This window comes from Neofelis nebulosa, chromosome 6 (assembly GCF_028018385.1).
Source record: "Neofelis nebulosa isolate mNeoNeb1 chromosome 6, mNeoNeb1.pri, whole genome shotgun sequence".
In the NCBI taxonomy this organism is placed as follows: domain Eukaryota; kingdom Metazoa; phylum Chordata; class Mammalia; order Carnivora; family Felidae; genus Neofelis; species Neofelis nebulosa.
Genome location: NC_080787.1, coordinates 28,283,207 through 28,355,295, shown reverse-complemented (window position 1 = coordinate 28,355,295; position 72,089 = coordinate 28,283,207). Strand labels below are relative to the sequence as shown.

The following is a 72,089-nucleotide window of genomic DNA, read 5'->3' as shown; positions in this document are numbered from 1 at the left end:
CAGCTGCTGCCTCCACATAGGAAAACCACTCTCACCTGGCCACATGTGGTGGAACCAAGGCTCCCCAGACAACATGGCAGCTGACTGCCAGAACTGAGACCATTGCAGACCACCCACCCAATGGCCACCACTGTGAAAGTGACCCCAGGTGAGACCATCAGAAGAACTCCCAGCCAATTCCAGCCCAAATGGCTGAAACACAATGGTTCAAATAAATAGTGGAATTTGAGCAAATAAATTGTTGTGATTTATGTGAGCAATAAGTAGTTGTTATTTAAACAAACAGTTATTATTTTAAGCTACTAAATGAGGGGATGCTTTGTTACAGGACAAAAGATCATGAAGACACAAGAAAATAACCCCTGTTGTCACAATGGAATCTATTTTCACTGAATCCAAAGAACCATGGTACTGCTGTCAACACTTGCAGGATTTCACTTCGGCCCCCGTTTCTATCCCTGAGGATGTGGGGACTCCGGGGAGGCTTGGAGGGAATCATCACCCTCATTCTGATACCTCAGTTTCCCAAGGTGTTGCTTAAGGGGCTCAAGGCACCATCCTTCTCCAGGTCTGGCAGTGTGGGCATGCTGTGAGTCTCAAATGTTGAGGCATACTAGAAGTAGCCATCCAAAGCCATGCTTCTGGAACTTTACTGTCCAAGTGAGTCACCCAGTGCCCTCGGTTGACATGCAGATTCCTACTGAGAGTCTGCCTTTCTAACTGGCCCCCAGGTGGTGCCGGGTGCTGTAGGGCCACAGCCAATGACCTGAAGTCTCAGCCCCATCGTGTATTAGAATTGCTTGCAGAACTTCACAAAACACGGGTGCCTTGCCCCCATCCCCAGAATTTCTGACTTAATTGGCCCGAGGTGTAGACCAGGATGGGATTTTTGAACATTCCTTGTTCACTGCACTGTGCAGCCTAGGTTGAGGAGGGATTGCTCCTGGCACCTGGGGAAGGGGGTGCTACCCATACAGCCAGCCACTGCCATTTCTGTGAACACTGCCTGACCCCTCCCCTGCAAAGGAGCTACATTCACCCCTTACACGTAGTTGGAACCAGCCAGAAGGCTGCCAGAAGCAGCAGGCTGTCATGGCCAAACCATGTGCCAGAGTGAAGTGCTGCTCAGGGCTTAGAACACAGATGTGCTGTGCACAGCTGTGTGACCTTGGTCCCAGCTCTGAGCCTCTCTGTCTCACCTCTTCACCTGTGAAGAGAGTTTTCAGGCCATCTTTTGGAGTCAGTAGGTTGGTGAGAGGCAACGTATGCCAAGCACTTGGCTCTGTGACAGACTCAGTAAATGGGAGCTCCTATTCATAGATACAGAAGCAAGACCCTAAACAACCAGGGACAGAGTAATTGAGAGGGGCTGATAGCTGGGGTCAGTGTCTGCCAATGGGAAATAGCCAGATTGGAAGAGATCCCTCTTGGTAAATGCCAGGCCCTTCCATTATCTGTGATCAGTTCGGTATATTAGCTCTGCCCTGCCAGGGAGCCCAGGACCTGAATGACTTCCTTTGAAAGACTCCAAATGTGAAAAAAAATGAACTATTTCAGAGTTTCAGGTCCTCTTTGGAATGTACTTTTTCTGTGTTTGGGGTAAAAGAAACGCATTTTTAAAAACAAAACAACCTTCATTAGATAGGGGGGAATGTGGAATAAACTCCACATCAACAGGAAGATCCCAGATGGCAGATTTATTTGTTCATGTTAAAAAGGCAGCTTTGTAAACAATTCTTGTGAGGTTTGGCTTTGCTCTGCTGCTCACGAAATATTAAGGTCTGTCACTTGAGCAAGACAAACAATTCCAGAACCCGGGACCTTCCAGACACTGGTCTGGGGTTGCTTTTGGTTTTGCAGGGGGTGTATCATGATAATGTTTGCTTTGGTAGTGGTGACTATATTGAAGAGGATGGAGAGAGGGGGGAGAGGGGGGAGGGAGAGAGAGGTGGGGAGAGAGGGAGAGGGGGAGAGAGAGAGAGAGAGAGAGAGAGAGAGAGAATGGCAAGGAAAAGTAGACTACAGAAGATAAGGAGAAGATTTTATTTTATTTTATTTTTTTTTTTTTTTTTTTTTAATTTTTTTTTCAACGTTTTTTATTTATTTTTGGGACAGAGAGAGACACAGAGCATGAACGGGGGAGGGGCAGAGAGAGAGGGAGACACAGAATCGGAAACAGGCTCCAGGCTCCGAGCCATCAGCCCAGAGCCTGATGCGGGGCTCGAACTCACGGACCGCGAGATCGTGACCTGGCTGAAGTCGGACGCTTAACCGACTGCGCCACCCAGGCGCCCCAAGGAGAAGATTTTAAATGGGACTATGCAGAGTCTGGGAGATGGGGCTCCTGTACCTAAGCCCTGCTTCCTCCCCATACTTTTTCCTGCTTTTCCTCCACTCCTGTCTTCCCTCATACTGCTAAATTACAAAAGTATCCAATACTGTATATGTCTAAAAGTAGAAGGTGAACATTCTCATCCTACCCAGTTCCTTGAACAATGGTTCTCGTCTTTTAGTATGTATAAGGATCACCTTGGTTAAAAACCCAGGTTGAAAAGCACAGTTCCTGGGACCCACCCCCAGAGGGTCTGATTTACCAGATCTGGAACAAGTCTGAGAATCTTCACTTAGAGCAAGCCCCCAGCCCACCCCAGTGATTCTGACGCTAGTGGCGATTGAACTCTGCGTGAAGATGAGGTGCTTCAAGCTAACTAGTGCTGACTGCTGTCGGGAACTTGATGTGTGCCTTTGACACACAAGCTTGCAGGAATGTACACGTGACATGCGGCATGGAAAATGCACTCACAACACACAGACACACAGACACAGGACTGTACTACATATGGTATATGCTTTTCCCTGCCAGCCGACACAGCCATGAGCCAGGGCCCCCATCTGTCATAAAACCAGCATTTTACTAGACAAATTAAGAGAAGGTTTAGAACATGCTTGTAGACTGCTCTCTCTACCTTGCAAAACCTGCCCACGCAGAGTCAAATAAAGTCACGCCTTGTTGCCAGTGACATTCTAGAGTTGCTGGCTGGTCTTTATCTGCAGCTGGCAACAGATAAGGCTTTCTGCTGCCCTACAAATAGCCTTTAACCTATTCCCTGTGGTCATGAATATTTTCTGGTGAGCAAATACTCTGATGAGTGTTCTCTGTGCCTTGCTGGTCAGAGTATCATGACTGGTTTTTGATGGAACAAACTGTATCACCCCCTGAGGACTGTGGAAAGAGCAAAGATCTTGATGTCAAACAGGACTGAGTTCAATTCGATGCTCCCTTTTATCAGTGGTATATGTTTGGGCAAGTCAATTAACCTCTGAACCTCAATTTTCTCATCTGTTAAATGGACATAACAACGCTTGACTCACAATAGTGTCATGAGGATTTCAATCAAATGACACAGAGAGAACGTGACCCACAGTAATCTTTCCGCAAATTCATTCCTTCAGCTAGTATTTATTTTATGCCTGTTTATTGCACCCTGATGCATTGCTTAGCCAGACCTTCTTTCCTCTGCCACAAGCAGTGTTAGATGCAGCCGTGGGAGCTGGCACAGAGGCAGAGTGAACAGAACTGACAAACGTGCCTGCCTTGATGGAACTCATGTTCTGGTGGTGGCTGTCATTTTCATCATTATTATTTCATGGCCATCTACCACAATAATGCTGTAAATTAATTTTGTCTTTGTGATGGAAGTAAATGATGAGTTGGATATATAGGCGAGATATCCAGGCAACTTCTCTAGGGACCAGGCTGTAGATGTGTCTAAACCCTATTGGAATAAATCACAAATAATTCAGGTTTACATGTATGACCCTTCAGCTAAATGGCTATATATAAATTAGTCTTATACCCACCAAAGTGGCTGATTCCTTCAAGTGGAAAGCAAGACCACACCCCTTGAATATGCTCATCTTTCTTGGTTAAGGGACTATAGCCAAACTCAAAACCAGCCAGCTGAATTGTCTACCTGGTCAACTGAAACCAAATAATGCACACTATGGGGATATTTCCTGGGACTGAGTGGTTTGTTTTATTGCATAAATTTTAGACTATTTAGTATGTATTCAAGAAGTTGTTGTGTCCAGAAAATTTCAAAAGAAAACCCAAGAGAGAATCAAAACCCCAGAAAAATGAGGAATGTTTTTGGGGTAATGAAAGCCAGGAAAAATAATTTTTAAAGCTGTTTTGAATAAGACTCTGTGTTATTTCAATTCTTTGCGTGTGTGAATGACTAATTGTAATTCAGTCACAAGTGACAGAAAAAGTGAAAGACAATTCCGAGCACAGTAAGTTTAGACGCTATGTTATATGCGATGCATCTAAAAAACCCCTTGCTGGAAAGAAAGACATTTACAATTTTTACCCAAGGAAAATCTGTTTCTGGGGTACCTGAGTGGCTCAGTTTCAGTTGTTAAGTGTCCAACTTCAGCTCAGGTCATGATCTCACAGTTTGTGAGTTTGAGCCCCGCCTCTGTGCTGACAACTCAGAGCCTGGAGCCTGCTTCAGATTCTGTGTCTCCCTCTCTCTCTGCCCCTCCGCCACTCACACACTGTCTCTCTCTCTCTCTCTCTCTCAAAAATAAACATTTAAAAAAATTAAAAAAAAAAAGAAAATCTGTCTCTTCCCACTAAATAAACACGGAATAAACATTAAAAGAATATTGGCCTGGAGGTGCCAGCGTGGCTCAGTTGGTTCAGCGTCCATCTCTTGATTTCGGCTCAGGTCATGATCTCTTGGTTCATGGGACCGAGCCATATGTTGAGCTCTTGTTGATGGCAGAGTCTGTCTGGGATTCTCTCTCCATCTTTCTCTGCCCTTCCCCTGCTCACACACTCTCTCTCTCAAAATAAGTAAATAAACTTAAAAAAAAAAGAATATTGCCTTGAAGGAGGGGTACATTTGTAGTTTCCCAGAAACCCTCATGCCTGGGTCTAGTACTGTTGGAATGAGGTTCTGTCTTTGTGGGATAAGGGTCTCATCAGATGGGATTAGGTCCTCATTTATTTATTAATTAAAGAATGTTAACCCAGGGGCACCTGGGTTGCTCAGTCAGTTGAGCATCTGACTTTGGCTCAGGTCATGATCTCACTGTTCGTTAGTCCAAGCCCGGCATTGGGCTCTGTGCTGACAGCTCAAAGCCTGGAGCCTGCTTCGGACTCTGTGTCTCACTTGCTCTCTGCCCCTCTCCCACTTGCGTTCTGTCTCTGTCTCTCAAAAATAAACATTAAAATAAAATGTTAACCCATTGTTTGTGCACTTCTTTATTAATTAAAATCCATTTTTTGAGCCCTTATTTTAACATAGGTACTAGGAATGCAAAAGTGAGTTAGCCTCACCCGGCCCTCACCTAGCTCAGAGACTCAGAAGTGAGAACTACAGAACAGTGTGGTACTACAGGATTGGTGAAAACCCAGCCCAGCTGCAATGCCCAGGAGAGGCTGGCAGAAAACTGAGAGCGCAGCCCAGGCGATGCATTATTTAGCCAGACCTCCCTTCCCGCTGCCATCAGTCAAGTGTCATGTTCTGCCAAGGAGAAGAGCCAGCAGGGTGGCCACACTGTGAGAGAGTAGAAAGCTCTTAGGGTCTGTAACAGGGGGGCACTGACACGAGAGGGGACTTCCCTCTCCCGGCAGCTCTCTTGTTTTAGGCCAGGGGTTGGTAAACTTTTTCTGTAGAGGGCCGGATAGTAAACATTTTTACCTTTGTGGGCCATGTGGTCTCTGTAGCAACCACTCAACTCTGCCTTTGTAACATGAAAGCAGGTCACCTAATGTATATGGCTGTGTTTTGGTGGAACAGCATTTACAAAAGCAGGGCTGGCAGGGGCCTACGGGCTGTGGCTCTCGCACTCCTGCTCTGGCCCCTGACTCACAGTTACCAAGTGGCTTCACTGTCCCCTGCTCCAGGCCTGTTTATTTGCTCACACAGACACTCTAGGGCCCCACAGGCTTGTGAAGGAAGAAAGCAGCATTTCCTCCATCTATCTGCCAGATTTATGTGCACAGCATGTATCTCGAGAGTCCCCTTCTGTTTGGCCTTCAATTCTGACATCAACTTTCACTAGCCGTCTAACTTTGGGCAAAGCACGAACCCTGTGAACCTTGTTCCTCCTCTGTGAATGGAGATAAAAATACCATCTGCTCCAAGTCAGACGGCAAAGGCTCACGTCAGCTTTTCTTCCTTCCTCTGACAGCACCCCACCTTCTCTCCTCCATAAGAAGTATGCCCAGGGGTGCCTGGTGGCTCAGCGGGTTAAGCATCAGACTCCTGATTTCAGCTTAGGTCATGATCTCACGGTTCATGGGTTCGAACCCCGTGTCAGACTCTCCACTGACAGTGTGGAGCCTGCTTGGATTCTGTCTCTCCCTCTCTCCCTGCCCCTCCTCTGCTCTCTCTCTCTCTCTCAAAATAAATAAATAACATCAAAAAATGTGTCCAGAAGATGCCAGTTCTCAGGCTGTGAGGTCAAATTACCATTTGCCCTGGAGTAGCCCTTTATTCAGGAGGAACTTTATAAACATCAAGAAACTATTTTTCCAAAACCCATCTTAAAAAAATCCCACAATAAAAGCACATTGTGCTCTTCAACGTTTGCTTTGAAGAAGTGTTTTTCCACTGGTGTTTTAACTGAAGGGTTTTGTTGCTTCCTTCATTTCTCCTAGTGGTGCTTGGAGACAGAGCCCACATACTGACTTGTCACCCTTGACTTGCTCTCATGGATAAGACTTCATTGCCCTTGGGAGTTGGCCAAGCAACCAAATAGCTTCTGTCTCCTGTGTCTCAAAATCCTCAAGGCGGTGCAAGCTGCATTTTTCCAGGACCGGGACAGGATGCCAAAGTGATGATGTCACGGGCCCGGCAGCCGGCCCCTCCGTTTCCTGTTTCTTTCCTCCTGACAGACTCATGAATCATATCAGCTTTATCATTTGACTCCAAGCTCATTTTCCTGTTCCACAAACGTTGGAGTTCGAGGAGGTGGGAGCCAAGTGTAATCAAAACATGAAGTCCCAAGTTGCTTTTTCCTTGCAAAACTGGAACCCATGTTCTCCCGTCTTGAAAGAAAGCACAGCATCTGGCTTCATTTGAAGTTTTCCAGCCAAGCACTCAGCTCCCTGCGTCAGACGGTGGTGATCTCATCTGCAAAGCTGGCTGCTCACTGTGCCAGAGGCGGGCAAGGTCCCAGGCTAGGTGGCAGCGGGGACCTCGTGCATGGCACTTGGCGGGTGTGTGCGCAATGGGGAAGGTCTTCACAAAAGTAAATCCGGGAGTAGGTAATAAGACTTTTACAAATGCAGACACAATCTGTGATCATGGTTTGCCCTTCTCCCAGTAACATTTCTCCTCTGTGTCTGCACCGTGGTGCCTCCACATCCCTGCCCTCAGATAAACGTGTTGGTAGGAAAGAGAAGTCTACCCATGAGTTTGAAACTGACACACCAATGTCTTGTAAATTTGAGGACGGTCTAGGGAGGGTCAGACGCAGGAGTTACTCAGGTACTCAGCATCCTGGAAGGTGCTAACCTGCTTGCAGGTCATTTATCCCATAGTGTTTAATTTATTCAGCATGTATATTGTGTGAGCCTCAGGCTCCGCTCTGAGGGTTTTAGTTCAATTTGTTTCGTCTTTGTAAATAACCCTACAAGGTGGATTCAGTTGTGGTTGCCATATTGCAGAGGAGGAAACTGAGGAACCGAGAGGTAACTTGACGAAGATCATGTCCCGGAGTCTGTCTTGATGTGGAGGATCCTGAACACTGTGGGTGGATGCGTGCCATGGTGTAAGATTATAAGAACATCAGTTTCTAAAATGCATGTACATAGCTCAGAAATTCCATGTATATTTTAATAAAATAACATTTGGTGTCATGAGAGTTGCCATTTATGTTTACTGGAGCCACATTGATGTGGCGTGAAAGTATACAACTTAGTACATAGACAATGTAAATATGCCTTATGTAAGTAATATTACTGCTTAGCACTCCAGGAGCCTCTGTGTCCCAGGCTGGGGCCTGCATCCTTGACTGTTTCCAGAACGGACCCCTCACCAAATGCAGGAGTTGCATGTGAAGAGGGAGTGAAATCTTTTATTCCTAGTTATGATTCCACAAGCTGACCCTCCTGGGCTGCGAAGGGACTTTGATCGAATAATGCTATTTTCTGCAAATGTTGGTGAGGCCAGGCTTGTACCCATTTAATTGGCTTTCTCAAATCTTCTTTGGAGTATAGCGATTTTGAGAAAGCTTGTGACTACTGAATTCTGATTCACCCTGCACCTAAGAGGAGGAGGGATTTACTGGCCAGGAAGCCTGTGGAAGTCAGACACTAGCTTACTTTAACTCAGGGACTGTGAGTCGCCTTCAAGTGACCAAGTGACCAAGCTCAGTGAACCCTGCCTTTCAGCTCCCTCTTCCCCCCACAACCCCTCCGTCCTGACATCTATGCCTCATCTTCCAAAAGGAAGCAGGCTGAATTTAATTTTGACTTTAAATGAGAAGCTGCAGATCATAAGTATATGTTTTGTGTTTATTTCTTTTGTTTATTTGAACATATAACATTAAATTTACCCTCTTCATCACTTTTAAATTTACAGTTCTGTGCATTATGTACATTCACACCACTGTGCAATCATCACCACCACTCCAGAACTTTTACGTCTTCCCAAACTGAAACTCTGTCCCTATTAAATACGAAATCCTCCCACCCCAGCCCCTGACACCCCCCACTCTACTTTCTGGCTCTATGAATTTGACTGCTCTAGGGACCTCATATAAGTGAGATCATCCAGTATTTGTCCTTTTGTGACTGGCCTATTTCATGGAGCATAATGTCCTAAAGATTCATCCATGTCTTGGCATGTATCAGAATCTCCTTCCTTTTAAGGCTGGATAATGTCCGACTGCATGCATATATCACATTTTGTTTATTAATTTCTCTCTTGATGGACACTTGGGTTGCTTTCACATTTTAGTTATTATGGATAATGCAGCTGTGAGCACTGATGTACAAATATCTCTTCAGAATTCTTCTGAGTATATACTCAGAAGTGGAATTGCTGGATCATACGGTCATTCTATGTCTCATTTTTTGAGGAATCCCATTGTGTTTATTTTTTAAAAAGGCTATGGAACATGGATACATGACTTCTCACATTCCTATCATCAAAATTTTTTTAAAAATCACAATAAAGCTCAGTTTCATTAATTACTTCAAATCTGAAGTAATTCACTGATAGGGCTGCAGTTTTGTCTTTTCTTCCTCATCCACTTCTGTGAGATATTTTATCATATCTCACTGTCTTACCATACTGTCTACATTAGCATATACTCAGCATTATAATATAAAATAAATAAGAGCTCTACTAGACTTACTCCTTAAAGAATATTCTAAGCAGTAGATTATTGCTTTGCTTTCTATCCCCACAGCACTGTTTACTAAGACACAGTGTAGGCTTTCATTTTCCTGGTCATTTACTCACTCAACAAATGTTAGGCCCTTTGCCATCTGTTGTGGGCACCATTAGTCACCACTGAGTGTCTTAATCCGTGAGGACCCATGCCTGTGCATTATTGCTCTAAACCCATACGTTGCCTATGCAAATGGCCCCAGAAATTGGAGCAGGATGAAGATGGGCCTAAGAGCTGGGGAGGCCATGGAGACTTAGAGAGCCTGTGTCTTATTGGAGGGACAGCCACTTGTTTATTCTGTGGGAACGCAGACCCAGTTTTCCAAATTGTTCTAACTTCCAGGAGTGGCAAGAAATCTAGATTTTAAACGGTTTAATTTTTTTTAACATTTATTTATTTTTGAGAGAAAAAGACAGAGCATGAGGGGGAGAGGGACAGAGAAAGAGAGAGACACAGAATCGGAAGCAGGCTCCAGGCTCTGAGCTGTCAGCACAGGGTCCGACACGGGGCTCAAACTCACAAGCCGTGAGATCATGACCTGAGCTGAAGTCGGTTGTTCCACCGACTGAGCCACCCAGGCACCCATAGATTTTAAATGTTTTAAAATGCTAACCACTTAGGAAAAAAAGTTAACACACTGCACAGGTCAAATAAAAACAATTTGCAGGTCAAATGAAGCTCATGGGTCACTAACTTTGAACTCTCCCTCAGTTGAAATGCTTTCCTGCATCACAAAGGCCATATATGAGGAACATCTTGTTTTCCCAGAAGGTATGAATGAACCAAGAAATGAAAATAGAGGTGGACTTCCATGAAGCTAATGGAGCTCTACTTCTCTCAGCCCTGTACTTGCCTGGGCCCCTTCTCTGGGGCTATGTATTTAGTGTTTTCCAAAGTAAGAAATTTCTACCACAAGAATTGCTCTTTCCATTCTGACTTCCCCTGTCACATTTCCCCTCATCTCAGGTGGCACTGGACTGGCCAAGGAGATGCTTGAGAAACTAGCAAGGGGAAGTTGAGTTGAAGGTACATTTAGAGTTAAGAGGGATGTATTTGTGTGGTGAGGACAATGCTCATGGGCCACAGCAACACTTCCCCACTCTGACCTTTGACTGGCCCTAGGGTGAGAAGTCTGCAGGACCAAGTCATTAGACCCGCCCCTGGGCCCAAGCCCCAGATTCTATACCATACCTTGGATCCTGCAATTTCCTGGTAACACCTGGGGTTTGCTTTGGCCTCTCATCTGAATCTACCCTCTTATGGATGGTCAACCATCACTGAGTGTGCTCCCCTGGGAGGAAGGGCTATGAGGTGGCTGTTTCCAGGGAATATGAATGGAACATGAGCATACATATGTGTGAGGCCCTGAAAGGTGTTGCATAGAGTCTGAGGTGGGTGAAGAAAGGCAGGAACCAGCCTTCAATGGGAATCCTAAATCCAAATCTAGTTTTCCCAGTCACTATGAAGGTATATTTTTCAAAGAAGAAGAAAACATACCTATTCAATAGTTTATTAGTGTGATTTCTAATATTTAACCTTTCTAATACAAAACCTTTAAATATTTAAACATTTAGACCTCCATTTGTACTCAAGCCTGGGACCCCACAATATTAGGAGTATACCTGGATCACAGTAACTTTTATCCATAGTTGTTTAGGTCATTACTGTTGTGCAGCTATTGTTCTAAAACTTAGTGTCATAAAACAACCATCTTATTATGTTCATGGATTCTGAGGGACAGAAATTTAGACAGGGCACAGCTTGTCTCTGCTCCACAATGTCTGGAACCTCATCTGAGGACACTCCACGGTAGAAGTGACTCTGGAATAGGGTCTGCTGGTTGGTGCTGGCCGTCAGCTATGGTCTCAGCTGTGCTGTGAACTTCAGCATCTAATGTGGCCTAGGTTTCTTCAAAGGATGGCAGCCACAGTAGAATCAAACTTCTTGTATGGTAGATCAGGGCTAGAATCTACCCTGGGGTGCCAGGGTGGCTCAGTCGGTTAAGCGTCTGACTTCAGCTCGGGTCATGATCTCTTCATTCCCAGGTTCTAAGACCACATTGGGCTCTGTGCTAGCAGCTCAGAGCCTAGAGTCTGTTTTGGATTCTGTGTCTGCTTCTCTCTCTCTGCCCCTCCCCTGCTCACACTCTGTCTCACTCTCTCGCTGTCTCAAAAATAAACATTAAAAAAAATTAAAAAACAAAAAGGCAAGAATCCCTGAGAACAAAATGGTAGATATAGAAGTATTATTTTGTTGGTTACAACTAAATCACAAGCCCACCAAGATTCAAGGGGAGGAGACATAGACTCCATCTCTCAGTGGGTAAGTATCAAAGAATCTGGGGGCTGTGTTTTAAAACGATCACTCAGGTTGGGGCACGTGGGTGGTTCAGTTGGTTAAGCATCCACCTTCATTTCAGATCTGATCTCAGTTTGTGATTTTGAGCCCTGGGTGGGGCTCTGAGTTGACAGTGCAGAGCCTGCTTCAGCTTCTCTAGGCTTCTCTAACTCCCTCTCTCTCTGCCCCTCCCCTGCTCTCTCTCTCTCTCTCTCTCTCTCTCTCAAATAAATAAATCAACATTAAAAAAAACCCACAAAAACTTTTAAAACTACCACTCAGGTTAAAATATCGTTAGCTATTCTGGTGTTGCAATATCTTCCAAGAATATATCTACTGGCAACTGATAGAGCATTCCAAGGACACTTGATATCTCTTTGAAATCTCATCTCAAAGTAAAGGAAATATAGTACAGTTTTTCCTCATTTCCTCACTTCAACAGAAATCCTAAAAATTTGTGTATCGGTCATGAATTTTTGAAGCTAAAAGAAATTTTTCTAAAGTATCAATTATAAAAAAAATGCTTTTGATAAACTATGTTATAGGAAAGAACAAATTATATCTTTCTATTCTCTATATCAAAAACATCATGAAATTTTACCATCCGAAGAGACAATAAAGAATGTGCTGCCAAAAAGTGCAGGTGTTTTACACTGTTACATCATTAGCACATCTTTAAGAATATTCAGGACACAAAGTGGTAATTAATCCCAAGGAAGGAAAAACCAACATTAAGTTAAGTGTAGTCCAGGATAACTTCAGGGAAAATGAGGGAAAGATAGGATTTCAATAGGTAGAAGAAAAATGGAGGCTGAGGGCAGAGCTGAGTCAGCTGGCCAACCCATATTGTCAGTTACACCTGACATCAGGTCTGATTGGCTCAGTCTCCACTCTGATTGGTCAGTGACTGCTACAGCAGTTGGTAAATGTTTTGCACATCATCCCTGTCAGTTAGAAGGGACAATATTAACAAAGACACAGAGAAGAATAATCTCGGCCTATTTATAAAACGGTAAGGAAATTAGACCAGCTTGAGTCCAGCTGGGATAGTTATGGGGAGGACAGCTGTTTAATTATGGTAAAACCAATTGTGAAGAATATTGAATGTCAGTCAAAGGTTTTGTACATAATTCTGCAACCAGTGGAGGGTAGTGAATGATTCTGTAAAGTAAGGACAAAAATGGAGACTATTTTTTGTATTTTAGGAAGATTGCAACAGTAGTTGAGTGAGGGGAAAACTAAGGAAATCTTTTTAGGAGGTAGTTATAATAATTCAGGCATGAACTTATCAGATGTTAACTAGGGGACTAGTAATTTGGGCCTGTTTGTGTATCACTTCTTTAACTTAAGTTTTGTATTATTGGCTTAAAATGGATTATGTATTGAAGACCTCTACTTAAAATGCCTCACTTAAAATCCTCTGGTCCCACCTCCTTCCAGCCACTGATGCTGATGCAGTGAGCAGTTCTATTCAACCAGCTTTATGCTGAAGCACCTTTTGAGTGCATCTTTTCTCTTCCTGTCCCTGGCTTCTCTGATGCAGTGGCAAACTGGGGTGCCCAGCCAAACTACTGGGCACTCACTTATGTACAACTAAGAAATGCAGGGTTATTAATATCTTATGGTCAACCATCAACCACTGGGGATGTGTGCCGTAGGGTAAATGCTTTCCCTTTTCTCCCCACCCCACAGTGATATATTTCATGGAGCTTCCCAAAGTTCCTGTGGGGTCAAATAGTCACTATAGAGATGGCTACCTGGATTATACTGGCTTTCCTTCTAACTCTCCCACCTCGTTCTAACACTCCCCTCCTGCTCCCTGTGAACACATCCCCAAATAAATCACCCATGCCCATGCATAAGCCTTTGTATTATGCTCTTCTTTGGGGACGCCTAGGCTGAACTAGAACAGGATCTTTACGGGGCGCCTGGGTGGCGCAGTCGGTTAAGCGTCCGACTTCAGCCAGGTCACGATCTCGCGGTCCGTGAGTTCGAGCCCCGCGTCAGGCTCTGGGCTGATGGCTCGGAGCCTGGAGCCTGTTTCCGATTCTGTGTCTCCCTCTCTCTCTGCCCCTCCCCCGTTCATGCTGTGTCTCTCTCTGTCCAAAAATAAATAAAAAACGTTGAAAAAAAAAAAATTTAGAACAGGATCTTTACTTCCGGGTCTTTTGAAACCACCATGGTGGAACCTCACATCATGTTCTGCTCCCATTAGAAACGTCAATATGGCCAATAGCTAATATCTCCTTTTGACCTTTTAAATTTAAAACTTGAGCTTGTAGAGCTGATTCAGTCCCATATACTAAGTTTTGTCTGTTGTTGTTTTGAGAGAGAGAGCATGAGCAGGGGAGGGGCAGAGAGAGAGGGAGGGAGAGAATCTTAAGTAGGCTCCATGCTGAACTTGGAGCCCAATGCAGGGCTTGATCCCATGACCCTGGGATCATGACTTGAGCTGAAATCAAGAGTTGGATGCTTAACCCACTGAGCCACCCAGGCACCCTCTAAGCAGTGGTTTTAAGCAGACAAGGAGGTAATTCGGAGTCCTGGGAAAAGCAGAGAATCTCGAGTTATGAGATCTGGATTTAAGCTTTGCTACTTACTAGGTGAATGAGCGAGGCAAATTATATAATTCTTCTAGTTTTCAGTCTCTCCATCTATAAAATAGGAACTTTAGTAACTACTTACCTTCTTAGGGTTCCTATAAGTACCAAACAGGAACAAGGTATGTGTGCTACACTTTTCCTAATTTGAGTGCTCAACTTATATTCTCCCTTCCTCTTGGGTATGTGATCCCAATTTCGTTTGGATGAATATTCACCATTTCCCAACACATCCCATGTTTCACACCTCGCACCTCTGTGCCCTGCACTAGGGTAGGCTCTGATTGACCAAATACCAAGAGATTATTTGTCATTTTCCTGGAAATGTTGATTGGAAAAAAGCAAGACATGAGATTTGGGAGAGAAACTCCCTCACTCTTCTGAGAGAGTAATCAAAAAAAAAAAAATCTGTCCTTGCCCTGAATATGAATGAGACAGCACATAACTCCTAGAAATCTGTAGACATCATCTAGTGGCCCTAATGAGGATAAACCTAAAGATGAAACAGAAAGGAGCTGTGGTGAGATTACTGAACTTCTGAACCAAGCCACATCCAAAGCCTACATGACCTTTGATCATTTCAGATAAGTGAATCATTTTTTTTTTTAAATAAGTGAGTCAAATATTTTATTTAAGCCAGTTTGAGTCAGGTTTTTCTCTTACTAGGAATAAAAGAATTCCCAACTCATAGAGTATGTAAATAAGCTTTATAACTTGCAACTCACTATAAAAACATTAGTTTGTACTGTTTTTATTATTACTAGTTAGCAAAAATACCTATAGTCCATGCAGCAGGTTGAGAAAAATTCCTTTCCTGTTTTCATTTTAATCTAGTACAAACTTTTGGGAAGAAATTTAAATGACTGCCTTATGGTGATTTCAGAAATAGATCCCAGCTAGGATAACTATATATATAGAAAGAAGCAAATTTAAAAACAAAAAAACAAAAAAACAAAGACGTTATAAAACTGACTGAATTTTAAAAAATATATTAAACTCACAAGTCATAAAAGAAAAGACTGTCAGAATTAGCTACATAAAAATACAAAAACTTCTATAATTCAGGGGAAAAATGACTATAAACAAAGTTAAAATGCAAAGACAACCTGGGGGAGATGTTATACAGTAGATAAACTCCCAATATATAAAGAGTTCTTATAAATCAATAAAAGGAAACTGCCTCAATGGAAAGATAAGTAAAAGGCTTCATCATGAAATTTAAAGACCATAAGAAAAGATGCTAAACTTGAAGGTTCCGGAAGATGGCGGCGTAGGAGGACACTGGGCTCACCGCGCGTCCTGCTGATCACTTAGATTCCACCTACACCTGCCTAAAGAACCCAGAAAACCGCCAGAGGATTAGCAGAACGGAGTCTCCGGAGCCAAGCGCAGACGAGAGGCCCACGGAAGAGGGTAGGAAGGGCGGCGAGGCGGTGCGCGCTCCACGGACTGGCGGGAGGGAGCCGGGGCGGAGGGGCGGCTCGCCGGCCAAGCAGAGCCCCCGAGTCGGGCTGGCAAAAGCGGAGGGGCCGGACGGACTGTGTTCCGACAGCAAGCGCGACTTAGTGTCTGGGAGGTCATAAGTTAACAGCTCTGCTCAGAAAGCGGGAAGGCTGGAGGACAAAGGGAGGGAGAGCTGCTGAGCCCCCGGACGGCAGAGCTCAGCTTGTCGGGGAACAAAGGCGCTCGCCAGCGCCATCTCCCCCGCCCATCCCCCAGCCAAAATCCCAAAGAGAACCAGTTCCTGCCAGGGAACTTGCTCGCTCCGCGCAAACACCCAACTCTGTGCTTCTGCGGAGCCAAACCTCCGGCAGCGGATCTGACTCCCTCCCGCTGCCACAGGGCCCCTCCTGAAGTGGATCACCTAAGGAGAAGCGAGCTAAGCCTGCCCCTCCCGCCCCCGTGCACCTTGCCTACCCACCCCAGCTAATACGCCAGCTCCCCAGCACCACAAGCCTGGCAGTGTGCAAGTAGACCAGACGGGCCACACCACCCCACAGTGAATCCCGCCCCTAGGAGAGGGGAAGAGAAGGCACACACCAGTCTGACTGTGGCCCCAGCGGTGGGCTGGGGGCAGACATCAGGTCGGACTGCGGCCCCGCCCACCAACTCCAGTTATACACCACAGCACGGGGGAAGTGCCCTGCGGGTCCTCACCACTCCAGGGACTGTCCAAAATGACCAAACGGAAGAATTCCCCTCAGAAGAATCTCCAGGAAATAACAACAGCTAATGAACTGATCAAAAAGGATTTAAATAATATAACAGAAAGTGAATTTAGAATAATAGTCATAAAATTAATCGCTGGGCTTGAAAACAGTATACAGGACAGCAGAGAATCTCTTGCCACAGAGATCAAGGGACTAAGGAACAGTCACGAGGAGCTGAAAAACGCTTTAAACGAAATGCAAAACAAAATGGAAACCACGACGGCTCGGATTGAAGAGGCAGAGGAGAGAATAGGTGAACTAGAAGATAAAGTTATGGAGAAAGAGGAAGCTGAAAGAAAGAGAGATAAAAAAATCCAGGAGTATGAGGGGAAAATTAGAGAACTAAGTGATACACTAAAAAGAAATAATATACGCATAATTGGTATTCCAGAGGAGGAAGAGAGAGGGAAAGGTGCTGAAGGGGTACTTGAAGAAATTATAGCTGAGAACTTCCCTGAACTGGGGAAGGAAAAAGGCATTGAAATCCAAGAGGCACAGAGAACTCCCTTCAGATGTAACTTGAATCGATCTTCTGCACGACATATCATAGTGAAACTGGCAAAATACAAGGATAAAGAGAAAATTCTGAAAGCAGCAAGGGATAAACATGCCCTCACATATAAAGGGAGACCTATAAGACTCGTGACTGATCTCTCCTTTGAAACTTGGCAGGCCAGAAAGGCTTGGCACGATATCTTCAGTGTGCTAAACAGAAAAAATATGCAGCCGAGAATCCTTTATCCAGCAAGTCTGTCATTTAGAATAGAAGGAGAGATAAAGGTCTTCCCAAACAAACAAAAACTGAAGGAATTTGTCACTACGAAACCAGCCCTACAAGAGATCCTAAGGGGGATCCTGTGAGACAAAGTACCAGAGACATCACTACAAGCATAAAACATACAGACATCACAATGACTCTAAACCCGTATCTTTCTATAATAACACTGAATGTAAATGGATTAAATGCGCCAACCAAAAGACATAGGGTATCAGAATGGATAAAAAAACAAGACCCATCTATTTGCTGTCTACAAGAGACTCATTTGAGATCTGAGGACACCTTTAGATTGAGAGTGAGGGGATGGAGAACTATTTATCATGCTACTGGAAGCCAAAAGAAAGCTGGAGTAGCCATACTTATATCAGACAAACTAGACTTTAAATTAAAGGCTGTAACAAGAGATGAAGAAGGGCATTATATAATAATTACAGGGTCTATCCATCAGGAAGAGCTAACAATTATAAACGTCTATGCGCCAAATACCGAAGCCCCCAGATATATAAAACAGTTACTCATAAACATAAGCAACCTTATTGATAAGAATGTGGTCATTGCAGGGGACTTTAACACACCACTTACAGAAATGGATAGATCATCTAGACACACAGTCAATAAAGAAACAAGGGCCCTGAATGATACATTGGATCAGATGGACTTGACAGATATATTTAGAACTCTGCATCCCAAAGCAACAGAATATACTTTCTTCTCGAGTGCACATGGAACATTCTCCAAGATAGATCATATACTGGGTCACAAAACAGCCCTTCATAAGTTTACAAGAATTGAAATTATACCATGCATACTTTCAGACCACAATGCTATGAAGCTTGAAATCAACCACAGGAAAAAGTCTGGAAAACCTCCAAAAGCATGGAGGTTAAAGAACACCCTACTAACGAATGAGTGGGTCAACCAGGCAATTAGAGAAGAAATTAAAAAATATATGGAAACAAACGAAAATGAAAATACAACAATCCAAACGCTTTGGGACGCAGCGAAGGCAGTCCTGAGAGGAAAATACATTGCAATCCAGGCCTATCTCAAGAAACAAGAAAAATCCCAAATACAAAATCTAACAGCACACCTAAAGGAAATAGAGGCAGAACAGCAAAGGCAGCCTAAACCCAGCAGAAGAAGAGAAATCATAAAGATCAGAGCAGAAATAAACAATATAGAATCTAAAAAAACTGTAGAGCAGATCAACGAAACCAAGAGTTGGTTTTTTGAAAAAATAAACAAAATTGACAAACCTCTAGCCAGGCTTCTCAAAAAGAAAAGGGAGATGACCCAAATAGATAAGATCATGAATGAAAATGGAATTATTACAACCAATCCCTCAGAGATACAAACAATTATCAGGGAATACTATGAAAAATTATATGCCAACAAATTGGACAACCTGGAAGAAATGGACAAATTCCTAAACACCCACACGCTTCCAAAACTCAATCAGGAGGAAATAGAAAGCTTGAACAGACCCATAACCAGCGAAGAAATTGAATCGGTTATCAAAAATCTCCCAACAAATAAGAGTCCAGGACCAGATGGCTTCCCAGGGGAGTTCTACCAGACGTTTAAAGCAGAGATAATACCTATCCTTCTCAAGCTATTCCAAGAAATAGAAAGGGAAGGAAAACTTCCAGACTCATTCTATGAAGCCAGTATTACTTTGATTCCTAAACCAGACAGAGACCCAGTAAAAAAAGAGAACTACAGGCCAATATCCCTGATGAATATGGATGCAAAAATTCTCAATAAGATACTAGCAAATCGAATTCAACAGCATATAAAAAGAATTATTCACCATGATCAAGTGGGATTCATTCCTGGGATGCAGGGCTGGTTCAACATTCGCAAATCGATCAACGTGATACATCACATTAACAAAAAAAAAGAGAAGAACCATATGATCCTGTCAATCGATGCAGAAAAGGCCTTTGACAAAATCCAGCACCCTTTCTTAATAAAAACCCTTGAGAAAGTCGGGATAGAAGGAACATACTTAAAGATCATAAAAGCCATTTATGAAAAGCCCACAGCTAACATCATCCTCAATGGGGAAAAACTGAGAGCTTTTTCCCTGAGATCAGGAACACGACAGGGATGCCCACTCTCACCGCTGCTGTTTAATATAGTGCTGGAAGTTCTAGCATCAGCAATCAGACAACAAAAGGAAATCAAAGGCATCCAAATTGGCAAAGATGAAGTCAAGCTTTCGCTTTTTGCAGATGACATGATATTATACATGGAAAATCCGATAGACTCCACCAAAAGTCTGCTAGAACTGATACATGAATTCAGCAAAGTTGCCGGATACAAAATCAATGTACAGAAATCAGTTGCATTCTTATACACTAACAATGAAGCAACAGAAAGACAAAAAAAGAAACTGATCCCATTCACAATTGCACCAAGAAGCATAAAATACCTAGGAATAAATCTAACCAAAGATGTAAAAGATCTGTATGCTGAAAACTATAGAAAGCTTATGCAAGTAATTGAAGAAGATATAAAGAAATGGAAAGACATTCCCTGCTCATGGATTGGAAGAATAAATATTGTCAAAATGTCAATACTACCCAAAGCTATCTACACATTCAATGCAATCCCAATCAAAATTGCACCAGCATTCTTCTCGAAACTAGAACAAGCAATCCTAAAATTCATATGGAACCACAAAAGGCCCCGAATAGCCAAAGTAATTTTGAAGAAGAAGACCAAAGCAGGAGGCATCACAATCCCAGACTTTAGCCTCTACTACAAAGCTGTCATCATCAAGACAGCATGGTATTGGCATAAAAACAGACACATAGACCAATGGAATCGAATAGAAACCCCAGAACTAGACCCACAAACGTATGGCCAACTCATTTTTGACAAAGCAGGAAAGAACATCCAATGGAAAAAAGACAGTCTCTTTAACAAATGGTGCTGGGAGAACTGGACAGCAACATGCAGAAGGTTGAAACTAGACCACTTTCTCACACCATTCACAAAAATAAACTCAAAATGGATAAAGGACCTGAATGTGAGACAGGAAACCATCAAAACCTTAGAGGAGAAAGCAGGAAAAGACCTCTCTGACCTCAGCCGTAGCAATCTCTTACTCGGCACATCCCCAAAGGCAAGGGAACTAAAAGCAAAAGTGAATTACTGGGACCTTATGAAGATAAAAAGCTTCTGCACAGCAAAGGAAACAACCAACAAAACTAAAAGGCAACCAACGGAATGGGAAAAGATATTTGCAAATGACACATCGGACAAAGGGCTAGTATCCAAAATCTATAAAGAGCTCATCAAACTCCACACCCGAAAAACAAATAACCCAGTGAAGAAATGGGCAGAAAACATGAATAGACACTTCTCTAAAGAAGACATCCAGATGGCCAACAGGCACATGAAAAGATGTTCAACGTCGCTCCTCATCAGGGAAATACAAATCAAAACCACACTCAGATACCACCTCACGCCAGTCAGAGTGGCCAAAATGAAGAAATCAGGAGACTATAGATGCTGGAGAGGATGTGGAGAGACGGGAACCCTCTTGCACTGTTGGTGGGAATGCAAATTGGTGCAGCCGCTCTGGAAAGCAGTGTGGAGGTTCCTCAAAAAATTAAAAATAGACCTACCCTATGACCCAGCAATAGCACTGCTAGGAATTTATCCAAGGGATACAGGAGTACTGATGCATAGGGGCACTTGTACCCCAATGTTTATAGCAGCACTCTCAACAATCGCCAAATTATGGAAAGAGCCTAAATGTCCATCAACTGATGAATGGATAAAGAAATTGTGGTTTATATACACAATGGAATACTACGTGGCAATGAGAAAGAATGAAATATGGCCTTTTGTAGCAACGTGGATGGAACTGGAGAGTGTTATGCTAAGTGAAATAAGCCATAGAGAGAAAGACAGATACCATATGGTTTCACTCTTATGTGGATCCTGAGAAACGTAACAGAAACACATGGGGGAGGGGAAGGGAAAAAAAAAAAAAGAGGTTAGAGTGGGAGAGAGCCAAAGCATAAGAGACTGTTAAAAACTGAGAACAAACTGAGGGTTGATGGGGGGTGGGAGGGAGGGCAGGGTGGGTGATGGGTATTGAGGAGGGCACCTTTTGGGATGAGCACTGGGTGTTGTATGGAAACCAATTTGACAGTAAATTTCATATATTAAAAAATAAAAAAAATAAAAAATAAAAAAAAAAAAAAAAAGAAAAGATGCTAAACTTAAGATCAAAGAAAGTCAAGGGTAATCTTTAAAAGATATTACTAATAATTGTGATAACTAACACATATTAAGCACCAGGCACTATAAGAATTCTTTCACAGAAATTTAGGTATAAGAATAATCATCATAGAGTTAAACAAATGAAAACAACTTGAATGTCAAGCAATAGAAAACTGGTAAAATACATTATGATACATTCCTATACTGAAATACATTGGCGCCATTAAAAGGGATCCAATAAGCTCTTAAGTGTTAACATGGAAAGAAGTATAATACATTGTTGAGTTCATCAAACAGAATGATCCCATTATATTAAAGTACATATTTACATATACATTTATGGTCTAGAACTAAATGACAACTATTAATAATGGTTATCTCTCAGGGGCACCTGGGTGGCTCAGTCGGTTAAGCTCCAGTTGGGCTCAGGTCATGATCTCACAGCTCGTGTGTTCAAGCCCCGTGTTGGGCTCTGTGCTGACAGCTTGGAGCCTAGAATCTGCTTCAGGTGCTATGTTTCCCTCTCTCTCTGCCCTTCCCCTGCTCACCCTCTGTTTCTCTCTTTCAAAAATAAATAAACGTTAAAACAAAACAAAACAAAAAAATAATGGCTATCTCTCAAGTATAAGATTACCTAGGGACCATTTTGTGTAGTTTTTGTAAAATGTATGTAGTATAAAAATATTTTTATTTTAAAATAAATAATTAAATGAGAATGAATCAGAAAGAAATCTGGGTTGGGTAATATGTGGCCACCTTGATGGCTGAATGCATTCCTCTTGTCATCAGCCTTGAATGCTGATGAAGCGTCTGGCAGATGATAGTGACTATCATGTTTAGAAAGAGTGGAAGGCAAGAGGAGGGGCAGCATTAAGAGCTACACTCCACTGTCCCAAAGTTGTGCATACAGCAGCACTGGTGGGTTGGAGAGGGCATGAGGAATGGCTTCCCAGGGAGGTATGAGCGAAGAAAACAGATCTTTCCCAACCAAGAAACTAGGAATGAAGAAATTTCACAATCAGCTCCGGGTGAAGGAAGGGATTTAGTTTTTTTTATGTTCGTTCTCCTAAATGCCCACCTACAGCATTCAGAATTGGCTCCTTGAAAACTATGAGAAGTAGTCATTTTCCAGGTTCTGGCTGTGAAGGCCAGAGGCTGTCCCATCTCCTCTGCTACCAAACCAGGAATTTCTCGTACGTGATCTCATCCCTTCCTGGTTCTTTGGAGTTGCCTTTGGACTAATTTTGATAACATGTCAGCACTGCTATGAACAGCCAAAGCCTGGTATGATCCTATGAGGTAAGGCCCTTGGCTGAGTTGACATCTCCCTGCCCCTGTAGCAGCATTCTCACACAGAGTCATGATACCAAGACTTTTCTTTCTAGGAAGCAACTTTATTTGTGCCAGCACTGGCTCAGTTGGGTTCATACCCAACACCCCCGAACACCAAGTGGCATAGTTTTTTATATATTTTCAACTTTCTTTTGTCTCCCATATATGGTAACACACAAACATGCAATCTGATTAAGTGGTCTCATGTTACAAGGTCATGAGGAATATCACGTAGGAATATAGCCAGGTTGCCTTGAGGTTTTTTTAGTTTACATTCCTTAAGGAGTGGACCCTACCACACCTCCACCTCCAGAACCTGGAGTCTGGAGTTCTAGATAACAAGCACAAGGAGGAATTACACAAACAAATAAGCTTTATGCTCTCTTAATCCATGCCTTGTCACTGACTTAGACGAATTACGAGAAAGTTCTTTGGTTGAATCCTAGGCCTTATAACTCAAAAGGATCAGACAGTATCAGTGTGTAATTTTTTAGATGAAAAAACTGAAAACTTAAATGTTACCTAATTCTTCCGAGGCCATGACAAACTTTAGAGCTGACGGGATAATCCAGTCCTCCTCTCGTAGCATGATTTCCACTCTGCCATGCCACATTTTTGGCTGCCACATTTCCAGCAGCAGTTTCAGAGTTCCAGGGATTTGTAAAGAGTAATCTTTTACATCTTCACTCAAAATAGTGAATTGGAAATGAAGTTGTAGGACTGAACACTTTTACTGTAATGCCTAGTGTTGTTAATAACAAGAGTACTTAAGTGTAATACAAACAATGTGACATTTGTTTATTCATCCATTTATGAAACATTTATTCAGCATATACAACATGCCAGGCCCTGCTGCAGGAAAAGTGAAAACTTACAACAGTAGCAAGGAACCACATAACCTGGCAATAATTTAAGCCATACATCCTTATCCAGTCAGTCTGGTCCTGCCCATTAGATCCCTGACCATTGGTCTTGGCCACCCTTGAACAAATAATTAGTACATCAGTGCAAAACACTCAGTTTCTTGAAGACCCTCTGGCAACATTCACTTACAATAAACTCTTGGATACGGTCCCTGTGGATGGTAGTCAGATGGAAATCTCTGAAAGTCAGGACATACAGAAGTTTTTACTTCTTACATTTCATCTATCACTGGGATTTCTGCATCCTTTACAACATTTACAGGAAGTCCTGCCAGGTAGACAGAACAAACTGCACCATCAATTAAACAACAAGACCCAGTCCTAACCCCTGGAATGATTTTAGACAATTGCAGTGGCTCAGCAAAGACTCCAGCTAGTAAATTTTGGTTACAAAATAAGCATGGCTATATGTTAGTAAACTCATAAACCACCACATCTTATGAACAGTTGTCTGAGAATGGGCTTTCCTTGTATCAGAATGGCTACCTGTACATTTCCTGAAATGTGTGGAGAAGCACCAAGGCAGGCTGACCATTGACATCACTGACAGCTGGTTGTGTTGCAAGTGTCTCAACATGTGCCGAAGAGTCTGTGTCTACTGAAAGAAAGTGTGCATTGAAGTCAACGACAGCAGGAAGCATCCTGTGGGAAGCTCTCTCATCTGTTACCTGCAGTCCCTAAAATCACCTTCAACATACTAAAGGCAAAAATCCTGTCTCCACCACAGATTCACATTACAGAAAAGTTACACACTGATTTTTTCTTAAAATCTAGGTGACAAATTGGTCACTTATAACCAAGAATGAAGAAAGTTCTTTACATAAAAGGGAAATGACACCAGAAGGAAAATTTTAACTTTAGGAATGAAGGAAGAGAAATGGAAATGGAAAATATTTGGGTAAATATAATCTATTGAGTTCTTTTCCTGAATTCTTTAAACTATGGGTGATGGTTGAAGGCAATAATTGTAACATTATCTAATGGGTTTTCAACTCATGTAGATGCAATGTACACAATAACTACAGGGAAGAGTAAAAGGACATACAGAGTGATGAAGTTTTTGTATTCCTCTTAAAGTAACAAAGTATTAATTCGAATAAACTGAAAAATAAAGGATATATGTCATAACCCCCAGCATAATGACTAAAAATCTATAAAAAGATATAGTAAAAGCCTCAAAAAAAGATATGTTAAAGCTTCAATAGATAAACTGAAATTGAATACTAAAAAGTAATCAAATAATTTAAAAGAAGGAGTAAAGGGAAAACAGAGGAATGAAAACAGGTGGAAACAAGAGAAAAATAACAAAATGATAGACCTAAATCTTAACGCTTCAGTAATAAATACAAATGGCTCCAAAAAGACAAGGAACACCAGAGTGGTTAAAGAAAAAGAATCAACTATATGCTGTCCATGAGAAAATCACTTTAAATGTACTGACATAAGTTAAAAGAAAAAGATGGAAAAAGAAATTACATGAAAACACTAATCAGAATAAATCCAGAATTACTATAATAATATAAGACAAGTAGACTTTAAAGAAAGGAAAATTACTGGGACAAAGAGGGACATTTGATAAATGGGTCATTCTACCAATAAGACATAACAATCCTAAGTGTATATGTACCTAAAAACAGGACTTTAAAATACATTATTTAAAAATAGGTAAAACAGAAGGGAAAAGTAGAAAAACACAATTATAATTGGAGCCTTCAATACTTCTCTTTCAGGAGTTGATAAAACAAGTGTATAGAATAGAAAATCAGCAAGATATAGAACTGAACCAACTGATCTACTGACATTTTTAGAACACCTCCAAGGAACAACAGAAGAACACACATTCATTTCAAGTGTACATGGGACATTCACTAACATAGACCATATTCTGGGTTATGAGAAAATCCTCATAAATGTAAGAGAATAAAAATCATGCAAAGTATGTTTTCTGATCACAACAGAATTAAACTAGAGATCAATAACAAAAAGATGACTAGAGTATCTCCAAATCTTTGTAAATGAAAACACACACACTTCTAAATAAATAATACATGAGTCACAAAGACTCTCAAAAGAAATTAGAAAATAGTTCTTGGGGGTTTTTTGGTTTTTTTTTTTAGAGAGTGCACATGCACATATGCATGTATGAGTGAGTAGGAGAGCGGCAGAAGGAGAGGGAGAGAGGAATCCTAAGCAGGTCCCATGTTTAGCATGGAGCCCAACACAGGGCTCCAACTCATGACTGTGAGATCATGACCTGAGCGAAATCCAGAGTCGGATGCCTAACCAACTGAGCCACCTGGGTGCCCCTAGGAAATATTTTGAATTGAATGAAAATGAAAACACAACATATCAATATTTGAGGAATCCAGTTAACACAGTGCTTCAAGAGAAATTTATAGGTTTAAATACTTAAATCAAAAAAGAAGAAAGATTTTGAATAAGTAATCTAAGCTTCTACCTTAGGAAAAAGGGCAGGTCAGCAAATAGAGGGAAGGAAAAAATAAAGATAAGAGCAGAAATTAGTGAAACTAAAAAGAGTAACAAGAGAAAATAAAAGAAAAAAATTGTTTCTCAAATAGATCAATAAAATTCAGTAAACTTCTAGACAGACATAAAGAAAAAACAGAGAAGATACAATATAAAGAATTAAAAAAGTAAATCACTGTAAATTCTATAGACAGCAAAAAGATAATGAATAATACAAAACTATGTACATAACTTTGACTGCTTAGATGAAATGGACCAAGTCCTCAAAGGCCACAAAGTATCAAGACTCACCTAAGAAAAAAATAGGCATCCTGAATAGTTCTATCTATATCTGTTAAATAGATTGTAGTTTAAATCTTGCCAAAAAAGAAAAATCTAGGCCAAGATGGTTATATTAACAAATCTTGCCCAATGTTTAAAGAAAAACACCCAATTCTGCACAATCAGCATCATACAGGAAATTCTAGTCAATGCAACAAGGGAAAGAAAGAAAGAAAGAAAGAAAGAAAGAAAGAAAGAAAGAAAGAAAGAAAGAGAGAAAGAAATGACATATAGATTTAAAAGGAAGAAATTAAATTGTCTCTGTTCTCAGACCATAGCTGTTGTTTCAGGAAACATGATGTCTATATGGAAATCCCAAGGAATCTATAAAAAACTTGTAGAATTAGCACATGAGTTTAGCAAGATGGAAAGATACAAGGTCAACAGAAAAAAATCAATTTTATTTATATATATTGGCAATGAGTAATTTGAAATCAGTTTATTTTTTTAATGTTTATTTATTTTTGAGAGAGAGAGACAGAGTGCAAGCAGGGGAGGAACAGAGAGAGGGAGACACAGAATCTGAAGCCGTCAGCACAGAGCCTGGCATGGGGCTCAAACTCACGAACCATGAGATCATGACTTGAGCCAACGTAGGAAACTTAACTGACTGAGCCATCCAGGCACCCCTGAAATCAGTTTTTTAAAATGCCATTTATAATAGCTCTAAAAAAAAGATAAGTAGTTGAGTATAAAGCTAACATGCAGAATCTATGTGCTAAAAATTACAAAGTGCCAATGAAAGAAATGAAAGGAGACCTAAATAAATAGAAAGCCACACAATGTATGTAGCCATACAACGTTCATCTCAAGAATACAGTTAAGATGGCAAATCTCCCCCAAATTGATCTATAAATTTAATGCAATTCCAATAAAAATCCAAGAAGGACTGTTTATATAGACTAGGTGATTCTACAACTTATATGAAAAGGCAAAAGGACTAGAATACCAGAAAGTTCTTGAAAAAGGATTAAGCAATTTTAAGACTTGCCATAAAGTTGCAGTATTCTAAAATAGTGTGATATTAACAAAGGAATAGACACATAGTTCAATGGAACAGAACAGAGTCCATAAATATACCCACACAATATAGTTAATTGATTTTTGACAAAGGTACAAAAAATATTAAAAAGAATAGTCTTTTAACAAATTGTGTTGGAACAATTAGATGCCAATATGCATACAAATTAACTTTGACCTAAACATTGTATCATAAACAAAAAAATTAACTAAAAACTAGACTATATGGGTCCTTTCCATAATTTGGCTATTGTTGATAATGCCGCTATAAAACCAAAAAACAGACTCTTAACTATAGAGAACAAACTTATGTTACCAGAGGGGAAGAGGTGGGGGAAGGGTAAAATAGGTGACTGGGATTAAAGAGTGAACTTGCTGTGATGAGCACCAGGTGTTGTATGTAAGTGCTGAATCACTAAATTGTACACCTGAAACTAATATTACACTATATGTTAACTAACAGGAATTTAAATAAAAACTTGGAAGAAAAAAATATATAAAATGGGTTTCACAACCAGGTAAAAAAATTATTAAAGTGGGTTTCCTGTAAAAAATTTAAAATAAAAAATAGACCATAGATCTAAATGGAAAATGTAAAACTATGAAATTTTGGGAAAAAGCTTAGGATAAAATCTTTGTGACCTTAGATTAGGCAAAGAACTCCTAAATAAGACATCAAAAGCATGATTCATAAATGAACAACTGACAATTTTGACTTCATCAAAATAAAAACTTATGCTCTGCAAAAGTCACTTAAAAATGAAAAGAGAATCTACACTTGTAGAAACTACTACAAATCACATATGTGATAAAAAATTTGTATCCAGAACCCAACAAAACTTAATACTCAATAGTAAGAGAACAACTCAATTAAAAAATGAGAGCAATTAGGCAAGAAAAAGAAATAAAGGACACACAAATCAAGAAGAAAGAAGTAAAACTGTCACTATTTGCAGATGACATAATATTATATGTAGAAAATCCTAAAGAATCCACTAAAAATATTAGAATAAGCAAATTCAGTAGAGTTTCAGGATACACAATCAAAATTTAAAAAAATCTGTTGTATTTCCATACATAAATAACAAACTAGCAAAAAAAGATACTAAGAAAACAATTCCCTTTATAATTCTGTCAAAAAAAAAATACTTAGAAATAAATTTCACCAAGGAAGTGAAAGATCTGTATACTGAAAACTATAAGACACTGATGAAAGAAATTGAAGAAGACACAAATGAAAAGATATACTGCGCTCATAATTGGAAGAATTAATATTGTTAAAATATCCATGCTTCCCAAAGCAAATTTGGGAACAAACAAATTCAATGCAATCCTATCAAACTTCCAATAGCATTTCTCACAAAAATAAAACAATCCTAAAATTTGAGTGGAACTGTGAAAGACCCAAAATAGCCAAAGCAAGCCTGAAAAAGAAGAACAAAGCTGGAAGCATCACTCCCTGATTTCAAACTATATTTCAAAGCTGTATTGGCAAAACAAACAAACAAAACAAAACAAGACAAAACAAAACAAAAATAAAAAACAGAGACACATAGACCAATGGAACTGAGTAGGGAACCCAGAAATAAGCTCATGCATATATGGCCAGTTAATTTACAACAAAAGAGCCAAGAATATAGGATAGGGGAAGAACAGTCTCTTCAATAAATGGTGCTGGGAAAACTGGATGGCCACATGTAAAAGAATGAAATTGGACCAGTATCTTACACCATACGCAAAAATTAACTAAAAAGGGATTAAAGATTTGAATGTAAGATCTGATACCATAAAACCCCTAGTACAAAACATAGGCAGTAAGCTTGACACTTGTCTTGTGAGAATATTTTGGATTTGGTAAAAAAAAATTTTTTTTTTTTTACCAAATAAATAAATAAATAAATAAAATAAATAAATAAATAAGTGGGGCTACATCAAACTAAATACCTTCTATACAGCAAAGAAAACCATCAGCAAGATGAAAAGACAACCTAATGAAGGGGAAACAATATTTGCAAATCATATGTCTGATAAGGGGTTAATATCCAAAATATATAAAGAATTCCTATAATTCAATAGCAAACAAAGAAACCAATTAAGAAATGGGCAGAAGACTGTTATTCAACATATTATTGGAAGTGTTAGCCTCTGCAATCAGACAACACAAAGAAATAAAAGGCATCCAAATCGGCCCGGAGGAGGTCAAACTTTCCCTCTTCGAAGATGACATGACACTCTATATGGAAAACCCAAAAGATTCCACCAAAAAATGCTAGAATTGATTAATGAATTCAGCAAAGTTGCAGGATATAAAATCAATGCACAGGAATCAGTTGCATTCCTATACACGAACAATGAAGCCACAGAAAGAGAAGTCAAGGAATCGATCCCATTTACAATTGCACAAAAAACCATAAAGTACCTAGGAATAAATCTAACCAAAGAGGTGAAAAATCTATATGCTGAAAACTATAGAAAGCTTATAAAAGAAATTGAAGAAGACACAAAAAAATGGAAAAAGCTTCCATGCTCCTGGATAGGAAGAACAAATATTGTTAAAATGTCGATACTACTCAAAGGAATCTACATATTCAATGCAATCCCTATCAAAATAACACCAGCATTCTTCACAGAGCTAAAACAAATAATCCTAAAATTTGTATGGAACCAGAAAAGACCCCAAATAGCCAAAGCAATCTTGAAAAAGAGAACGAAAGCAGGAGGCATCACAATCCCAGACTTCAAGCTATACTACAAAGCTGTAATCATCAAGACAGTATGGTACTGACACAAGAACAGACACTCAGATCAATGGAACAGAATAGAGAACCCAGAAATGGACCCACAAACATATGGCCAACTAATCTTTGACAAAGCAGTAAAGAATATCCAATGGAATAAAGACAGTCTCGTCAGCAAGTGGCGCTGGGAAAACTGGACAGCGGCATGCAGAAGAATGAACCTGGACCACTTTCTTACACCATACACAAAAATAAACTCAAAATGGATGAAAGACCTCAATGTAAGACAGGAAGCCATCAAAATCCTTGAGGAGAAAGCAGGCAAAAACCTCTTTGATCTTGGCCGCAGCAACTTCTTACTCAACACGTCTCCAGAGGCAAGGGAAACAAAAGCAAAAATGAACTACTGAGACCTCCTCAAAATAAAAAGCTTCTGCACAGTGAAGGAAACAATCAGCAAAACTAGAAGGCAACTGAAAGAATGGGAGAAGATATTTGCAAGCGACATATTGGATAAAGGGTTAGTATCCAAAATCTACAAAGAACTTATCAAACTCAACACCCAAAAACAAATAATCCAGTGAAGAAATGGGCAAAAGACATGAATAGACACTTCTCCAAAGACATCCAGATGGCCAACCAACACATGAACTAATGCTCAACATCACTCATCATCAGGGAAATACAAATCAAAACCACAATGAGATACCACCTCACACCTGTCAGAATGGCTAACATTAACCACTCAGGCAACAACAGATGTTGGCGAGGATGCGGAGAAAGAGGATCTTTTTTGCATTGTTGGTGGCAATGCAAGCTGGTACAGCCACTCTGGAAAACAGTATGGAGGTTCCTCAAAAACTAAAAATAGAACTATCCTAAGACCCAGCAATTGCATTAGTAGGCATTTATCCAAGGGATACAGGTGTGTTGTTTCGAAGGGACACATGCACCCCCATGTTTATAGCAGCACTATCAACAATAGCCAAAGTATGGAAAGAGCCCAAATGTCCATCAATGGATGAATGGATAAAGAAGATGTGGTATATATATATATATATATATATATATATATATATATATATATACACAATGGAGTATTACTCGGCAATCAAAAAGAATGAAATCTTGCTATTTGCAGCTACGTGGATGGAACTGGAGGGTATTACGCTAAGTGAAATTAGTCAGAGAAAGACAAAAATCATATGACTTCATTCATATGAGGACTTTAAGGGACAAAACAGGTGAATATAAGGGAAGGGAAACAAAAATAATGTAAAAACAGGGAGGGGGACAAAACAGAAGAGACTCATAAATATGGAGAACAAACTGAGGGTTACTGGAGGGGTTGTGGGTAGGGGGATGGGCTAAATGGGTAAGGGGCACTAAGGAATCTACTCCTGAAATCATTGTTGCATGCTATGCTAACTAATTTGGATGTAAATTTTAAAAAATAAAAAATAAAATAAAATGATAAAAAAAAATAAAAGAAGAAAAAAAAAAGAAATGGGCAGAGAATGTGAATAGAGATTATCCCAAAGAATATATAAAGATGGACAACAGGTACATGAAAAGATGTTTAACATTACTATATGTCAGGTAAATGCAAATCAAAACTACCAAGATAACACATCACATCTATTAGAATGGCTATTATCAAAAAGACAAGAAATAACTGTTGACAAGGGTGTGGAGAAAAAGGAACCCTGTGCACTGGAGGTGGTAATGTAAATTGGTATAGCCACTGTAGAAAACAGTATGTAGCTTCCTCCAAAAATTAAAAATAGAACCACTTTATGATACAGCAATTCCACTTCTATGTATTTGTCCAAAGAAAACAAAAATATTGACTTAAAAAGATGTATGTGTGCCGTGTTTATTGCAGCCTTATTTATAATAGCCAAGATATAGAATCAACCTAAGTGTCCACTGATGGATGGATGACTGAATACCACATTTTCTACATATATGTATATGTATATACATATATGTACATAATGGAATTTATTCAGTCATTAAAAAGAATGAAATATTGCTATTTGCTACAACATGGATGGACCTTGAGGGCATTATGTTAAGTGAAATACATCATGTAGAGAAAGAAATACCATATAATCTTACTTATATGTAGAATCTAAAACAAAAAAACAAAACAATAAAGCAGTGAGCTCATGGAAACAGAGAACAGACTGGTGGTTACCAGAGGTGGAGAATGGAGGGGTGAGGGTGTGAAGGAGGCTAAATGGGTGAAGAGAGTTAAAAAGTACAAATTCCTAGCTACAAATAGGTCATAGGGATATATAGGGATGGGGGTCATAGGGATATATAGCATGGGGGACAAAAAGGAAAAAAAAATAAGCAAAAGATTTCAAAGAACACTTTACTGAAGAAAATCCATAATGGCAAATAAACATGTGAAAACATGATTTTAACACCATTTTCCGCTTTGTGAAATGCAAATTAAAACCTAACGCCATACCATTTACATACCCCTATTAATTAGAATAGCTAAAATTAAAAAATAAATAAGAACACAATACCTACCTGGCAATCCTATACTTAGGGAGAGAAATGAAAACTTTTGTTCACATAAAAACCTCTACATGAATATTTATAGCAGCTCCATTCATAACAACAACTGGAAGCAACCCAAATGCCCAAATGCCTTTAATCCAAATGGCTTAATAGATAAAGAAATGGTGGTGAATCCACAGGATGGAATACTACTCAACAATAAACAGGAATGAACTATTGATACACACAACAACATGGGTGAATCTCAAAAGCATTACAATGGATGAAAGAACTCTGACTCAAAGCTTACATATTGTCTGAATCTATTTATATGACATTTTGGAAAAGGCAAAAATGTAAAAATGAAGATCAGTGGTTGTAAGGGGTAGAGATGGAGGTGGGAGTGTAACTACAAACGGATGGGACAGGGAGTTTTCTGAGGTGATAGTTTTCTGTTCCTGACTGTAATGGTGATTGCGTAAGTGTGTTAAAACTAAGAGAACTGGTATACAACATTCAACTTCTCTATGCTATGCTCACCACCAATGTAGGTATCACTCGTCAACATGCAAAGGCTATTACAATACCATTGACTATATTCTATAACTGAAACTAATGTAACATCATGTGTCTACTATATGTAAAAAAATAAAATAAGATAGTCATGGGGATGAACAGTACAACATAGAGAATAATCATAAAATTATAATGGCTTTGTACAGTGATGGTAACTTACACTTAATATGGTTGGTATTTTGTAATGTAGATGATTGCTGAAGCTGTATGTTGTACACTTGAAACTAATATAATATTATGTGTCAACTATACTTAAATTAAAAATTTAAAAAATAGGGGCGCCTAAGTGGCTCAGTAGGTTAAAGTGTCTGACTCCTGATTTTGGCTCAGGTCATGATCTCATGGTTTCTGAAATCAAGCCCTTCATCGGGCTCTGTGCTGACAGCGTGGAGCCTGCTTGAGATTCTTTCTCTCTCTCTCTCTCTCTCTCCTGCCCCTCTCCCCCTCTCATGCTCTCTTTCTCTCTCTCTCTCTCCAAAATAAATAAGTAAATAAATAAATTTAAAAAATTTTTAAATAAAAACATAAAACAACTCAGAGAACTGTATAAGCAAAAAACAGAGTCAAATTTACAGTTTTTAAGTTTAAAAAAATTAAAAACGACTTTGGAAAGAGTACCTTATAGCAGGGCTTCAGCAGTGTCTCACATATATTCCCGTAGTTAAGCAACAACAGTTATCAACAAAATATCCTCCTTCCCTCCCCACCCCTGCCCCCACAGAAGGTTAAACTATCAACCAAGACATTGGGACAATGCTTGGGTCAATAGTTTCTTCTAAATAATAAGTCTTGGGCCAAGACTTTCTTCTCAGTAAGTGCTAACTCAATAACAAAATGTGGCATTATGGCCAGGGCTATGGTATCACAATATGTGAAGACCAAAAAGTCCAAGATCTAATCAGCTCATGTGTGCACCTCCCCTACCCCAAGGGACAGAGTCAAAAACCATGTTCTATGGACCTTAGCACGCTGTGTGTCTCACATTTTATCATCAGGAAATCAGTCCAGTGGGGACTTCTGAAGCTCGTGCCAACTATAATTAATAACACAGATTTTCTATCACATGTGCCCTGACTAGTGTCTCTGGAAAAGAAAAATGTTATTTAGAATTTGTGAAAATTTGTAGGCATTAGGTATTTGTCAAAACTCATATAATGGCACACCAAAAAGAGCAAGTTGTATTTTGTGTAAATTAAAAAAAAAAAATGTTAACCTTTGGGAAAAGCCTATCTCAAACTGTAACGTAAGACACATTTTAAGTAACTATTTCACGTCTTTTTGTTTATTAGAGCTCAAATTAAAGTGATAGGTGGCAAGAATGTATACCATGAGGTTGGTTCTTTTGTGGTTTAGTTTATTACCGGAAACAGAAAATACAAGTCAGCAGAGAGGTCAAAAATGGAGGGTGGGGAGAGTCTGACCTGTTAGGAACCTAACAGGAATTAGGAATTGTTAGGAATTGTTCTGTTTATGTATTTCACAACCATCCTATTAATGGGGTAGTATCTTCCATGTTTATAAGCTGTTTAAGGACTAAATCCTAATAGTGATAGATCAAGTGAACTACATAATGGTGATCACAGGTGATACCAAAACTCCTCTGGGGCTGCTGGAACCCTGGAAGATCATAATGGCTTTAGGAAAATTATTAACTAGTCTGGCTTTCCATGAGATCTAAACCCACCAAGTGGTTAGCACGTTTGGAGTGTGAGTGCATTTTACAGAAAGCTCCAAGGTGCTCCAGGGTGGTGGTTCCCTGGGAAGCAGAGTGGACATCCAGGAGCTTTGGCTGGTATGAAGGAGTTCTCCAGAAAATGACTGATTAAGAAAAGTTCACATAGAGTTAAACAGTACATTCTGTCGGCTGTAATGATGTTGTCAAGGACACCATAAATAATCCAATGAATATATTAACACCATAAGTGAGATTTCTTGGTTTCTGGTTTGCATTTACTTCAGCGTTCCTTAAGGGTGTGGTCCTTCCCTGTTCACCCAAAGTCAACACTAGGTTCAGATATTTTCTTACCTCAAAATTTCATTTTCTGAATTTATTGAGCAATCATTCCCCATTCACCTCCAGTGCCAAGAAGTGGGTATCTCAGGGTAATCTCCCCTCAACTAGCTTCATTATCTATGAATCCTCTAAACTATCTTAGAAGCAACCCCAGGAACAGGTTTAAACCTGTTGTAAACCCAGTGTCCCCCAACATGCTGGACCCCATGGCACTAGTGGGTGTTCAGTGTTGGCTCAGAACAGTGTCAATTATGGCTGTCATTGAGCTCCAGCCAAAGGTCCCGCAATGTGACAGGTGCTGCTCTGAATGATGAATTCTTCATCCCATGATCACTCCCAGTGGGGAGAAAATAAATGGCTTTTCATTTTTTTAAATTTTTTTAATATTTATTTTTGAGAGAGAGAAAAAGGACAAGTCAGGGAGGGGCAGAGAGAGAGAGAAGGGGACAGAGGATCCCAAGCAGGCTCTGTGCCATAGACAGTAGAGAGCCTGATGCGGGTTCAAATTCATGAACTGTGAGATCATGAACTGAGCTGAAGTTGGACACTTAACTAACTGAGCCATGCGGGCACCCCCAAAATAAAGGTTTTGAGAGAATTAACCAATCTCACTACTGTCTCTTCACTATAATCTGAACCACCCATTTTCAGCAAAGCAAGAAGAGTGGGGTGGCGTTTAGATACCAATAATCTCCATTGACAACATTATAAAAAGCAAGAGGGGACACCGACCAAGGACCAGAGTTGGCTCTAACACCCACATGGCTGGTGATGGAACTAGGCCAACCTCTGATTTGGAGCTGTCTTCTGAGGTCAATGTAAAAAGCCACATTCACTGCACTTTCAAAAAAAAAAAAAACATCCTTGGAAAAACTGTGAGTGACAGTGTAGTATTGTAATGCCTTCTACATGTTTCTACACAAAATAACACTTCCCTTTACTACTTTTCCTCTAAGTGTTCAGTGGGAGAAGATACAATCCTGATTAGTTTAGAGTATTTTCCCTTCTGAGTAAACAACTGGCTTTTTATTTTTCACTGACTTTTTTCTATAGGTATGAGCTCCTTGCCACCCCTCCCTCACCCCTGTTATCTGTCACGTCCCTTCACTTCTCTGGCGATACTTCTAAAAGCTATGTTTCAAGTGACACTTTGCAATCTTAAACAAAAGATGTGTACCTTTTGAAAAAAAAGAGAATCAGAGCTTCATCTCCTATTTGCCCTTCACCCCAGTTTGCCTCCACCCAGCCTGCAGCCATGGAGGTACAGGACAAAACTCACCACAATTCCATTGCTGATTAAACTGTAAGGAACATAGGGGTGCCTGGATGCCTCAGTTGGTGGAGCGTGGGACTCTTGATCTTGGGGTCGTGAGTGTGTGGAGATTACTTCAAAGTAAATCTTCAAAAAAAAACTGTAAAAAACATAAAAGTATATTATTACATATGACATTTGCCATAAGTTTCTCAAAAATGCCTTTTATCTGGGGCGCCTGGGTGGCGCAGTCGGTTAAGCGTCCGACTTCAGCCAGGTCACGATCTCGCGGTCCGTGAGTTCGAGCCCCGCGTCAGGCTCTGGGCTGATGGCTCGGAGCCTGGAGCCTGTTTCCGATTCTGTGTCTCCCTCTCTCTCTGCCCCTCCCCCGTTCATGCTCTGTCTCTCTCTGTCCCAAAAAAATGAATAAAAAACAAACAAACAAACAAAAAAAAAAAACGTTGAAAAAAAAATGCCTTTTATCGAGTTCAGGAAATTCCCTTCCACGTCTAATTTGCTAATTTTCATTTAGTTTTATCTGCAGGTATTGGAGATGTTATTAACATGGTTATTACGTAGGTAGATATTTTAGTATCAAACTATCTTTGAATAGGGCCTACTTTCATATGCATGTGTTCATAAACTGCTGGATTCAATTTGTTAATATTTTGTTTGAGATTTAAGATTACCATATAATTTAATTCCTTGCATTTTTAAAATCTGGTTTAAATATTAACAACTTCCATAATAATGCCTTCTTCCTCCGTGAGTTGGCCAGATACTTCAATTTATTGTAGGGAGAAATTAAATCTTAATCCACCATATGAAGAAGTCAATAGATAAAGTAAAATTGATTAGCCACAAAATAGCAATGTAAGAATTACTGAAGAATAAGAAAGTAAATATGAGAAGAAACATCTGATGGGATTGGAAGGAGTTGCTTCTAGAGAAAAGAGCGATAAAACTGGGCACTGCTTGATTTGCTTTTGTTTTATTTTATTTTGTTTGTTAAAATAATCATTCTAGGGGTGCCTGGGCACCTCAGTTGGTTAAGCGTCCGACTTTGCTCAGGTCATGATCTCACAGTTCCTGGGTTCAAGTCCTGTGTCAGGCTCTGTCCTGACAGCCTGCTTCAGATTCTGTCTCCTTTTCTCTCTGCCCCTCCCCCACTTGTGCTCGGTCTCTGTCTCTGTCTCTCTCTCTCTCAAAAATAAACATTAAAAAATTTTTAATAAAAAAAAATAAGCCTTTTAGGGGTGCTTGGGTGGATCAGCTGGTTAAGCTTTTTACTTCGGCTCAGGTCATGATCCTGTGGTTCATGAGTTTGAGCCCCACATTGGGCCCTCTGCTGTCAGCACAGAGCCTGCTTCAGATCCTCTGTCCGCCTCTCCTTCTGCCCCTCCACTGCTTGCTCTCTCTCTCTCTCAAAAATGAATGAAGATTAAAAAAAAAGTAATAATCCTTTTAATATTACTTTTCTTTTAAAACCATGAATATGTATTACTTTGATAAAAACTAAGGAGCAGATTTAGTTTCACAAAACTCAGAGACATTTATGGTGCAAAATCTATTTTGAGATCTGTGACACCTTCTTCCTTTTCTCTAGTGAACATATATTAAAGTTGTGGCTTGTTTGTCCAAGCTCTTTCCAGCCAGTACATTTTGCATTTCCCTCTCTCTGAACACGTGAAACTTCTCCCCTCCACCTTGCAACATCCCCAAATATTGGATTTCTCCCAAGCAAACGTTGGAAGACATTTTTAACCCCCTCCCCCTATTAGAAAGCATGCAATACAATCATTTTTATATTCATTTAAAATATCCTACGAAGGACTTCTGGTCTGGTGACAGAATTCTGTAGAGGTCAGGCACTGGTTGGTTGGAGGTTTTGTTTTTTTTTTGGCATCTGGTTGAATGATAGGTGCTGTGGCTTTGGTTGGACAACTAATTCAGTATACACTGATGGATGCTGGAGGGATCCTTGAGTGATGATGCTGTCAGGAAGTACTTCCTAGACCCAATTTGGGCTGATTGGGAAGTGTTGCCCTTTACAGACGCTGGTCCACCAACCAGTTTCATGGTAAGGCTGACTCTGGAGATGAGCTTATACACGCCACTTGTTGGATGATCATTTTAAATCAGAATTAAGACTGATGAGAGGTAAACTGAAAACCAATCATGACAAAAGGTATTCCTTTGTTGATTTGTTCTTTTTGTTTGTGATGGAAACTGATTATCTTTTTTTTCTGTTAAAACAATTAAAGCAGTAGCTTTTGAGTTTTGTGGGATTTTTAAAAATTGGCGCCATTGGTTTGCATATTTGCTTTATCTTGTCGCTAAATGGGAAGGAGGTGACATTTTCTTTAAATTAAAATTTGCATATTTAATCAGCATTTCAGATTCCTTGGAGCAGACTGTTGCTCCCTTCCATCTATTTGTGTTATTGTCATTGTTGATACAGTGGAAGAGTTGAAAACAGTAGACTTTAGCTTGCTGGGGTACTTTTCATTGAGGATTGAGATCACAAGCAACTATCATCTTGGGACCCGTGGGGTGGGGGGAGTTCTTAAAATCAGGACTTCAGACTCTAAGAATAAAACTGCTTCCTTCTGTTATTTGTTTTTCTTGTCAACCTTTTCAAAAAATTTAAGACTAACTCTCTTAATTCTGGAGGCTGACTGGCTATGGTATTTGAAGACTGTGATTGAGTTAAGACAATGGATGCTAGATAACAGGAAGAGGAAAGACGAGGTTTGGGGACTATATTGACATTTAGATTCTGATTAGATTGGAAAAGGGCAATTATAGTTGATGTGGTCATATTATATTTGATTGGATTAAAGTGTGGCTGGTTGGATTATCTAATTGAAAAAGGAGGTGGCCAAGCAATCTGATTTATGTTATATCTAATAAAGGTAATCACACAGGGATCCTGGAGAGAAGAGGGTATTGGTAACTTTGTATATCTGGGGGTGGCAGGGGTGGGGTCACTGGAGGCTGCTAGAGGTTTTCTATAGGGGATAACCCTGAAGATGATCTTGAAGGCTGGCACAGTGGACAGCAGGCTTCTAGGAAGGGTATGTCCAAAGGAAACAGTTATGAAAGGGCATCTGGTACTTAAGAACACTAAAATGTTCCAGGTGGCCACTGTATGGTGTGGAGTGTTGGGAAATGGGTGGATGGGTTTGGTGATTAGGGACCTGGTAGGAAAAAATTTAACATTCCAGTTTTATCTCAAAATAGAGAGTTGGAGGAGATTTTCAAGAAAGGGAGTGACATTATCAGATGTATTTTTTATGAGGACCACTGGATTATTTATAGAAGATAGACAAGAATGAGAATACACTGGAGCACCTGGGTGGCTCAGTCAGGTAAGCCTCCGACTTTGGCTCAGGTCATGATCTCATGGTTCATGGGTTCCAGCCCAGTGTTGGGCTCTGGGCTGACAGCTCAGAGCATGTAGCCTGGTTCAGATTCTGTGTTTCTCTCTCTCTCTGTCCCTCCCCCGCTCATCCTCTGTCTCTCTGTCTCTCTCTCAAAAATAAATAAACATCAAAAAAGTCAAAGAAAAAGAAAAGAAAAGAATGAGAATATACTGATGATAGGGCACTGATGAGGAGGCTTCAGGTGGAAAAAAAAGCACAATTGTTATCTTAAGGCCAGTGGTAGGAAAGGAGAGAAAAGGAAAACATATGAAATATTTTCTTTTAATTGGTTATGTGTGAAGGACAGTAGTCCAGGAAAATGCTTAGAATTCTTGTTTGGCCAATTTGGTGAGTGGTAACACCACAATATTTTCTCCTTGGCACATAGGTGCCATATTTTACTATCATATGAGAAAAGGTTTCTTCTTGAGGTTGTGCTCACAGGCAGAAGGACGCGATGAAAGTCTGGCATATATTTCACAGCCAGTTTTTCTAAACGTGGTTCCCTGAGGCACTGGTTTTGAGAAAAGTAAACAGATACTCTGTAGAGGAAGAAATGTTGAATAATCCAAAAAACTTTTGGGAAACATGAAATATTACACCCCCCTTGGAGAGTCACAGTGGAAACATATCAGAGACTCACAGTAAAGAGACTCTTAAACTTTCTTTGACTCTGACTTTCCCATATTTACTTGAGTTTAGAACTCCTTTTTCACAGAACACATATTTGGGGGGATTTAAGTAGACCAAATGCAGTGTTTGTGTTATGAAATTTGGGTAGGATTCGATTATCCACAAATAACTGTGTTTGAATCAGAAGACAGAACTGTATCCAGTGGTGTGCTGCTAAATGTTTACTGGCCAAACTAGGGGAGGTGGGGGAGGTAGGAGAGAGTGGAGGTGTGAGAGATACAGAAGGAAGCACAAAATAGTTGTCTTGGAGAGCAAGACAGCAGACTCCCTGAGGCAGCATGATAGAATTACCAGGCAGTTTTGAATCCCCATTGGAGGGTTGAGGTCATGAACTTCAAGTGAGGCTAGCCAACAATAGCAGTGCTGTTTTCCTCAGCCCTGCCGTTTAGGAGTTATGAAGACAGGGGCTACATTTAACCAGGATTAGAGCTTTTCCAGGCAAGAATAACAGGAAGGAAAGGAGCATGAGAGATGAGAATCCATGCAATGTCTGGTGGGTAAGGAAGGAGTAAGCAGAGGGGGGTATGATGGAGAAGTGCTTTGGATCAGAGGTCTCGAACTATCAGAGGACAATTAGAGTTAGGTTATTTATTCCAAGAGTAAGCAAACTGAAAGGAAAGGAGGTTCTAGAGTTCAGATTTGGGAAATGGGGCACTTGCTCATAGTGATAAGAGCTAGGGCATGGCAAAGGAAGAGGCCATCAGAAGTGAGAAGGTCTAGGTGTCTGGTAGGTTCTGTGGATGACATCCAGGATTATGACGAATAGAGGATGGAGGAGGACGGCAGTTGAGCCAGGTGCTAAACCTCAAGGATTCTGGAGGAAAGGGAATTCCAGAGATGACAGCAACAGCTGGGGGTAGTATCATTGGGTTGCATGAGCTTCAAGGAAGCTAGGAGTTCTAAAAATGTAGAAGAAATGTTTTTGAAACTGCAAAGACATCCCACTTTTAGAGTGTGAGATGATGTGGATGTCAGAGGACATGGATGTGGATGTGATGTGGATGTCCTCTACTTTAGGAGAAATGGTCTCCTCAGGGAACAGCAGACTTCCAGCATGAGACAAGAAGGTAAAGGGAAGGTCCCGGAGGTGGCTGAGGATTTAGGAGAGTTTGTTGATGAAGAGTGTCTTTCCAGAGGGTAGAGTGGAAGAGTTTGGGAGGGTGGGGATGGTTGGATGAGACCTTGTCTTGAGTTTGTGGGGGTGAGGCTCCAGAGGATGACGAAGCTGTAGTGCATGAGGCAGGATGGACTGGTCTTGAGGGAAGATGGTTGATTCAAGTTGAGTCCAATAAAATTAGGGAGAGGCTTCATTCCACTTTGGCTGAAACACCAAGAAGCATCCCTAGATGCCTCGTTTTCCACAGCAAGCAGGGCCATACCTACACTGCTTTTGCACACTTTAGTACTGGGCATTAGGTGGACTCAACAAATACTGCAGAAGTTATTCTCAAGGGACAACAACTAATACGGTCCTGCCTCACTTCTAACATATTAATAGGATCTTAGCTAACATTACCACCCTCTAGGAAAGTACTAAAAGATGCTTTTGTCTGACCCTTCTCCCCTCACTCACTTACCTCCTCAAGAAGAGTGGTGTATCTGATTGCGGGGACAGGTGCCTTCTCCTCCAGGGCCAACCTGGACATTTTCCTCTCAGACTCTGCTTTCCTGTGGTCAATACACCCAAATCCAGTCCCAGGCCCATTGCAGGCCTGCTTTCTTGGTTCCCCAACTCTTGCTTGACGGGGGTACCCAGACAGATAAGGGTACCTGGACGGGTGAAAATTTGCTCTGTAAACCAACCCTCTCCACGTATAGCTCTCAAAACCCAGCTTTGCAATGTTCAACATGGGAGCTATTAGTCACATATGGCTATTTAAATTTAAATTAATTAAAATAAAAGTCATTGTCTTGATGGCACTAGCCACATTTCAAGGGCACAATAGCCTCACATGGCTACACATCAGTCAGCACAGCTACAGAACACTTCCTTCATTCCAGAAAATTCTAGTAGAATGCACCGCTCTGAAACATTAATCAAACCATTGTTATTGGCCCCTTTCTAACTCAAGTGTTTTTCATTGCAGCAGAATCCATGAGCTAGCCCGGAAACTCCCCGGCATCAGACAGGAACTGGAAGCGAGAGTGGGCGTGCCGAGCTGCCAGCATGGCACAGTACAAGGGCACGATGCGGGAGGTCGGCCGGGCCATGCACCTGATCAAGAAGCGGGAAAAGCAGAAGGAGCAGATGGAGGTGCTGAAGCAGCGGATCGCCGAGGAGACCCTCATCAAGTCGAAGGTGGACAAGAAATTCTCGGCTCATTACGACGCCGTGGAGGCCGAGCTGAAGTCGAGCACGGTGGGCCTGGTGACCCTGAACGACATGAAGGCCAAGCAGGAGGCCCTGCTCAAGGAGCGGGAGATGCAGCTGGCCAAGAGGGAGCAGCTGGAGGCGCGGCGGCTGCAGCTGGAGGCACTGCGGGAGAAGGAGCGCAAGCAGGAGCAGAAGCGCAAGATCTGCAGCCTGTCCTTCACGCTCGACGAGGGCGACGAGGGCAACGTGGATGAGGAGGTGGCGGCTAGGGAGCAGCCCAGGTCGGCGGGGCTGAGCAAGAAGAAGAACCTGGGAAAGAATCCAGATGTGGACACGAGCTTCCTGCCTGACCGCGACCGCGAGGAGGAGGAGAACCGGCTGCGGGAGCAGCTGCGGCAGGAATGGGAGGCCAGGCGCGAGAAGGTGAAGCGCGAGGAGATGGAGGTCACGTTCAGCTACTGGGACGGCTCCGGGCACCGGCGCACCGTGCGCATCCACAAGGGTGGCACCGTGCAGCAGTTCCTGAAGAGGGCCCTGCAGGGGCTGCGCAAGGACTTCCGTGAGCTGCGGTCGGCGGGCGTGGAGCAGCTCATGTACATCAAGGAGGACCTGATCCTGCCCCACTACCACACCTTCTACGACTTCATCATCACCAAGGCCCGGGGCAAGAGTGGGCCGCTCTTCAACTTCGACGTGCACGATGACGTGCGGCTGCTGAGCGACGCCACCATGGAAAAGGATGAGTCACACGCGGGCAAGGTGGTGCTGCGGAGCTGGTACGAGAAGAACAAGCACATCTTCCCCGCGAGCCGCTGGGAACCCTACGACCCTGAAAAGAAGTGGGACAAGTACACGATCCGATGACCCCCTTCCCGCTCCTCTGAGGCTCCCTGTCATGTCCCACCCCCACCTTGTCCTGCATATGGAGCCTTGGCGGCCCCCTGGTGACCTCCTGCCCACACCGAGGCAGCGACAGCCAGCAGAGGAAACGGTTTTCTGTACCCTGGAAATTCCAACTTAATTTGGTGACCTTCTTTTCTTTCCCGAAATTTAATAAAGAGCCGAAAGTTCTCGTGATTCAAGTGTTGTCATTCTGTTGCTGATGGTTACTTTTGGTTTGGTTGTTTTGCAGGGGGTTGGGGGCGATTTTTAATGTTACTGTGTGAATTCATGATATGGCCATGTTGAGCTATATTGGAACCATGACTGGGCATACCGTGGGACACAAGTGAGAGTAAGGGGTGCATTTTTGACCTGGGTCACGGTATTTAAAGAAGTACTCATGGGCATGGACTTTGGAGCCAAACTGCCTGTGTTTGATTCCCAATTTAACTTCTTTACCTGCTGTATAATTTGGGACAAATTAATTGAACCTCTGTGCCTCAGTTTCCTCTACTGTAAGTAGAGTAACAATAGCTCTTATGTCATAAGATCTCTTTGGAGATTAAATAAGTATTTGTAAAGCACTTAGAACTCAGTAAATGTCTGTTATTCTTTGGTCTTGGTTAATTTATTTAAAGAACCACTATGACCCATTTCAGAACCATGTGAGGACAAAAGGTTGACCTGCCCACAACTTTAACCAAGATCAGGGGAGTTGGGAAGGGGCAGTGGCTCACAAACTGGGAGAGCAGACCCCTTCTGAGTGATCCTTAGCTAGATTGTTTAGCCCCAGGGGTTGGGAGTTGGTTAGTATAGCCTAGAGATCAGGATTTCTGTTTGCCTTTTGCCTCAAGCTCCAATATGGCTCTGCACAGTGCTGTTAAAGATTCTGTCTTTATTTGCCTTAAAGTTTTGATACTTGATTCAGTGTGGATTTCCTTGTGTTAATGTTGATTATTTAAAATATTGCATTAGGGGCGCCTGGATGGCTCAGTTGGTTGAGGGTCAGACTTCAGCTCAGGTCATGATCTCCCAGTTAGTGGGTTCTAGCCCCACATCGGGCTCTGTGCTGACAGCTCAGAGCCCAGAGCCTGCTTCAGATTCTGTCTCCCTCTCTCTCTGCACCTCTCCAGCTCACACTCTGTCTCTCTCCCTCTCTCTCAAAAATAAATATTAAAAAAATCTTTAAATATTGCATTAAAATATTTATCTTCATTACAGAGTTTTTGGGTGTTTCCACTCCCCACCTCCAACATTTGCCTTAATGCCCAAGGGAGATGCCTCACTCACTTTACCCCAGTCCCAGCTTGGAGGGTAGGAGGGACCCTTCTTTTCTCAGAGTTCTTGACTTAACCCATAAACAAGAACTTCCGCCAGAATGTTGGCCCTCTGGACTGTGGGTCCCAGCATTGGGACTATTAGGATCATTGGGGAAGCTTTTAAACCTTCTAGGGGCGCCTGGGTGGCGCAGTCGGTTAGGCGTCCGACTTCAGCCAGGTCACAATCTCGCGGTCCGTGAGTTCGAGCCCCGCGTCAGGCTCTGGGCTGATGGCTCGGAGCCTGGAGCCTGTTTCCGATTCTGTGTCTCCCTCTCTCTCTGCCCCTCCCCCGTTCATGCTCTGTCTCTCTCTGTCCCAAAAATAAATAAAAAACGTTGAAAAAAAAAAAAATTTAAACCTTCCAATTCCCAGGTCACATCCAGAGTCAGGATCTCAGTGGGACGTAGACATTAGCATGTTTCGAAGCTCCCCAGGATTCAACGTGCAGTCAGTTTTGAGAAGGAATGTGTTAGGGTTGCCTTCTCTCTACCTCTTACTAACTCCTTCCCTGAGATTCCAGACCATACGTACACCTGGGTCAGAGCTCAGGACAGGCTGAGGGCCTTATCTCTGGACTCTGATTTACTTGGTGGTGGTGGTGGGTGTGTGTGTGTGTGAAATGGTACTACCCAAAGTGTGGTCCTTGGAGTGGCAGTGTTAGCCCTTGGCAGCTTATCAGAAAGCAGAATCTCCGGTCCTACCCCACACCTACTGAATCAGAATGTGTGCTCCAACAGGATCACCAGGTGATTCATATGCAGAGTAAGATTTAGGGGCGCCTGGGTGGCGCAGTCGGTTAAGCGTCCGACTTCAGCCAGGTCACGATCTCACGGTCCGTGAGTTCGAGCCCCGCGTCAGGCTCTGGGCTGATGGCTCGGAGCCTGGAGCCTGTTTCCGACTCTGTGTCTCCCTCTCTCTCTGCCCCTCCCCCGTTCATGCTCTGTCTCTCTCTCTGTCCCAAAAATAAATAAAAAAACGTTGAAAAAAAAAAAAAATTTAAAAAACCTGTAGCCGGCTAGATGTCTGTCCTATAGTCTGCACTTTTTTTTAAATAGTGATTTATCTTTGAGAAAGAGAGAGAATGAGTGGTGAGGGACATAGAGAGAGGAAGACAGAATCCAAAGTAGGCTCCAGGCTCTGAGCTGTGAGCACAGAGCCTGACTTGGGGCTCAAACCCATGGATGGCGAGATCATGACCTGAGCCAAAGTTGGTCACTTAATCGATCAGGTCACTCAGGCGCCCCTCTATAGTCTGCACTTCTAACATCTTAACTCAAGACCTAGACTTAGAGGGTGCTAATAGTAGGACCCCACATCTTCGCTTGCAGGTCCAAGCTACATTTTCTAATCCAGCTTTAATTTGAACATTGATATCCTGGCCACAGTCCAACCCTTGCATCTGTTTCTTAATTGGTTTGGTGTTACTTAGACTCACTTAGTTACTTAATCCTTCCATGCATGACAAACCCCACAAAGTTCACAGTGGCTTAAGCAAGCTTATTTCTTTTCCTGTACAAATCTAGAGATAAATTTGCATAGCATCAATCAAAGACCCAGGCTACTTCCATCTGTTCTTTTACCAAAGTGGTCTCCATACCGCAGATACCTCATAATCCAAGATGGAAGCTCCAACTCCAACCACCACATACACATACCAGGAAACAGAAAGAAGGTAAGGGGAGAAGGAAAGCCCAAAGGCATAAAATGACTGTCTCTTAAGGATACGTGTAAACTGACAAATAATACTTTGATTTAGATCTCTTTTGCCAGAGCTTGGTTCTTTGGCACACTTTGCTGCAAGGAAAGCTGGGAGATGTAGTCTTTTTTTTTAATTTTGAAGAAAAAATTATTTATTTTTTAATTCAAGTATAGTTAAGATACAGTGTTACATTAGTTTCAGGTGTACAATATAATGGTTCAACAATTCTAACATTACTCAATGCTCATCATGATAAGTGTACTCTTTAATCCCCTTTAACTATTTCATCCATCCCCCTACCCACCTGCCCTCTGGTAACCATCAGTTTGTACTCTGTAGTTAAGATTATGTTTTTTGGTTTTTCTATTTTAATTGCTCATTTGTTTCTAAGATTCCACATACGAATGAACTCATTATGGTATTTCTCTTTCTCTGACTTATTTTACTTAGCATTATACTCTCTAGCTCCATCCATGTTGTTGCAAATGGCAAGATTTCATTCTTTTTCATGACTAATATCTATATCTATCTATCTATCTATCTATCTATAACTATCTATCTATCTACATACATATTACCATATCTTCTTTATCCATTCATCTATTGATGGACACTTAGTTTGTTTCCATAATTTGACTATTGTAAATAATGATGCAATAAACATAGGGCTGCATATATCTTTTTGAACTAGTTTTTTCATATTCTTTCAAAAATTTTTTTTGTTTTTTTATTATTTTTTTAAATATGAAATTTATTGTCAAATTGGTTTCCATACAACACCCAGTGCTCATCCCAACAGGTGCTCTCCTCAATACCCATCACTCACCCTCCTGTCCTTCCCACCCCCCATCAACCCTCAGTTTGTTCTCAGTTTTTAAGAGTCTCTTGTGTTTTGGCTCCCTCCCTCTCTATCTTTTTTTTCTTTCCTTTTCCTCCCCCATGGACTTCTGTTACATTTCTCAGGATCCACATAAGAGTGAAAACATATGGTATCTTTCTCTGTATGACTTATTTCACTTAGCATAACACTCTCCAGTTCTATCCACGTTGCTACACACAAAGATTTCATTCTTTCTCCTTGCCAAGTAGTATTCCATTACGTATATAAACCACAACTTCTTTATCCATTCGTCAGTTGATGGACATTTAGGCTCTTTCCATAATTTGGCTATTGTTGAAAGTGCTGCTATAAACATTGGGGTACAAGTGCCCCTATGCATCAGCACTCCTGTATCCCTTGGGTAAATTCCTAGCAGTGCTATTCCTGTGTCATAGGGTAGATCTATTTTTAATTTTTTGAGGAACCTCCACACTGTTTTCCAGAGTGGCTGCACCGGTTTGCATTCCCACCAACAGTGCAAGAGGGTTCCCATTTCTCCACATCCTCCCCAGCATCTATAGACTCCTGATTTGTTTGTTTTAGCCACTCTGACTGACGTGAGGTGGTATCTGAGTGTGGTTTTGATTTGTATTTCCCTGATGAGGAGCGACGTTGAGCATCTTTTCATGTGCCTGTTGGCTATCTGGATGTCTTCTTTAGAGAAGTGTCTATTCATGTTTTCTGCCCATTTCTTCACTGGGTTATTTGTTTTTTGGGTGTGGAGTTTGGTGAGCTCTTTATAGATTTTGGATACTAGCCCTTTGTCCGATATGTCATTTGCAAATATCTTTTCCCATTCTGTTGGTTGCCTTTTAGTTTTGTTGGTTGTTTCCTTTCCCGTGCAGAAGCTTTTTATCTTCATGAGGTGCCAATAGTTCATTTTTGCTTTTAATTCCCTTGCCTTCGGGGATGTGTCAAGTAAGAAATTTCTGTGGCTGAGGTCAGAGAGGTTTTTTTCCTGCTTTCTCCTCTAGGGTTTTGATGGTTTTCTGTCTCACATTCAAGTCTTTCATCCATTTTGAGTTTATTTTTGTGAATGGTGTGAAAAAGTGGTCTAGTTTCAACCTTCTGCATGTTGCTGTCCAGTTCTCCCAGCATCATTTGTTAAAGAGACTGTCTTTTTTCCATTGGATGTTCTTTCCTGCTTTGTCAAAGATGAGTTGGCCATACATTTGTGGGTCTAGTTCTGGGGTTTCTATTCTATTCCATTGGTCTATGTGTCTGTTTTTGTGCCAATATCATGCTGTCTTGATGATTACAGCTTTGTAGTAGAGGCTAAAGTCTGGGATTGTGATGCCTCCTGCTTTGGTCTTCTTCTTCAAAATTACTTTGGCTATTCAGGGCCTTTTGTGGTTCCATATGAATTTTAGGATTGCTTGTTCTAGTTTCGAGAAGAATGCTCTTTTTCCATAATTTTATCTTCTAACTCACCTTCTCTCCTCTGCCTCTTCAATCCGAGCTGTGGTCGCCTCCATTTTATTTTGCACTTCATTTATAGCATTTTTTAGCTCCTCATCACTATTTCTTCATTCCTTGATCTCTGTAGCAATAGATTCTCTGCTGTCCTCTATACTTTTTTTCAAGCCCAGTGATTAATTTTATGACTATTATTCTTAATTCTTGTTCTGTTATATTGCTTAAATCATTTTTGATCAATTTGTTAGCTGTCGCTACTGCCTGGAGTTTCTTTTGAAGAGAATTCTTCCGTTTCATCATTTTGGATAGTCCCTGGGGTGGCTCAGAACTGCAGGGCACTTCCCCTGTGCTGTCTGGAGTAACTTGTGTTTGTGGGCGGGGCTACAGTCAGACCTGATGTCTGTCCCAGACCACTGCTGGAGCCACAGTCAGACTGGTGTGTACTTTATCTTCCCCTCTCACAGGGGCAGGACTCACTGTGGAGTGGTGTGGGCCCTGTCTGGGCTACTTGCACACTGCCAGGCTTGTGGTGCTGCTTTGATGGGATCTGGCATATTAGCCAGGGTGGATCCACAAGGTGCACAGGGGCAGGAGGGACAGGCTTAGCTCTCTTTGCTGTTGGTGGTCCGCTTCAGGAGGGGCCCTGCAGCACCGGGAGGGAGGCAGGCAGACCCGTCAGAGGGATGGATCCACAGAAGCACAGCATTGGGTTTTTGTGCAGTGCAAGCAAGTTTGGTGACAGGAACTGGTTTCCTTTGGGATTCTGGCTGGGGGATGGGAGAGGGAGATGGTGCTGGCCAGTGCCTTTGTTCCCCCGAGCTGAGCTCTGTCTTCTAGGGCTCAACACCTCTCCCTCCTAGTGTCCTCTCACCCTCCCTCTCTCTGAGCAGAGCTGTTGACTTCTAACATTCCAGATGTTAAGTCTCACTGGCTGTCAGAACTCACACAGTCTGGCCCCTCTGCTTTTGCAAGCCAGACTCAGGGATTCCGCCTTGCTGGGGAAGGGGGGCTGCCCCTCCACCACCCCAGTTCCCTCCCGCCAGTCCGTGTAGCGCTCACCACCTCTCCGCCCTTCCTACCCTCTTCCATGGGCCTCCTGTCTACACTAGGCTCCAGAGAGTCTGTTCTGCTAGTCTTCTGGCAGTTTTCTGGGTTATTTAGACAGATATGAGTGGAATCTAAGTGATCAGCAGGGCGAGATGAGCCCAGTGTCCTCCTATGCCACCATCTTCCCTGTTTTCTCCTCTTTCTTTTTCCAATGCAACTGTCTGTGGCCACCTTGTTCCCAGCAGACCCTGAAGCTATAGTTGCTAATTCTGCCTCCCTAAAAATTTTTTTAAATGTTTATTTATTTTTGAGAGAGAGAGAGAGAGACAGAGAGGACCAGTGGGGGAGGGACAGAGAGAGAGGGAGACACAGAACCCGAAGCAGGCTCTAGGATCTGAGCTGTCAACACAGAGCCTGACACAGGGCTTGAATCCATGAACCATGAGATCATGACGTAAGCCAAAGTCGGACTCTTAACCCACTGAGTCACCCAGGTGCCCCATGAACTAGTGTTTTCATATTCTTTAGATAAATACCCAGTAGTGGAATTATTAGATCATATGTTAATTCTATTTTTTTTTGAGGAACCTCCATATTGTTTTCCACACTGACTGCACCTGTTTGCATTTCCACCAACAGTGCACTAAGGTTCCCCTTTCTCCACATCCTCACCAATACATGTTGTTTCTCATGTTGTTGATTTTAGCCATTCTGACAGGTGTGAGGTGGTATCTCTTTGTGGTTTTGATTTGCATTCCCCTGATAATGAGCTATGTTGTGCATCTTTTCATGGGTCTGTTGGCCATCTCTATGTCTTCTTTGAAAAAATGTCTGTTCATGTCTTCTGCCCATTTTTAAATTGGATTATTTGTTTTTCTGGTGTTGTGTTGAATGGGAGATGTAGTCTTGAGTTCAGCTATGTCCTTACTGAATTTCTGCCTTCTGGATCTGTCCATTTCTGATAGAGGGTTGTAGATGTCTCCAACCATGATAGTGAGGTAAGCGTGATGACCACTATACTATGGAAGCAGAATTCCAACTGTGATAATGAAGTAATCTATCTCTGAATTTCTCTCAGTTTTTGCCTCATCTAATTTGATGCTCTTTTGTTAGAAACATACATGTTAAGGATTGTTGTGTCTTCTTGAAGAACTGACATTTTATCATTATTTAATGCCATTCTTTATCCCTGATAATGTTTCTTGCTTTGGAATCTGCTCTGTCTGAAATTGATGTATCTACTCCTGCTTTCTTTTGATTAGAATGGTATGTTTTTTTCTCCAACCATTGACCTTAAATCTATTTGTATCTATATTTAAAATGGGTATCTTGTAGACAATCTATAGGTGGGTCATATTTTTGTTTTTTTATCTACTCTGACAATCTGTCTTTTCATTGTTGCATTTGGACCTCTGATGTTCAACCTGATTTTTGATATAGTTGGTTGAATGTCTACATATTTTTTATTATTTTCTATTTTTTGCCCCTATTTTTGCCTTCCACTGTTTTCTTGATTTTTATGGTTTTAACTGAACATGTAATATGATTCCATTTTCTCTCCTTTCTTGGCATATCAGTTATACTTAAAAAAAAAAAAAGACTCTTCTTAGTGGTTGCCCAGAGTTTGCAATATACATTTACAGCCAATACAAGCCCATTTTCAGATAACATTATATCACTTCACAGCTACTGTAGGTACCTTATAATAACAAAGTAATCCCAATTCCCCTCTCCAGTCCCCTGTATTAACTTCTATATAAGCACATGTAAGCATATATATATATATATATATATATATATATAATATATACACACATAACCAAACATTTTTAAATACATGGTTATTATTTTGAAAAAAATATTTTCTGTTAGATCAACTAAGAATAAGAAAAATAAAATACTTAATTTTACCTTCATCTATTCTTTCTTCAAAACTCTTCCTCTTTTTTATGTAGATCTGATTTTCTGTCCTATGGCATTTTACTTCTCTCTAAAGAACTTCTTTTAACATTTCTTTTAACAAGGCAGGTCTACTGGCAAAAAAAAAAAAAAAAAGATCCCTCGATTTTTGTTTGTCTGAGAAAATCTATTTCTCCTTCATTTTTGAAAGATAATTTTGCAGACTAAAAAATTGTAGGTTGGTGTGGGTTTTTTTTCTCTCTCAATACTTTAAATATTTCACTCTACTCTTTTCTCAACTTCATGGTTTCTGAGAAGTCAGATGCAATTCTTGTCTTTTTTCCTCTATAGATAGTGTTTTTTTTCCCTTTGGCTTGTTTTGGGATTTTTTTCTTTGTCTTTGATTTTCTGTATTTTGATTTTCTTTGTCTTTGATTTTCTGTATTTTGAAATTTCTTTATCTTTGATTGTCTGTATTTTGAATTTTCTTTATCTTTGATTTTCTGTATTTTGAAGGCTGGGGACATATACGTGTATATATAGATATTTATCCTTCTTGGTATTCTCTGAGCTTGCTAGATCTGTGACTTCATGTCTGACATCAATTTGGAGAAATTCTCAGTAATTATTGTTTCAAATATTTCTTCTGTTCCTTTTACTCTTTCTTCTCCTTATGGTATTTCCATTGTGCACATGTTACACCTTTTGTAGTTGTCCCACAGCCCTTGGTTATTTTATTCTTTTTTTTCTCTCTCTTTGTTCCCTTTGCTTTTAAGTTTGGGAGGTTTCTATTGAGATGTCTTCAAGATCAGAGATCCTTTCCTCAGCCGTGTCCAGTCTGCTTGCAAGCCCATCAAAGGCATTCTTCATTGTTGTTACGGTGCTCTTGATATTTAGCATTTCTTTTTGGGTCTTAAGATTTCCATCTCTCTGCTTACATTGGTCATTTGTTCTCCCATACTGCTTACTTTATCAGAGTCTTTAGCATATTTATTTATTTATTTATTTGTAATGTTTATTTATTTTTGAGAGAGACAGAGAAAGAATGCGAGTGGGTTAGGGACAGAGAGAGAGGGAGACACAGAATCCGAAGCAGGCTCCAGGCTCTGAGCTGTCAGCACAGAGCCCAATGCAGGGCTCAAACTCACCAGCTGTGAGATCATGACCTGAGCTGAAGTCGGACTCTCAACTGACTGAGCCACCCAGGTGCCCTGAGTCTTTAGCATATTTAAATTCCCAGTTCTGATCATTCTAACAGCCCTGCCATATCTGGTTCTGATGCTTCCTCTGTATTTTCAAATTGTATTTTTTCTGCCTTTTTGTATGTGTTGTAATTTTTTCTTGATATCTAGACATGATATAACAGGTAAAATTCTTTTAGTGAGCCTGTGTTACTGGACTGTGAACATCAGAAGTGTTTCCCAATTTTTCCCCCTCCACCCTTAAGTGAAACAGGATGGCAAAAGTTAGCTGGAATTGGGTACTTTCTTTCAAGTCACTTAGGCTCTGATAATACCCCAGCAGATTAGTCTCTAGTTAACTAGTTACTTCTGAGGTCAGACCTTGTTAAAAAGGACAGAGTTCTCTAGGACATTCAGGATGGCTTCCTTCCCCTCCCCTTGCAGGAGGCAGGAATAAATTGTTCTCTGATATTTACTGTGGGAACCTGATTGACCTCCTAAAGGTAAAACAAAAGCATGGAGTCCCCTGGAGTTCTTATATCGCAAGAGTTGACTACAGTGAGCCTGAAGCAATTGTCAATTATAGTTCAGGTTCCTGTATTCCAACAAGGTTACTGCATCCTGGCACTGGTTCCTACAGAGGTTTCTGCTCATGGGTTTCTGCTGTGGTAAGCTGTAATTTTTATTTGTCTGTCTCTCTGGTTCCAGGGCAGCAGTCTGTTCTGTGACCTTACTTCTCTTTCTCTGATGGTTCTGATGACAGTTGTTGATTGTTCAGTTTATTTGACTTTTCATTTGTTTGTTGAGATGGAATGGAGACTTCTAAGTTCTTTATATGCATAAACCAGAAACCAGAAGTACTCTTACCCTTCAATATTAGGAAGCATTGAGAATTTTAGTAATTTAAGCTTCTTGAAAAGAGATCTTCTGGTGTCTTCTGATGTGTTCCAGTCTGGATTGGTTTCTCTTGTGGTTCATGGCTGACATTCTGGAACCTCCCTGCACCATTATCATGGAAATACCCTCCACTTGCCTTATATGTTAAATTCCATGTTTCCTATATCTTGGGCCTTCTTGTTTTTGTTCTTGATTTACTTCTCTTTTTGATGAAGTACATCCTCCCATTGTTTGATGATGAAAGATGTTTGAGGAGTATTTGGTTTTAGAGCTTGAATATTTAAAATTTTCTGCATTTTACCCTACTACATGATTGAAATTTTGGCAGCTAGAGCTCACTTTCTATCAAAAGGTTAAAGTCATTGTTCCATAGTCCCCAAGTTTGATTTCTTGACTATTCCATTTAATACATTTAGCAGAAGCTCAAGTGTAGGGGTGGTCACGCAAAATCCAGGAAAGCCATCTGAGACCCTCCATGGAGGAGTGACTGAGATGAGGCTTTCTCCATCTTCTTGCCTGTCACTTACTCTGTATGTTCAAGATGCTCTGCTCAGCCTGTCAAAAGAGAACTTCTTCTCAAAGGAAGAAACCTCTCCTTTTGTCAGGTCATCTGATTTCCTAGTCCCCTCACTGGAAAGTTTTCACCCAGATGTAAGTTCCCCTCACCTTATTGTCTATATTACTTTGTACTTGTCAAATGTTGTATATTGTGCTATGCTTTCCTCCCTCATTTCCATGTATTCCTTTGTAAACTCCTTAAGCCGAGGGGTGAAGTCTCTATGATTCCTGTCTCCCCAGAGTGGCTAGACCACAAAAACTGTTTACTTTACTTGGATGGAAATGAAATTTATTTCAGGATAGTCTAACCATAATGACAAATGTACATGCAAAGACATAATTTGGCCCAATTCTTTCTGGATGGACTTCGAGACTGAAGTAGACAGGTTGCATTATTTTGGAGGTTCCCCTCCAAATGAATTCAAGGGGAAGTTGTTACCTCCTTGAGTGGTACTAATGGCTCCACAGAACACAAGACACAACCCATCTCCCTTCTGCTCTGCTGCTGACCCCAAGCCAACACCATGGGGACACACTTGTCATTGTAGCACCTCTAAGATGAAATCTGTATTTTGACCAAAGTGCTGCATTTCAGCATCTATTATTATTGGTGTATGCATTATTAGCCAACAGGCTATTCTTCCGCTTGAAAAACCTTGTAGAAGATTATCCAAACTATGAGCTAGCATTTAGTATATGCTATTATACTAGAACTTGTTCTAAGCACTTCAGTTATATTAACTAATTTAATTTTTATAAGGACCTTATGAGACAGGTTCTGTTATTCCCACTTTACAGATGAGGAACAGAGAGGTTTAAGTAATTTTCTCAAAGTTAAACAACAGTGATAGCAGAATTGGGCACTGCTGTGTTTCTTCCCTTTGCTAACTAGAAAGCACTTGATTTATTTTCACATGCTTTGGGGGATAGACAAGACAATCCTCATGTAGTGAGAGCAAAAATGCTTTAATACAGATCAGTGTGAAGAACACTCAACCTTGAATATATCCCTATAAAATCACATGGGAGAAAGCCTGTGTACAGATGAGCTCTTGGAGATCATCACAAGATCTCCCATTTTCTTCAAACACCCTATTTAATTGAGTTACTTAGGAAAGTATTAATAGATGAACAGGACAGAACTTAAACTAGCTTGACACAAGAAAATGCCAAGCAGGTATATTAATTTGAAAGCCATCACAGGGGTATCAGGGTCAGGGTCTCATTTGTGTTTTTCATTATTTCTCAGAATAAAGGAAAGGTATTTCTGCATTCCTAACTGAAGGATTGCAGCAAGGAAAAGCATTTTCTTATGGATTCATATATTTTTGCCAACTAAATATAATAATAAATGATATTAAAATGAAAAAGAAAAATCAGATGAAGAAAAAACAATTCAACGCTGGAAATTTATAAACTTTTTGAGAAATAGCATATATTTATATTTATGTGTATGTATGTATGTATGTATATGCATGTGTATGGTGTGCATGTGTGTGTGTGTGTGTGTAGTGTGTGCATGTGTGTGTATTTATTTGAATTTCCAGCAGAAACCTGACATGTTCCTTCCCAGGCCTCAGAGATCACAAGATACTGAATATTTCATTAGAGCAGTGTTGAGTAGTAGTTATGGCTAATGAGCTAGAGAAGCTGAGGTCACTAAGGAGGCAAAGGGGTTTTAATCCCCACTTGTGGGAGCCAGTCTCCAACGGAGTCCCCAGTGTTTGTTTTCCTTTTGGTTTCATGCTCTTGTGTAACCAGTAGGATTTTGTTAAAATGACAGCATCTTTTGGGGCGCCTGGGTGGCGCAGTCGGTTAAGCGTCCGACTTCAGCCAGGTCACGATCTCGCGGTCCGTGAGTTCGAGCCCCGCGTCAGGCTCTGGGCTGATGGCTCGGAGCCTGGAGCCTGTTTCCGATTCTGTGTCTCCCTCTCTCTCTGCCCCTCCCCCGTTCATGCTCTGTCTCTCTCTGTCCCAAAAATAAATAAAAAACGTTGAAAAAAAATTAAAAAAAAAAAAATGACAGCATGTTTTAAAATATTTAAAATGACACTTAAGACTAGGTATAAAAGACATTATACATTTCCACCTTGCTTTTTCGAATAACTCACTCTGGGGGAAACCAACTGTCACTTTGTGACACTTAGGCAGCCATAGAGACAGGTGCACCTGGCACAAAATAAGGAACCAAGGCTTTCTGCCAACAGCCAACAAAAACAAAGCATCCAACTTAGAGTCAGATCTTCTAGCCCCAGCCAAACTTTCAGATGACTGAAGCCCAGGCCAACAATGTGACTGATCACATGAGAGATCCTGAGCCATACATAACTAATAGGTGTATATTAATGGAGACATATTTTTACATACCATAAAATATACTCATTTAAAGTACACAATTCAGTGATTTTTAGTATATTCACACAGCTGTGCAAATGTTACCATAATATAATTTTGGAACATTTTCATCACTCCAAAAGCAAACCCTGTACTAATAATCTCCCTCTTCCCCAGCATGTACTAATTATCTTCTGTTTCTATAGATTTGCCTATTCTGGACATATCATATCAATGGAATTATATACTATGTGGCCTTTTGTGTCTGACTTCTGTCACTTAGCATAATATTTTCAAGATTTACCCATGTGGTAGCATGTATCAGTACTTCATTCCCTTTTATGGTCAAATAACATTTCAACATATGGATATATAACATTTCCTTTATCCATTTTTTAGTTGATGGACATTTGTGTTGTTTTCATTTTTTGGATTTTATGAATAATGTTACTGTGAACATTTGTGTACATGATTTTGTGTGGGCATATGTTTTCATTTTTCTTGGGTATATACCTAGGAACAGAATTACTGGATCTCTTGGTGACTATATGTGTAAACTGCTGAGGAACTTCCAGTCTGTTTTCCAAAGTACCTGCACCATTTTATGTTCCCATCAATAATGTATGAGGGTTTTTAATTCTCCATATCCTCACCAACACTTATTATTATCCATCTTTTTTATTAAAGCCGTCCTTTTAGTTGTGAAATGGTGTCTTGTTGTGGTTATGATTTGCATTTGCTTGATGGCTTTTGATGTGAACATCTTTTTTATGCTTATTAACCACTTGTATATTTTCCTTGGAAAATTTTCTATTCAGATCCTTGGCCCATTTTTAATAGGCTTACTTGTCTTTTTATTATTGAGTCTTAAGACTTCTTTACACAGCAATAATACAAGTGCTGTGTCAGGTATAAGATTTGTAAATATATTTTCCATTATGTGAGTTGTCATTGTATATTCTTGATAGTATTATTTGAGCACAAAAGTTTTTAGCTTTACTGTAGTTCAATTTATCTATTTTTAAAAATTTTTTTTGCTGGTTCCTTTGGCATCATATCTAAAAAACTATTGCCTAACCCAGGCTTATAAAAATTTACTCCTGTTTTCCTTTAAGAGTTTTATAGTTTTACCTCTTACATTTATGTCTTTTGACCCATTTTAAGTTAATTTTTATATATGATGTGAGGTAAGGGCACAAATTTATTATTTTGCATGTGGCTATCCAGTCCCAGAACCATTTGTTGAACAGGCTATTCTTCACTGGATTATTTGTTTTTCAGCTGTGGAGTTTGGTGAGTTCTTTATAGATTTTGGATACTAGCCCTTTATCCAATATGTCATTTGCAAATATCTTTTCCCATTCTGTCTGTTGCCTTTTAGTTTTGTTGATTGTTTCCTTTGCAGTGCAGAAACTTTTTATCTTCATGAGGTCCCAATAGTTCATTTTTGCTTTTAATTCCCTTGCTTTTGGAGATGTCTCAAGTAAGAAATTGCTGCAGCTGAGGTCAGAAAGGTTTTTTCCTGCTTTCTCCTCTAGGGTTTTGATGGTTTCTTGTCTCACATTCAGGTCCTTCATCCATTTTGAGTTTATTTTTGTGAATGGTGTAAGAAAGTGGTCTAATTTCATTCTTTTGCATGTTGCTGTCCAGTTCTCCCAGCACCATTTGTTAAAGAGACTGTCTTTTTTCCATTGGATTTTCTTTCTTGCTTTGTCAAAGATTAGTTGGCCATACATTTGTGGGTCCAGTTCTGGAGTCCCTATTCTATTCCACAATGTCTATGTGTCTGTTTTTTTTACCAATACCATACTGTCTTGATTATCACAGCTTTGCAGTAGAGGTTAAAGTCTGGGATTGTGATGCCTCCTGCTTTGGTTTTCTTCTTCAAAATTACTTTGGCTATTTGATGTCTTTTGTGATTCCATACAAATTTTAGGATTACTCGTTCTAGCTTCGAGAAGAATGCTGGTGCAATTTTGATTGGGACTGCATTGAATGTGTAGATTGCTTTGGGTAGTATGACATTTTAACAACATTTATTCTTCCAACCCATGAGCATGGAATGTTTTTCCATTTTTTTGTATCTTCTTCAATTTCCTTCATAAGCTTCCTATAGTTTTTAGCATACAGATCTTTTACATCTTTGGTTAGGTTTACAGAAGACATGAATAGACACTTCTTTAAAGAAGACAACCATGGCCAACAGGCACATGAAAAGATGTTCAACGTCGCTCCTCATCAGGGAAATACAAATCAAAACCACACTCAGATACCACCTCATGTCAGAGTGGCTAAAACGAACAAATCAGGAGACTATAGATGCTGGTGAGAATGTGGAGAAACAGGGATCCTCTTGCACTGTTGGTGGGAATGCAAACTGGTGCAGCCGCTCTGGAAAACAGTGTGGAGGTTCCTCAAAAAATTAAAAATAGATCTACCCTATGACACAGGAATAGCACTGCTAGGAATTTACCCAAGGGATACAGGAGTGCTGATGCATAGGGGCACTTGTACCCCAATGTTTATAGCAGGACTTTCAACAATAGCCAAATTATGGAAAGGGCCTAAATGTCCATAAACTGATGAATGGGTAAAGAAATAGTGGTTTATATACACAATGGAATACTACATGGCAAGGAGAAAGAATGAAATATGGCCTTTTGTAGCAATGTGGATGGAACTGGAGAGTGTTATGCTAAGTGAAATAAGTCATACAGAAAAAGATACCATATGTTTTCACTCTTATGTGGATCCTGAGAAATGTAACAGAAGACCATGGGGGAGGGGAAGGAAAGAAAAAAAAAAAAGGTTAGAGAGGGAGGGAGCCAAAACACAAGAGACTCTTAAAAACTGAGAACAAACTGAGGGTTGATGGGGGGTGGGAAGGAGAGGAGGGTGAGTGATGGGTATTGAGAAGGGCACCTGTTGGGATGAGCACTGGGTGTTGTATGGAAACCAATTGGAAAGGAAAGAAAGGAAAGAAGGAAAGGAAAGGAAAGGAAAGAAAGGAAAGGAAAGGAAAGAAAGGAAAGGAAAGGAAAGGAAAGGAAAGGAAAGGAAAGGAAAGGAAAGGAAAGGAAGGGCTATTCTTTCCCCTTATATCTAGACTCTCAGTTCCATCCCATTCATCTATGTTCTATCATTATGCCAATACTACACTGTCTTGACTACTGTTGCTTTTAGATAGTTTTGAAATAGAGAAGTATGTGTCCTCCAATTTTTTCTTCTTTTCAAAGCAATGAAATTTTTCAGTTTTTAGTTTATCTGGTAATACCTTAATTTCAACTTCATTTTTTAAAAGATAGTTTTGCTGAACATAAGCTTTTTGATTCACAGGTTGGTTGGTTGGTTGGTTGGTTTTTCCATTATATTGAATATGGCCTTTGGCCACTGTTATTTTGATAAGTCAGTTTATTGAGGGTTCAGTCAATGTTATTAGGATTCCCTTGCATATGATGAGTCATTTTCTCTTGTGGCTTTTAAGATTGTCTGTTTATTGCTGTCTTTCAACATTTTAAGTATGATGTGTCTGGGTGTGGCTTTGTTCTTTAATCCTACTGAGAATTAATTGAGCTCCTTGGATGTATAGAAGAATTTTTTTCAGCAAATTTGGGACATTACTAGCCATTATGTCTTTTAATACTTTTCTCAGTTCCTTTCTCACTATCCTCTCCTTCTGGTATACCCAGTATGCATATGTTGATGTACTTGAAGATGTTCCACATTTCTCTGAGGTTCAATTTATTTCTTTTTTCATTTTTTCCTCTTGTTCTTCCTACTGTATAATCTCCATCTATCTTCCAGTTTGCTTATTCTTTCTTCTGCCAGCTCAAATCTGTGGTTAAGTCCCTCCAGTGAAATTTTCATTTCAGTCATTATATTTTCAACTCTAGAATTTCCATTTGGTTCTATTTTGTAATTTATCTTTTTTTTATATTTTCTAATTGTTGAGACATCATTATCACACCTTCCTTTAGTTCTTTAAACATGGACTCCTTTAATTTTTCGAGCATATTTATAATAGCTGCTTTGAAGTTTCTGTCTCCTATGTCCAACAACTAGACCCCTTAAAAGCAACTTTTTTTTGCCTACTTTTCTCCCTGTGCATGGGTCTCACTTTCCTGTTTCTTTGCATATCCTATTTTCTGTTGAAAACTGGACATTTTAGATAATACATTATAGCAGCTAAAGATACTGATTTTCTCCCTTCTGAGGATAGTTGCTGTTGTTTGTTTAGTGAGTTTGATGGGCTAGTTCAGTGAAATCTATTTTCCCTGCACTGTGAAACATCTCACATCACTACTCAAACTTTTCCCTCCCAATTTTATCTTTAAGCCTAGTTTCCTCCCAGTCACCCCTTGGTCAGAGGTTGTAGTTAAGCCCCTAAACCAATGATTTTCACTTGTTACCATTGGATCTGGATGTGGTTCGGAGACTGCTCACTGTTCAGGGAGCTTATAGGTTGCCCCACTTTCAGCCAGTGTCCAGTAGCTCAGAATTTCTGTCTCCATTTACCCTTTGGAGGACTCAGCCTTGGGCATATGCACAGAGTTCCTGATCACCAGGGATGAAGGCAGATTTAGCTGACTGTCTGACAGACCTGACTGTCTCTTTCCTTGATCGTCTCATTAAGCTTCTGGCTGGTCTGTCTCTGTATGCATCATACAAAATTATTAGCCTTTACTAATTGCTGGTTAATTGCTTCATTGTTTTCACTGATTTCACACAAATTGCTCCACAGTCTGATCCAGTGAAAGTATAGCCCCTTAATAGGGTCAAGGTATTACCAGTCTTAAGGCTTGCTCCAACTTTTTCCTGGGCAGGATATCTGTGCTTTGGATGAGGAGTTAGGGAGGTGAGGAGATGGGGAACTCTTAATCCACTGCACCATCTGGATCCTCCTTACCAAGCAGGAGCTGTATATGGGGAAGGTAGGAACTGGTGCCATTGGCTAACTGCCACCACTGTCCAGTAAGATTTTCCACAGCCCAGAGGTGAGGTTTGGGGCTGGGGTGGGAGATGGAATTTGCCCAATATTCACCAGCTGCCAAATCTTCCTGAAATAGCTCTTCTACCTCAGGAAGCTGGAGGAGATGGGAGCTGCCCTTAGCTGTTAGCCTTGACCTGACTGTTGGGAAGGTCTCTTTAGTTAGATATAAATGGTCTGTTTCCATTTCAAAGAGAGTCACAATAATATCTCTCATCTTATACACTCTTCTGCAATGTGATCTTGTACCTTCTCCATCAAAAGGTGAAGTTTATTTCCCTACCTCCTTAGGTGAGCCCTTTGTCTGCTTTGACTAGTGCAATATAGGGGAAGCAATGTTGTTCCTGTGGATGGATGGTCTGACACCTTCTCTTCCGCCTCTCAAAATAATTGCTCCCAAGACATACCCTCCTAAGAATAGCTACCATACTGTGAGAAGCCAATCCACATGCAGAGGCCAGGTGGAGGCACTTAAGTTGGTACTCCAAACTGAATATCCAGCCTATAGTCATCACCAACTGCCAGCCATATAAGTGACCCATCTTAGATATTCTAGCCTAGATGAGGCCCCAAATGACTTCAGCCCTTACAGATAGCATATACAGAAAATCCACCCACGTAAGCCCAGTAGATCTGCAGAATCATAAGAAGTAATAAAACAGCTGTTAAATATTGTTGTTTTAAGGCACAAAATTTGACTCAATGTGTTCACCAACTTGGAAGTTCCCCCAAGCCCCATTGTTTAGGGGGTTTTATAGATGTTTCATTGCATAGGCATGATTGATTAATTCACTGGCCATTGGTAATTGAAAATCTTCAGCCCTTCTTCTCTCCCCAAAGGGCAGAGAGTAGAGAAGAAAGTTTCAACCCTCTAATCACATGGTTCATTCCTCTGGCTGCCAGCCTCTGTCCTAAAGTTGTGTAGGAGACTACCTCATTATATAAAGTCAGGTATAGTCTAAGGGGCTCATTATAAATAGCATACACTTTTATCACTCAGGAAATTCCAAGGGCCTTAGGAACTGTGTGTTCCAGGAACAAAAACCAAATATATATTTTTTCTTATACCACAACCCTATATAAGCAACATCTACCTAAACCACTGACTTCCAAACTTGTTTGGCTATGACCCTTAAATACATCTTACATCCTAACCAAGTATGCAAACAGCACACACATATATTTGTATGTGCATAAACACCCAAAATTTTTATACAATTTCTAGGAAATCATATTCACCCTCACTATATGCAATATACTCTGATATTTTCAATTCAGTTCAATTCATTCCTGTTCTATTCTGTTTCTCCTTTTTGCTTTCAAATGCTGGCTCCAACCCATGAAATGAATTTCTTGACCCACTAATGTGACTCAAGCCATAGTTTGAAATACACTGTGCTCTCAAGACTTACTAAATCTCTTCTCTGAGACTTTACAGAGAAGACAGAAATGAAGTCACCCTTTGCAAAGGAGAGTGACCTCCTGGATCAGCAGGTAAACATACTAGCATGCCGAGTAAGAAAACAGAGCTCAGTGAATGTCAACTGTCTAGCTATAAAGAAGAATGAGAACAGGTGATGGCAGAGGAAAGACTTAATCTCTTACAGACAGCTCTCTCCCATGCAGCTACTAAATACATGTTTTTCAGTCACTTGTTTCAGAAACCCAAAGTGGTCTCCCAGGATACCCTTAGCCCCATACCTGCCCTCAAGTTTGTATTTAAGTCCTTGTGTCCCCCACCGCCAGTTACACCTCTGCCCTGAACCTTCCTACTAGTTCTGAGAAGGCTGACTTCACAGAGTCTGGGTGACCTCACTACCTGACACCAACAGATGGTAGATTGACCATATAGAGATGTTTTCCAGAGCTGTGGATATAGTCAGAAAGGGGAATCTAGCCCAGCACTGGAAAAAGGATCCTGGCTAGAAGAAACAAGTATGTCCCAAAAAGGGTGGCAAAGGGCTTTGTTTTTAGAGATGTCATACCCAGTTCTCTGAGTTTAAAGACAGATGTTCTTTGTTATTCTAGAGAAGCATATGGTTTTTTACACTTTCTTTAGTCTTCCCTGGGTTAAATTGCTATGGCATTGTCTCACTTCTTCTAATGGGCCGTGTCTAACATCTGTGCAGTTACAAATGGGGCATGCTCATTTGTGGGTTTATGGAGCTTGAATAACCTCAAGTCTGCCAGGGACCTGCTGCCCCACACAGGACAGAGAGAAGCAGGGGGCACTGCTGGAGTGTGAATTAGGTCAATTCACAGAGCAAGGGAAATTAATGAAGCAATAGGTATTAAGGACAAAAAAAATCCTAACCTCACTGTCCTGGAGTATTGTTTAACTTAGATTCATTTGCCTTCTCTAAAACTTGTTTGTGATATTTAAATGACATTTATTGGGTTTTATTTTTTATATTATAAATGTAACACATGCATATTACACAGAATTTTTTAAATATAAAAAAGAAAACAAATCAGTCATAGTTGTACTACTCAGAGAAGACCACTGTTATTGTTTTTACATTTTTTCTTTCTTTCATTTTATCTCAGCCATGTGTAAACTTGAGATACATTTTAATCATGAAGCTGTATATGCAATTTGTAATATGTTTTTTAAATTTACCATTATATTGAAGCGTTTTCCCCATGTTGTCCTCAAAAGCATCCTACAAAATATTTTATCTCAATTTCTCTTTCATTCTTATAAAAAATATATGTGTACTCCATAGGTATCTTCAAAGATATGCAGATTCAGAATGTGCAATATTTCAGTATTCTAGATTTTAAAAATTATCATCCTCAGTAATGACAGGCCAAAGTAAAGAAAATAGAGGCCTCTTTTACTTTTTTGCAATTGCTTTGAATTAGGCTTTCTTCTCTGTATGGTGGCCATACCTCCAATTCATTCATTTGTGGTAATATAGATGTGCATTTGTATATCCTGGGAAAGAGACCTAGAACTCTTTTTAGAAGGACTAAAATCCTACTTTTTAAAAAGTTGGAGATATACTAATCTAAACACTGAATTTTTTAGAAGAGAGAAAGTAACAAAGTTTGTCTTCAAATCAAGTAATTATGGGGTTAAGTTTCTCTCTAGGACCTTAAAACACCATTTGTAGTGCCCTAATCTTAGGGCACAGCCTTTTCAAACTTGCAGACAGAGGGATCTAGAACCCTCCATAATTACTCTGAAATGGGCATTCTTCTGAATTCAATGGATTTTATTGGAAGAAAATATTTAATTTCAGTTGGGGCATAGAAAGCAGGAGAGGGGAGGAAACTTTTTAAAAATTGTAAAACTGTTTCCTTGTCCCCACCAAGCTCCCTTTGTGCACTTATATTGTTCTAATTTTTTTTAGAGGATTTAAGCCCACTCCCCCCAAGCCACACCTCCTTTGCTTTTCCCAAGAGCCCATTAGAAGCCAAGTGTGGGGCCAAGACTTGATCCCATCCACCTGCAGAGGCCAGAGCACCTCCCTGCTCACTAATGGCATCACTCCATTCCTTCCTGCTAATGGCATAATCAACTGCACATTCCTCATTTATAACATCTCTACGCTCTCTATATCAATCCAGTCGCCTTTTCCAGCCACCTATAAGTGTAAAGGCAGATTTACTCCTGTCTCTCCAACATGAAGCAGACTTCAAACAAAAGGAAAAAAGGACATGAAGTCCTCTGGGCCATTTTATAGCACCCATCAGAAGGCTGACAGGGCATTCAAACAGGGCCTTTATGTGGCTTTGAATAAATGTGTTCAACGAGGCAGTATGTGGGCAGCTTCGAGTTTTCACCTGGGACAGATAAGGTGACATGAGATAAATTCCTTCCATGTTTCTATGGATGCCTAGGAACCAAGAGGCCAGGACTGCTTCTGAAAGCCAGTGCAAAGCAACACCCTCCTCCAAACAGGATGTTCTTATCTGATTGGGGCTGCAAGATGGGAATTTTTCCTCACTCTCCAGTCACCAGAGGTCCAGGCTGTGGGGACAGTGCTGGGGCCTGACTGACAAGGAGACAAGCTGGAAAAAGCTATTTTCAGGGAGGAGAAACAGCACAGAACCACCAGTGTTCTGCATGCAGGACCCTACCCACTCAAAGTCACAGGGGACTCAGATGAAGACATGGCAGCCAGTCCTGCCAGAGTTCCAAACATTCCTTCCTGGAGAATAGTGGCCCCAGGAATTTGTGTTTTCCTCCTGATGCTGACCTCATGCTCAATCAGCCTTTGCTACCTCCTCTGAGTCTCCACCACAAGTGCATCCCTGGGTTCTACCAGCCACCAATCTACAACCTACAGATTTAAGAAAGGCAAATATTTAACCAGAAGACAAGAGCATTGGTTTGGCTTGACACAATAGTTTAGTTTTGTCTCTTCAAGGAAGTTGTAATTTTCAAGACAGCACATTTCTAACCATGTCAACCATTTAATGTCACGGATAAAAAAAATCTGATGCTGTAGGGTATGAAGTGATCCTTTGATCTTCCATTCCTTCCATCTTTGCACCATTATTTCCTTCCTGTGCTACCCTCCCTTGTGCCAAATATTAGGTGGGTCATTCTGATCTGTGTCATTTGGTAGAGATTCAATATCCACCTCCTCCTTCATACTGGAAGTCTTTAGACTTCCAGAAGCAAAATGAATCTCAATCTCCATTGTAAGTAGCTAGCAAAAAAAAAAAAAAAAAAAAAAAAAAAAAAAAGGAAATGAGATCAAACTTTAACATTTTTCTCTAAGACAAAAAAAAATGTTTGTTTGTATTCTCTATTTTTCCTGTCTCATTGTATATGATTTCACATCATAAGAATTTGTTACAAGTCAGAGCCAGCTCTGCCTTTGAAAGAGGCACCAAAATACAGTTATGGGAAGGAAGGGTATCTCATCTATAAGGCCAGTGTTGAAGGATGAGCTGTGACTCCTGAACTTTGGTGAACATGATTAACAAGGGTTCCTTAAAACTATAAAGTCCTGGTCCTCCTTGGTGGCTCAGTCAGTTGAGTGTCTGACTCTTGATTTCATTCAGGTCATGATCTCATAATTTATGGCATCGAGCCCCATGTTGGGCTCTGCACTGATGGTGTGGAGCCTGCTTGGGATTCTCTCTTTCTCTCCTCCCATCTCTCTCCCTCTCTCTCAAAATAAATGAATAAACTTAAAAAATAAAACAAAACTATAAGGTCCTGCAAGATCCCCACCCTGAGAGATTCAGCTGAGTATACCTCCAGGGGATTCTAAAGCAAATGAGTGGTCCCCAGTCTTTGAGAAACACTGTGCAAATTCGAGCACAACACCTCTGGCTTTAGCAGCCTGTGGGTCTTGGGGAGGACCAGAAGGTTGGCAGTGAAGAAGTCAAGGCCATAAGTGAAGCAAATGAGTTTTAAAGAAAGGGAAAGGAAGACTCTGAACAGAGCTAGTGGTAGAAGGGGGGAAGAAGGAGGATATCATGTACCTTTTTTTATTTCAAAGAATGGAAAGATTTAAGTGTCGAAATGAAAGAACAAATAGTGAAAGAGAAGTTGAAGATAGCAGGAAAGTGGAAGATGACTGGATTCTAGTCCCCAGAAGAGGTAAGAAGACTTAAGGACCAGTGCATCACCAGTGTATCACCAGCCAGCTTTGCACTGGAGGAAGGGAATTTATCCTCCAAGTCAGAAGGCAATCTGAATAATAACATTCTGAGATAAAAATGGACAGACATCTAAAGTTTTTATATAACAGTGTTTCTTGGTGGTTTTAACTTACTTGAAGAGTTGAGATAGGGAAATAGGACTTAGAGAAAAAATGCATATACCAAGGAAAGCTCTGGTTGTCGAACCCCAAATGGTACTCACTTCTAAAAGGCAGTAGTCTCTAGATGTTCAGAAGAAATGGCTCTATCTTCTCACCAAAAAGGGGACAACTGGAATCCTAACTTCTCATGGCTGCTGTCTGATCCTCTTATTAAAAACATCCTGCCGGGTGCCTGGGTGGCTCAGTTGGTTAAGTTGGTTAAGCGTGCTACTTTGGCTCAGGTCATGATCTCACAATTTGTGGGTTTGAGCCCTGCGTGAAGCTCTGTGCTGACAGCTTGGAACCTGGAGCCTGCTTTGGATTCTGTGTCTCCCTCTTTCTCTGCCCCTCCCCTACTCACACTCTGTCTCTATCTCTGTCTCTCTCTCTCTCTCAAAAGTAAATAAAACAAAACAGAAAACAACAACAAAAAATCTTTCAAAGATAAATTGTAACTTATTTGAGGCCAGCAACCCAGTGATTTTCAGTGGACAATATCTCACAAAGCAGTAGGCAGTGTTAAAGGGATCTAATACATTGTTCTTGATGTTTATTTTGAATTATATAAAAGTTATATGTATATATTATTATAAAATGTACATTCTTAGTCCAGAAAATAGAAACAACTAAAAGGGGGGAGGGAGTCACTCATAGTTACACAAAGATCACCACTTTTAAGACTTGAGTGCTGTATTAACTAAATTCCAACATGCCCCCAATAATCCTTGCCTACCAGTATTCACACCCTTACATTGTCCCCTCCCACATAGAATCAGGACTGGCCCTGAGTGCCAACAGAATATGACAAAAGTGTAACTTCTGAGGCTAGGTCATAAAGGACATTTCAGCTTCTACCTGTAACCAGAGTTTTTCAATAGTAGCACTATTAACCTGGAAAAACCTGATGGCAAACTTCATGAGAGCCAAAATGTCCCAGATGGACCATTCCCAAATTCTTAACCCATGGAAACCAGGAGAGATAATAATGATTGTTTTAAAGAGCAGTACGTTTTGGGCTGACTTGCTTCGTTGATTTCTTTGTTTAGAAATTATCCTTGATGTTTGAATACTGACTACATTTAGAGTAGATATGCACTGCTCTAATGTTCTTTTTCTATCTTGAGAACATTTCACTGGGTCTAGGTAAAAAAGTGAAAAATGGAAATCAGCACGATTGTTTACTTACTACATAAAATTATCTTGTGAGCTTGAATTATTCATAAAATTTCAGTTAGTGGGTAGAAAATATGTTACAAACACTAGCTGTAAGGTGTGGGGTGGAATGAGATGTTGGCTCCAACATAAGTCTTAGCCATCATGCCCTAATTTTTGTGAACTAAGCTCCTGTCTCCAAAGCAATAACATTATAATTTTTAGGAATCCCTCCCCCCACCTTTGCCTGACCGGTCTGTAGAAGAATTAATAATGCATCTTAGAGGGTCTCAGTTCCTTGCTCAGTCCTATGTCGTGAAATGAACTAAGGAGTAATTGCACCCTGGTGAATTATGCTAATTCAGACTGATTATATATGGCTCTGACCTGCCTCCACAGGCTTAAAGACAAAGTGAGTATCATTTGCTACTTAAAAAACCAAATCTAAATATCTTTCCTAAACAAGCTGCATGCACTGCTCCCTCAGTGAGGCACTTACTGAGGTGGGAAATCAAATCTGTAAGTCCTGGGAACAATGAATCTCAGGCCCCTGCTCTTGCTGGTCCTATTGCTCTGGTACTACGATCTGGGGCCAGTGTGTTTGCCCTGAGATTTTGGGCTGGTTTTTGTTTTTGTTGTATACTTCCCATACTATTCTCATTTCTGACAATGGATTACATTCCCTGTATCTCCCCTTTTTTAGCTGTCATGAACTTGAAAGGGTTACTCAGTTTTGGTTTTTAATATTGTTAACAAAAATGTATTACTCTGCTTTTTACTCTGGTCAGAAAATACATATATTATTCCATTAGCAAACTGTCTGCTGATTTTAAGTTACTGAATCCAGTTATCCAGTTCTAGAAATATAAATGTCATGCCAGTGACTATCCTGAAAATTTATTACAGGAGAGAAAACTGGAAATTAAGGAGCAAAGAACTACAGATTCTTATTTCCTTGGTTTGGTTTTAAAAGTCTACCAGCAGATCATCAAGTATTTATTTGAGGAAAAATGACAGACAGGAAGAAAAGAATAAGAAAACCTTTTTAGACCTTGAAATGAGCCAGATACTCTGCCAGGCTCTCCATTTTGTCATTTAGCCTTCATTAAGAAGACAGGTACCACCCTCCCTAATACCAGATGAGGAAACAAGTCATTCAGAGCTTTAACAACTTGTCCTGAGTTTCAAGTGATTGAAGCAGAATTTGCCTTATTCCTAACCACTATGCTAAACCAAGCAGATGACATTTATCTTTGTGTCAGAGTTCTTGACTGCACACAGTGGAAAACAGCTCTGATAAGCAAAGAGGAACTTAGTGGTTGGAAAAGGGGGTTGGTGGGAAGGGGAGAAGAATATGAATGTGGCTCGTAGAATCAATAAGAGATTGAAGGACCAAACTTGGGAGCCAGTGGAAACAAGTCATCTCTGAAATCCTAAGACAAGCAATAGTCTCCCTATAAAGGCAGGTAGCCAGGCCTTCTTGAGAATGACCCAACCCTTTCTCCCAGCCTTCCCTCAAGAGTCAAAGTCCCAGATAAACACATCTGATTGGCCAACCTGAGGGCTCATGCTCACACTTACAGATGCATCCCAGCATGAAGGATAGCTTCTATACCGGGAGGCCTCTAAATTCACCCTCCACCAAGACCTCAACAAGTAGGGGAGCTTTGGAGTCATGCATGCTGGACAGTAAAGCATGTCAAATGACTAACAAACTCTTGAAAATGAAATGTCTTTTTTTTATGAAACAAACAAACCTGCTATGTGAACATGACAAACCTACCTGGGATTAGTGTGTCGTCCTGGTTAGGATATATACTCCATGAGGGGTGGGACTGTACCTCTCATGGTATTGCACACAGTCTGGGACATGATGAGTATCCTGATAAATATTCCTATTCCTTGAGTGAATGAATTTCATGAATACGTTTTGCCTACTGTTTCTCCCACTACTTTATCCAGTGACTTCACATGGCCCTGGGTAGATAAGACGTACTTAAGTCTATTTGCAGACTTCAAATATTACAAACAGGGAGAAAGAAAACTCCCTAGCTTTCTTGTGCAGCATTCTGAGTAAATTCCATTCCATGCTTAAGCAGTAAATCTCAGGATCAACCCTATGGGTTACACTTTCCTGGGGAAACTTCACAAATTGTGTTTCTTTTTTTAATTTAAAGATAATTTATTATCAAAATTAAATAATTTTAAGAATACTTAATGCATATCCCCACCATTTTTCATACTATCTTTACCTCCAGTACATAAATATTTAGCATAGCTACAGAGTATACATACCTCTTATGTATTATTTTTTCCACAAGATATTACACTGTTCTGTATTTCAAAATAGACTACATAAATTACAGTGTTAGTGGCGGCATAATATTCCATGATGTTGATGTACCATAATTTACTAGGCCATTTCCTTATTGTTGGCCATCTAGTTTGTATGAATCAGACTTTTAAGAAGATAGGACTTCCGAGAAGATTTAGAATATGGCCCACAGATGGCTTGTGTAAGTGATTTTGATACTACAGTATATCTATTGATGACTGAAGTCAATAAAATGTGACTAAGGATTGCTCACAAATTGGTTGCTGATGTGGGCATTACATGCACGAATAAGATTTAAAGCAAACTAGAGGGATATATGAAGTCCAACAGGATGACAAAAATTAGATGTAGTTGAGATACAAAGGGCCACATAAGCATAAAAACAAAATGGAACCAAATACACAAATAAAGATATTTTAGTCCCATTAATCATCAATGTGTTAGAATTTTCATATTCCAGGGGTTTCTTTACCTGAATCCATGGTTCTATCTATTCTTGAAATATGTGTGTTTGAGCGTGTTCTCCAGATCTAATATCCCTTGTACTGATAAAT

At 40.5% G+C, this 72,089-nt stretch overlaps 1 protein-coding gene across 3 annotated transcripts; it reads left to right on the top strand.

Moving 5' to 3' along the window:
* The first annotated feature begins 12,666 nt into the window (after positions 1 to 12,666).
* On the top strand, positions 12,667 to 44,261 carry FAM50B (family with sequence similarity 50 member B). 3 transcript variants are annotated; one of them, XM_058733153.1, is made up of 2 exons: positions 12,667 to 12,760; positions 42,961 to 44,261. In XM_058733153.1, exon 2 carries the CDS (start codon positions 43,038 to 43,040, stop codon positions 44,046 to 44,048), a length of 1,011 nt encoding a protein of 336 aa, XP_058589136.1. In that variant the 5' UTR covers positions 12,667 to 12,760; positions 42,961 to 43,037; the 3' UTR covers positions 44,049 to 44,261. The 3 variants fall into 3 exon arrangements, with proteins under 3 accessions (XP_058589136.1, XP_058589135.1, XP_058589137.1); XM_058733152.1 differs by having other exon boundaries at positions 42,958 to 44,261; XM_058733154.1 differs by lacking the exon at positions 12,667 to 12,760 and adding an exon at positions 40,106 to 40,123 and having other exon boundaries at positions 42,958 to 44,261.
* The last annotated feature ends 27,828 nt before the right edge of the window (positions 44,262 to 72,089 follow it).

What these genes read in the sequence shown, in the direction of transcription:
- FAM50B (XM_058733153.1), top strand. Translation starts at nt 43,038, where the DNA reads ATGGCACAGTACAAGGGCACGATGCGGGAGGTCGGCCGGGCCATGCAC.